This window comes from Triticum aestivum, chromosome 5D (genome assembly GCF_018294505.1).
Source record: "Triticum aestivum cultivar Chinese Spring chromosome 5D, IWGSC CS RefSeq v2.1, whole genome shotgun sequence".
In the NCBI taxonomy this organism is placed as follows: Eukaryota; Viridiplantae; Streptophyta; class Magnoliopsida; order Poales; family Poaceae; genus Triticum; species Triticum aestivum.
This window is the reverse complement of record NC_057808.1, coordinates 497,042,632-497,113,662: the sequence shown is the minus strand read 5'-3', so window position 1 is coordinate 497,113,662 and position 71,031 is coordinate 497,042,632. Positions and strand designations below refer to the sequence as shown.

General features: G+C 46.5%; 6 protein-coding genes across 10 annotated transcripts; 3 read left to right on the top strand and 3 right to left on the bottom strand.

Annotated features, from left to right (window-relative positions):
- The first annotated feature begins 21,895 nt into the window (after positions 1-21,895).
- LOC123123166 (anthocyanin 3'-O-beta-glucosyltransferase) lies at positions 21,896-24,169 on the top strand. Its single transcript, XM_044543631.1, has 2 exons — positions 21,896-23,538; positions 23,645-24,169. Exon 1 carries the CDS (start codon positions 21,997-21,999, stop codon positions 23,467-23,469), a length of 1,473 nt encoding a protein of 490 aa, XP_044399566.1. The 5' UTR covers positions 21,896-21,996; the 3' UTR covers positions 23,470-23,538; positions 23,645-24,169.
- An 11,067-nt stretch (positions 24,170-35,236) lies between these two features.
- Positions 35,237-42,010, top strand: LOC123123162 (scopoletin glucosyltransferase-like). Its single transcript, XM_044543623.1, has 2 exons — positions 35,237-35,705; positions 40,984-42,010. Exons 1-2 carry the CDS (start codon positions 35,281-35,283, stop codon positions 42,008-42,010), a joined length of 1,452 nt encoding a protein of 483 aa, XP_044399558.1. The 5' UTR covers positions 35,237-35,280.
- Positions 42,011-42,296: 286 nt separating this feature from the next.
- LOC123123163 (uncharacterized) lies at positions 42,297-44,692 on the top strand. 5 transcript variants are annotated; one of them, XR_006460532.1, is made up of 3 exons: positions 42,297-42,818; positions 42,927-43,024; positions 43,979-44,685. XR_006460532.1 is itself a non-coding variant. In XM_044543628.1 (3 exons), exons 1-3 carry the CDS (start codon positions 42,570-42,572, stop codon positions 43,988-43,990), a joined length of 315 nt encoding a protein of 104 aa, XP_044399563.1. In that variant the 5' UTR covers positions 42,299-42,569; the 3' UTR covers positions 43,991-44,680. The 5 variants fall into 5 exon arrangements, 4 of the variants coding, with proteins under 4 accessions (XP_044399563.1, XP_044399562.1, XP_044399560.1 ...); XM_044543628.1 differs by having other exon boundaries at positions 42,299-42,818; positions 42,971-43,024; positions 43,979-44,680; XM_044543627.1 differs by having other exon boundaries at positions 42,299-42,818; positions 42,944-43,024; positions 43,979-44,680.
- Positions 44,693-47,126: 2,434 nt separating this feature from the next.
- LOC123123164 (non-specific lipid transfer protein GPI-anchored 5) lies at positions 47,127-47,942 on the bottom strand. Its single transcript, XM_044543629.1, has one exon. The coding sequence runs from the start codon at positions 47,870-47,872 to the stop codon at positions 47,354-47,356; it is 519 nt and encodes a 172-aa protein (XP_044399564.1). The 5' UTR covers positions 47,873-47,942; the 3' UTR covers positions 47,127-47,353.
- Positions 47,943-57,451: 9,509 nt separating this feature from the next.
- LOC123123165 (non-specific lipid transfer protein GPI-anchored 5) lies at positions 57,452-58,373 on the bottom strand. The gene is made up of 2 exons (XM_044543630.1): positions 57,918-58,373; positions 57,452-57,842 (listed from the first exon to the last, which is right to left on the bottom strand). The coding sequence occupies exons 1-2, from the start codon at positions 58,270-58,272 to the stop codon at positions 57,691-57,693; spliced, it is 507 nt and encodes a 168-aa protein (XP_044399565.1). The 5' UTR covers positions 58,273-58,373; the 3' UTR covers positions 57,452-57,690.
- A 7,662-nt stretch (positions 58,374-66,035) lies between these two features.
- On the bottom strand, positions 66,036-66,970 carry LOC123125722 (non-specific lipid transfer protein GPI-anchored 5). The gene is made up of 2 exons (XM_044546189.1): positions 66,520-66,970; positions 66,036-66,418 (listed from the first exon to the last, which is right to left on the bottom strand). The coding sequence occupies exons 1-2, from the start codon at positions 66,872-66,874 to the stop codon at positions 66,225-66,227; spliced, it is 549 nt and encodes a 182-aa protein (XP_044402124.1). The 5' UTR covers positions 66,875-66,970; the 3' UTR covers positions 66,036-66,224.
- Positions 66,971-71,031: the final 4,061 nt, after the last annotated feature.

The window sequence follows — 71,031 nt, the reverse complement described above, 5'->3', positions numbered from 1 at the left end:
CATCGGGAGGGGGTCAATCTCCATCAACATCTTCACCAGCAACATCTCCTCTAAAACCCTAGTTAATCTCTTGTATCCAATCTTTGTCCCAAAGCCTCAGATTGGTACCTGCGGGTTGCTAGTAGTGTTGATTACCCCTTGCAGTTGATGCTAGTTGGTTTATTTGGTGGAAGATTATATGTTCAGATCCATTATGCATATTAATACCCCTCTGATTATGAACATGAATATGATTTGTGAGTAGTTACGTTTGTTCCTGAGGACATGGGAGAAGTCTTGCTATTAGTAGTCATGTGAATTTGGTATTCGTTCGATATTTTGATGAGATGTATGTTATCTCCCCTCTAGTGGTGTCATGTGAACGTCGACTACATGACACTTCACCATTGTTTGGGCCTAGAGGAAGGCATTGGGAAGTAATAAGTAGATGATGGGTTGCTAGAGTGACAGAAGCTTAAACCCTAGTTTATGCGTTGCTTCGTAAGGGGCTGATTTGGATCCGTATGTTTCATGCTATGGTTAGGTTTACCTTAATACTTCTTTTGTAGTTGCGGATGCTTGCAATAGGAGTTAATCATAAGTGGGATGCTTGTCCAAGTAAGGACAACACCCAAGCACCGGTCCACCCACATATCAAATTATCAAAGTACCGAAGGCGAATCATATGAACATGATGAAAACTAACTTGACGATAATTCCCATGTGTCCTCGGGAGCGCTTTTCTCTATATAAGAGTTTGTCCAGGCTTGTCCTTTGCTACAAAAAGGATTGGGCCATCTTGCTGCACTTTATTTACACTTGTTACTTGCTACCCATTACAAATTACCTTATCACAAAACTATCTGTTACCGATAATTTCAGTGCTTGCAGAGAATACCTTGCTGAAAACCGCTTATCATTTCCTTCTGCTCCTCGTTGGGTTTGACACTCTTACTTATCGAAAGGACTACCATAGATCCCCTATACTTGTGGGTCATCAAGGGGGCCGGCCCCCCTCTTTCCTCCCCCCCCCCTCTCTCTCTCCCTTACCTTTCCCTCCGGTGGAAGAAAGGAAAAAGGGGGGAGGAGAATCCTACTTGGACTAGGAGTCCAAGTAGGACTCCCCCCTAGCGCGCCCAAACCTGGCTGGCCTCCTCTCTCCCTCCCTCCTTTATATACATGGCCAGGGGGCACCCCAATAGCACAACAGACAATCTCTTAGCCGTGTGTGGTGCCCTCCTCCACAGTTTTACACCCCGGTCATATCGTCGTAGTGCTTAGGTGGAGCCCTGCGCCTGTAACTTCATCATCACTGTCACCATGCCGTCGTGCTGACGGAACTCTCCCTCGGCCTCAGCTGGATCTAGAGTTCGAGGGACGTCACCGAGTTGAACGTGTGCAGATCGCGGAGGTGCCGTATGTTCGGTGCTAGGATCGGTCGGATCATGAAGACGTACGACTACATCAACCGCGTTGTCATAACGCTTCCGCTTTCGGTCTACGAGGGTACGTGGACAACACTCTCCCTTCTCGTTGCTATGCATCACTGAGGGAGTCCTGGATTAAGGGGTGCTCGGCGTCCGGCTTGTTAGCCATGGGCCAGACTGATGGGCTGTGAAGATACGAAGACCGAAGACTCCACTCGTGTCCGGATGGGACTTTCCTTGGAGTGGAAGGCAAGCTTGGCGATCGAATATGAAGATTCCTTTCTCTGTAACTGACCTTATGTAACCCTAGATCTCTCCGGTGTCTATATAAACCGGAGGGCTAGGTCTGTAGAGGCCAATCCTCATAACCATAGTCATTCAGGCTAGACTTCTAGGGTTTTAGCCATTACGATCTCGAGGTAGATCAACTCTTGTAATACTCATATTCATCAAGATCAATCAAGCAGGAAGTAGGGTATTACCTCCATAGAGAGGGCCCGAACCTGGGTAAACATTGTGTCCCCTATCTCCTGTTACCATCGACCTTAGACGCACAGTTCGGGACCCCCTACCCGAGATCTGCCTGTTTTGACACCGACATTGGTGCTTTCATTGAGAGTTCCACTGTGCCATCCTCGAAAGGTTTGATGGCTCCTTCAATCATCAACAACGATGTCGTCCAAGGGGAAACCTTCCTCCCCGGACAGATCTTCGTGTTCGGCGACTTCGCACTGCGGGCCAACTCGCTCGGCCATCTGGAGCAGATCAACAGCTACGCCCCTGGCCATCAGGTCAGATTCGGGAGCTTGAACTACGTCGCGGATATCCGCGGAGACTTGATCTTCGACGGCTTTGAGACCACGGCAACCGCTCCCTGTCCCTACGATGAACATGACTTAAATCTGTCATCGGACCATGCTCAGGAAATTGCACCTATAACTACTCCGGCCGTAGACCCGGAGCAGATCGCGCCATCCGAGGTCGGGAAGCTCAACCCCACCACGGAAGCCACAGACTCCACGGCGTTGGAGCCGCACATAGACCTAACCTCGGGTGGTATCTGTGTCTCCAGAACCTCGGACTCGTTTCCGGCTATGAGTTCCGAACTATGCGTGTCCGCGCACGTCGAGCTAGATCAATCATCGATCATTGAATTCAGTGCCACGAACATCTTCCAACACTCGCCTTTAGGCGATGTGCTACACTCATTAAAAAATCTATCCTTAGCGGAGGGCTCCTAGCCGAATTATATCCGGTTTGAACTGGAGGCTGATGATGGGGAATTTCGATTCCCACCCGCCACCCACTTCATAGCCACTGTCGAAGACTTGACCGACATGCTCAATTACGGCTCCGAAGACATCGACGGTATGGACGACGATGCCGATGAGGAGCAGAGCCAAAACCCCCCGTTCACCAGACGCTGGACGGCCACTTCTTCATACGACGTATACATGGTGGATACACCTAAAGAAACTTACGACGATGACAAAGAAGATCCAGTTGAGGATAAACCTCCTGAGACACATCCCAGACGCCGGCGTCAGCGGCGCCGCTCTAAGTCACGTTGTGGAAAAGATAGCAATACCGGCACCGGAGAAAACAATATTCTGGACGATGCCAAAGACAATGAAGACCCTGTTGAGGCAACCTCCGAACAAGATGAACAGGCCATACACGAAGACTCGGAGGATAGTAATTATCTTCCACTCTCCGAGGATGAGGAGAGCCTCGGCAACGAGGATTTCATCGTGCCTGAGGATCCTCTCGAGCAGGAGCGCTTTAAATGCCGACTAATAGCCACTGCAAGGAGCCTGAAAACGAAACAGTAGCAGCTTCAAGCTGATCAAGACCTGCTAAACGATAGATGGACTGACGTCCTGGCAGCCGAGGAATACGGCCTCAAGCGCCCAGCCAAAAGTCACTCGCAGCGTAAATTGCTACCTCAATTCGATGATGAGGCGTTGAAGCCCATACCATCATCGCGCAATGTGGCTGACCGACCACTATGTGGTCGGGACAAGGCGGCAACTCAAGCCGAACACCAGCCTGCTCCACCTCACCGTAAAGGCAGAGATAAAACAGCTCGGGGTCATACATACGACTCTCGGCAGGACATGGACAGTAGAGCAGAACACACCAGATCGATCTACGTATCGCGAGGACGTGCCTCGACACGCAACGTCGGCTACCTATTCGGACGTGACAAGTCTAGTCACGCCTGGGCCGAAGACCGTAGACGGACTCCATCTGAGCTACGTCGCGACGTGTCCCAATATAGAGGCACCGCACACCCACTCTACTTCACTGATGAAGTAATGGAGCATGAATTCCCAGAAGGGTTTAAACCCGTGAATATCGAATCATACGATGCAACAACAGACCACGCAGTGTGGATCAAGGATTTTCTTCTCCATATCCATATGGCCCGCGGAGATGACCTCCATGCCATCAAATACATCCCGTTAAAACTTAAAGGATCAGCTCGGTACTGGTTAAACAGTGTGCCGAAAAACTCCATTGGCAGTTGGGAGGACTTGGAAGACGCCTTCCACGACAACTTGCAAGGTACATATGTCTGGCCACCAGATGCCGATGACTTAAGTCACATCGTCCAGCAGGCTGGAGAGTCAGCCAGGAAGCTCTGGACTAGGTTCTTAGTTAAAAAGAACCAAATCGTAGACTGTCCGGATGCGGAAGCCCTAGCGGCCTTCAAACACAGTGTCCGGGACGAGTGGCTCGCCCGCCACCGCGGTCAGGAAAAACCAAAATCCATGTCAACCCTTACCGCCCTGATGACCCGCTTTTGAGTGGGAGAAGACAGCTGGCTCGCTCGTAGAAGCAACAGCGCCAGCGATGCGGGCACCTCCAAAGTTCGAGACGACAAAGGAAAACCACGACGCAATAAACACAAACGTGGTAATACTAATGAGGGAACGCACGACACAGCGGTCAACGTCGGATTCAGCAGCCCCAAACCGGGTCAATGGAAAAAGCCATTTACGCAAATAGAGACGGACCATCTAATTTAGACACGGTATTGGATAGGCCATGCCAGATTCACGGCCACCCCAATAAACCAGCTAATCACACCAACATAAGCTGTTGGGTCTTCAAATAGGCTGGAGAGTTAACTGCCGAACACAAGGGGAAGAGGCCGCCCGATGACAGCGACTACGAAGAGACTCGCCAACCAAACACCGGGGGTCAGAAGCAATTTCCCCCGAAGTAAAAACATTGAACATGGTATACGTGACACACAACTCTAAAGGGAAGCTGGAAAAGCACTCCCACCGGACTGAGGATCATACTACGGCAACCTCGGCCGAAGTACAAAGCAGCCTTATTAAACCGCATACCTTCCGTATTATACTAAGGACCTTTTTCTTCAGGTCATACATGTAACGCACCGTATTGGAATAAGCCGTATACATACCAGGGGCTATATCGTAGTCCCACCATAAAACTCCTATGTCTAAGTGAAAATGTTAATGCCCTATAGTCCGATTGCCTAGTTCACCGCATTGACACCTCCTTAATGGACCAAGACGTTGGGTTAAGAGTGATCAAATGCTTTTCCGAACACCCCCATACTTTATACCAGGGGGCTGAAGCCGACGACTGGAAAACTTTCAGATTAATAAAAAACGGCCGCACAGGAGGAACAAAAGTTTTAGGCGAAACTACAAAAATAGCCTTATTATAATATTGTCTTTTACAAAATTCCATACACTTCACTCGAATATTATGTCTTTCGAGCATTGACCCTCTATCAAGAGGGAAGCCTCTAAGACATCCTCGAAATAATACTCTGGTGAGTGGTGGTCCTTGCCCTTGGGTGGACTCTTCGCTGCAACATTGATGGCCTTCATCTTCGTCTAGTATGTCTTAGCACGGGCAAAGGCCATCCGTGCACCTTCAATGCACGTTGATCGCTTAACGGCGTCGATACGCGGCACCGCGTCAGCAAGTCGCCGCACCAAACCAAAATAACTATCCGGAATTGGCTCGGTCGGCCACAGCCGGACCACGACGTCCTTTATGGCAACGTCGGATATCCGGTGGAGCTCGGCCCATTGGGTCATCTGTTCGTTCAGCAACAGTGGGCGCTTGGACGCACCGAATTGTGACCAGAAAAGCTTCTCTGTTGCATACCCTTCTTGCGCTTGGTAAAACTGCGCTGCATCAGAAGCACTCTTCGGCAAATCCAATAAAGCGTCTGGAGAACTCCACACTTGGTTAAGCAGGGCATAATTCGGATCGCCGAACTTAGTTTGTAATAAAAATGGTTACCAGCCGCGATCTCCCCAGCTTGTCGGATCTCCTCCCGGGCCGCTCTAGATTCGGACCGCGCTTCTTTCGCCTCTCGTAAGGCCTTGTCAAGATCAGCCATTTTGGCTTTATTATCCTACTCGAGGAATTCACAGCGGCTAGAAGCATTCTTTAGCTCACGCGCCATCGTGGATATTATCTCCTCCCATTGGCGCCGAGCAGCCTGTTCGGCCCCTTAACTCGGCAGATGCCTTCTCGGCAGCCGCATTACCAATCCGGGCCTGCTCCTTGGCCCGGGCCAGCTCAGCCCGAAGGATCTCGACCGCGGCGGCACCATCTGCATTAATGCATACCTCAATATACAATATTTCGCGTCATTCTTAAATTACAAAGCACGCGCTTGTAAGGACTGCCCCAATACCCTCCAACTCGTCAAGACGCTTGTTGATAAACATAAGGTCATCTTCCACCACATCAAGCTTCCGCTCCAGATCGGCAACTTCTGTAGTCCGGGCGGATGCCAGGGAAGTGACAGCCTGCGTTTCAATTCATCATATTATTTCCTGGACATATCTTTTTTGATCCTCTGATCACCTCCCTCGGGAAGCCAATCCGAGTCTCACGGGCTACTGCCTATACATAGGTGCAGTTTGTGAATAAAACACAATAAAAAATTCTACAGTACAAACCTCGAAGCCTCTTAGCAGGCTCGTGCAGGCTTCATTTAATCCGCTTTTTCGCGGACAGAACCTTTTCAACCACCGTACCCATCAAGGTACGATGCTCCTCCGAGAGAGACGCCCGTCGCAGTATGTTCGTCAATATATCCGGCGCTTCTGGACTTTCGGAAGCTGCTGTAGGAGTTCGGCCTCCCTTCAAAGGGATCCATTTATCCATCCCTAGAGTCGTCTCTGGCTGTAAGCCGGACAGTCCGGGGCCTTTATCATTGGCCCCCGGACTCTGGGCTACCGAAGTATTACCTTCGGGTGGTGTCTTCGCCACCCCTCGCACCACTTGTTGATCAGGAGAGACCCTACACGACGACACCTGAAGGTCGTCCGCCCTATTGGGCGAGGAGACCGGTGGAGACGTCTCGCTTTCCATCATCTCTGGGAGAAGGTCCCCCGAGGAAGAGGATTGCTGAAGACTGTTTGCCGAGCTGCAAAGAAACATATATTCTAAATGTTACCTCGGCCGCAAGAAAGGAACGGGATATGTTTAAAACGCCCTTGTTCACTTACGGTTTGCCTGAAGGCTTGTCCTCTCTATGGGACCGAGCGACGACGTAGTCCTCCAAGCCCGAGCCACCCAACTGGGGCATCTTGCCTCGCTTAGGAGCCGTTTCCTCCGAACCTTCATAGGCGGCCCTTTCCTTACCATGGGGAAAAGAGATGTTGACTTCTCCCTTGTCTTCGCACAATGGAATTTCGATTCCCCCGGACACAATGACTGATATACCCTCGAGTGGGAGACCGCCTTTGGCCCTCCCGCTTCCCGTCTTGTCCTCCTCTACAGACATCTGGTATGGTGCTGGGGCCAGCATCCTTGTTAGTACGGGATCCGCTGAGTCTTTGGGGAGCGGGGCCGAACACCTAATCCGCTCCGCATTCTTTATCCAGCCCTGGAAGAAGATATTTTGCGGTCAACGCCGGATTCAGCGGCCCCACACCGGGTCAATGGAAAAAGCCATTTACGGCAAATAGAGACGGACCATCTAATTTAGACAAGATATTGGATAGGCCATGCCAGATTCACGGCCACCCCAATAAACCAGCTAATCACAGCAACAGAAGTTGTTGGGTCTTCAAATAGGCTGGCAAGTTAACTGCCGAACACAAGGGGAAGAGGCCGCCCGATGACAGCGACTACGAAGAGACTCGCCAACCAAACACCGGAGGTCAGAAGCAATTTCCCCCGAAGTAAAAACAGTGAACATGGTATACGTGACACACAACTCTAAAGGGAAGCTGGAAAAGCACTCCCTCCGGACTGAGGATCATACTACGGCAACCTCAGCCGAAGTACAAAGCAGCCTTATTAAACCGCATACCTTGTCGGCATTAAGCCACCGATCTCCATTCAACAGGATCGATCAATTCCGGAGCGGGACTAGCAGTTCGGCTTCCGCCATCCACCTCATATACCTGCACAATCTGCATCGCGCATACATAACTATGCACTTAAGATACCCTGGGCATCGACGGAAGCACAATACGGACGAGCTTGCAAGTACTCCCATAACCTCTGTTTCTTTTGTAACTACTATTTCTTTTTCATTATTCTTTTACCATAGGTGACGCAAAGGCTGGTCATCTCATGGACACCATCGGAGTTCGGGTTCGTATACTCACCCAAAGGCTATTCCTTCAAGGAGTCCTTTCACCAAGGACAGGCGGCGCAGACGTGCGACAGGAGGTCCAAAATAAGTTTTTGTAGACCGCACTCTCTATTTCGAGCCTGTAAACTGCCTTTTTCCTCCGCCTTCGACCCCTGGCATGTCAAAAAGCTGGGGTTGCAACTTTGTTATCTACAAAATAATGATTGGCATATCACTCAGGTCCCAATCCGCATCCAGCATTCACTTTTTTCTAAAAGAATTGAATTTGGCTCCTGTGGTTGTTTCACACATACACCTCGGCATAACTTGCCAGGGGCTCGGTATGGGAACAAATGAGTTGCCGACAAGTCCAAACAACTTTGTAGCATACTTCGGCGTCGCGAGTTTGGCCTTATATGCATCACCTCCGAATCATGTCTTGGGTCAATAGTTGGGTTGCCAGCTCGTGTGCTTGCTACCTTACGTTCCACTCTATCGGCTAGGGTAGTAAAGGGAGAACTACTGTGATTGTGCTTCCGGTTCATCTGGTCAAGCACCTCAGTAGAGAAAGCCGAAAACTGACTGTCATGATGCGGCGAGAGCTGGTCAACCACTCGATGACTTACTGGAATCTTTCACGATTCCCTCCGTATTATACTAAGGACCTTTTTCTTCAGGTCATACATGTAACGCACCGTATTGGAATAAGCCGTATACATACCAGGGGCTATATCGTAGTCCCACCATAAAAATCCTATGGCTAAGTGAAAATGTTAATGCCCTATAGTCCGATTGCCTAGTTCACTGCATTGACACCTCCTTAATGGACCAAGACGTTGGGTTAAGAGTGATCAAATGCTTTTCCGAACACCCCCATACTTTATACCAGGGGGTTGAAGCCGACGACTGGAAAACTTTCAGATTAATACAAAAACGGCCGCACATGAGGAACAAAAGTTTTAGGCGAAACAACAAAAATAGCCTTATTATAATATTGTCTTTTACAAAATTCCATACACTTCACTCGAATATTATGTCTTTCGAGCATTGACCCTCTATCAAGCGGGCAGCCTCTAAGACATCCTCGAAATAATACTCTGGTGCATGGTGGTCCTTGCCCTTGGGTGGACTCTTCGCTGCAATATTGATGGCCTTCATCTTCGTCTAGTATGTCTTAGCACGGGCAAAGGCCATCCGTGCACCTTCAATGCACGTTGATCGCTTAACGGCGTCGATACGCGGCACCGCGTCAGCAAGTCGCCGCAATAAACCAAAATAACTATCCGAAATTGGCTCGGTCGGCCACAGCCGGACCACGACGTCCTTTATGGCAACGTCGGATATCCAGTGGAGCTCGGCCCATTGGGTCATCTGTTCGTTCAGCAACAGTGGGCGCTTGGACGCACCGAATTGTGACCAGAAAAGCTTCTCTGTTGCATACCCTTCTTGCGCTTGGTAAAATTGCGCTGCATCGGAAGCACTCTTCGGCAAATCCAATAAAGCGTCTGGAGAACTCCACACTTGGTTAAGCAGGGCATAATTCGGATCGCCAAACTTAGTTTGTAATAAAAATGGCTTACCAGCCACGATCTCCCCAGCTTGTCGGATCTCCTCCCGGGCCGCTCTAGATTCGGACCGCGCTTCTTTCGCCTCTCGTAAGGCCTTGTCAAGATCAGCCATTTTGGCTTTATTATCCTACTCGAGGAATTCACAGCGGCTAGCAGCATCCTTTAGCTCACGCGCCATCATGGATATTATCTCCTCCCATTGGCGCCGAGCAGCCTGTTCGGCCTTTAACTCGGCAGATGCCTTCTCGGCAGCCGCATTACCAATCCGGGCCTGCTCCTTGGCCCGGGCCAGCTCAGCCCGAAGGATCTCGACCGTGGTGGCACCATCTGCATTAATGCATACCTCAATATACAATATTTTGCGTCATGCTTACATTACAAAGCACGCGCTTGTAAGGACTGCCCCAATACCTTGCGACTCGTCAAGACGCTTGTTGATAAGCATAAGGTCATCTTCCACCACATCAAGCTTCCGCTCCAGATCGGCAACTTCTGTAGTCCGGGCGGATGCCAGGGAAGTGACAGCCTGTGTTTCAATTCATCATATTATTTCATGGACATATCTTTTTTGATCCTCTGATCGCCTCCCTCGGGAAGCCAATCCGAGTCTTAGGGGCTACTGCCTATACACAGGTGCAGTTTGTGAATAAAACACAATAAAAAAATTCTACAGTACAAACCTCGAAGCCTCTTAGCAGGCTCGTGCAGGTTTCATTTAATCCGCTTTTCGCGGACAGAACCTTTTCAACCACCGTACCCATCAAGGTACGATGCTCCTCCGAGACAGACGCCCGTCGCAGTATGTTCGTCAATATATCCGGCGCTTCTGGACTTCCGGAAGCTGCTGTAGGAGTTCGGCCTCCCTTCTAAGGGATCCATTTATCCGTCCCTAGAGTCGTCTCTGGCTGTAAGCTGGACAGTCCGGCGCCTTTATCATTGGCCCCTGGACTCTGGGCTACCGAAGTATTACCTCCGGGTGGTGTCTTCGCCACCCCTCGCACCACTTGTTGATCAGGAGAGACCCTCCGCGACGACACCTCAAGGTTGTCCGCCCTATTGGGCGAGGAGACCGGTGGAGGCGTCTCGCTTTCCATCATCTCTGGGAGAAGGTCCCCCGAGGAAGAGGATTGCTGAAGACTGTTTGCCGAGCTGCAAAGAAACATATATTCTAAATGTTACCTCGGCCGCAAGAAAGGAACGGGATATGTTTAAAACGCCCTTGTTCACTTACGGTTTGCCTGAAGGCTTGTCCTCTCTATGGGACCGAGCGATGACGTCGTCCTCCAAGCCCGAGCCACCCAACTGGGGCATCTTGCCTCGCTTAGGAGCCGTTTCCTCCCAACCTTCAGAGGCGGCCCTTTCCTTACCATGGGGAGAAGAGATGTTGACTTCTCCCTTGTCTTCGGACAATGGAATTTCGATTCCCCCGGACACAATGACTGATATACCCTCGAGTGGGAGACCGCCTTTGGCCCTCCCGCTTCCCGTCTTGTCCTCCTCTACAGGCATCTGGTATGGTGCTGGGACCAGCATCCTTGTTAGTACGGGATCCGCTGAGTCTTTGGGGAGGGGGGCCGAACACCTAATCCACTCCGCGTTCTTTATCCAGCCCTGGAAGAAGATAGTTTGCTCAGTAACATATTACTGCATATTTAACTACAAAGTGTTCGGGAGTTGAGCGCTTACCGAGGTATCTAGATGGTTGCAGTCGAGGCCAATGTCCTCGGTGGTGTCCGGCCATTGTTTTCGTTTCCCAAAAAACAACTTCCACATCCCTTTGTGCGTAGTACCGAAGAAGTGTTGGAGGGTCCGTGGTCCTTCCAGATTAAACTCCCACATGCGGAGAGGTATACGCTGGCATGGCAGGGCCCGGCAGACTAGCATTACTTGAATCACGTTGAGAAGATCGATGTCCTTCTCAAGAAGGGTTCGGATGCGGCTCTGTAGAGTCTGCACTTCATCAACTGATCCCCAGCCCAGCCCCTTATTAATCCATGATGCAATCCGTAAGGGAGGACCAGAATGGAACACAGGTATAGCCGCCCACTTGGTACCGCGGGGTTCCGTGATGTAAAACCACTCCCGCTGCCATTGGTTGGAATTTTCGGTGAAAGAGCCTTTTGGCCAGGGAATATTGGTAAGCTTGCTCACTACAGCACCGCCGCACTCCGCCGGTTTCCCTTTGATCCCCTTCGGCTTCACACTAAAGGTCTTGAGCCATAAGCTGAAGTGTGGGGGAATTCGGAGGAAGGCCTCACACGTGATGATAAATGCCGAGACGTGGAGGAAAGAATATGGGGCTAGATCGTGAAAATCTAGTCTGTAATAAAACATGAGACCCCAGACGAACCCTAGCCCTCAGAGGAAGTGAGAGATGAATACGACCCTCTTGCCGGATCTGGGAGTCGGAATAACCTGTCCATGAGCAGGAAGCCTGTGGGGGATCTCCACGGTCAAGTATCTGGCCGCCCGAAGCTTCGCAATGTCCTCTTCTGTAACAGAGGAGGCCTCCCATCAGCCCTGTGGGCTGGGTCCGGACATGATTGGGAAGCTTGAAGCAATGAAGTTCGACATTGGGTGCTAGAACTCGAGGTTGGAAAGGATGAGGAGAGGCTTGGCGTAAAAAGAGACGGCGCTTCGCACCTTTATAAAGGCGACGGGTATCGAACGCCTCCTCCTAAACCTGAAAACCTGCCTATCCCTAAGGAATCTCTCCAGTGGAACGGTTGGGTTACCCACGCTCGCATTAATGAGAATCCCGCGATAAGGGAGACACGATCTCTGCTTCGACGAGACGTGCCAATAAAAATCGTGCCTCGAAGCATGGAACGACGGGACAAGAAATGGTTTGAAATAATGACCGGATGAGCGTGATGTCACGTTACAAAAAGTTGTCAGCAGATTGGACTCGTAAAATATTATACTCTCTGCGGTTGTGTGAGGTACTTATGTTGCAGATCCGGACACGTTCGTCCGAAGACTATCCTGGAGTATGCGGAAAGGGGAACCCGCCTTGCAATGCCGAAGACAATCTGCGCGCCGGACACCTCGTCATTGAAGCCTGGTTCAGGGGCTACTGAGGGAGTCCTGGATTAAGGGGTCCTCGGGCGTCCGGACTGTTAGCCATGGGCCGGACTGATGGGCTGTGAAGATACGAAGACCGAAGACTCCACCCGTGTCCGGATGGGACTCTCCTTGGCGTGGAAGGCAAGCTTGGCGATCGAATATGAAGATTCCTTTCTCTGTAACCGACCTTATGTAACCCTAGATCTCTCCGGTGTCTATATAAACCGGAGGGCTAGGTCTGTAGAGGCCAATCCTCATAACCATAGTCATACAGGCTAGACTTCTAGGGTTTTAGAATTACGATCTCAAGGTAGATCAACTCTTGTAATACTCATATTCATCAAGATCGATCAAGCAGGAAGTAGGGTATTACCTCCATAGAGAGGGCCCGAACATGGGTAAACATTGTGTCCCCTGTCTCCTGTTACCATCGACCTTAGACGCACAGTTCGGGACCCCCCTACCCGAGATCCGCTAGTTTTGACACCGACAATCACCTAGATAGATCTTGCGTGTTCGTAGGAAAATCTTTGAAATTAGTGCGTTCCCCAACACTAGAGAGGCTACCATGGCGAAAAGGTGAGAGTGCGTATAATCCATGGACTCAACATTAGTCATAAAGAACTCGCATACTTATTGCAAAAATCTACTAGTCATCGAAACAAAGTACTACGTGCATGCTCATAGGGGGATACATTGGTAGGAAAAGACCATCGCTCGTCCCCGACCGCCACTCATAAGGAAGACAATCAATAAATAAATCATGCTCCGACTTCATCACATAACGGTTCACCATATGTGCATGCTACGGGACTCACAAATTTTAACACAAGTATTTCTCAAATTCACAACTACTCACTAGCATGAATCTGATATCACCATCTTCATATCTCAAAACAATCATAAGGAATCAAACTTCTCATAGTATTCAATGCGCTTTATATGAAAGTTTTTATTATATCCCTCTTGGATGCCTATCATATTAGGACTAATTTTATAACCCAAGCAAATTACCATGCTGTTCTAAAGACTCTCAAAATAATATAACTGAAGTACGAGAGTTCATCAATTTCTATAAAATAAAACCACCGCCGTGCTCTAAAAAGATATAAGTGAAGCACTAGAGCAATTTTTCCTAGCTCAAAAGATATAAGTGAAGCACATAGAGCATTCTAATAAATCAGGATTCATGCGTCTCTCTCCAAAAGGTGTGTACAGCAAGGATGATTGTGGCAAGTTAAAAAGCAAAGACTCAAATCATACAAGACGCTCCAATCAAAACACATATCATGTGGTGAATAAAAATATAGCCTCAAGTAAAGTTACCGATAGACGAAGACGAAAGAGGGGATGCCTCCCCGAGGCATCCCCAAGCTTAGGCTCTTTGGCCTCCTTGAATATTACCTTGGGGTGCCTTGGGCGTCCCCAAGCTTAGGTTCTTGCCACTCCTTATTCCATAGTTCATCAAATCGTTACCCAAAACTTGAAAACTTCACAACACAAAACTCCAACAGAAAATCTCGTAAGCTCCGTTAGTATAAGAAAATAAATCACCACTTTTGGTACTGTTGTGGACTCACTCTTTATTTATATTTGTGTAATATCTACTGTATTCCAACTTTTACATGGTTCATACCCCGCGATACTAGCCATAGATTCATCAAAATAAGCAAACAACACGCGAAAAACAGAATCTGTCAAAAACAAAACAGTCTGTAGCAATCTGGATATTTAGAATATTTCTGCAACTCCAAACATCCTTAGAAATTAGCAAGTCCTACAAAATTTGTTTATTAATCTTCTGCAAAAAGAATAAACTAAAAATCACGTTTATGCGATTTATGAAAATTATTTTCGTGCGCGCAAAAGTTTTTATTTTTCAGCAAGATCAAATCAACTATCACCGTAGGCTATCCCAAAGGTCTTACTTGGCACAAACACTAATTAAAACGCAAAACCACATCTAACCAGAGGCTAGATGAAAAATTTATTGCTAAACATAACCTAAAAAGCAAAAACAAAAATAAAATTGGGTTGCCTCCCAACAAGCGCTATTATTTAACGCCCTTAGCTAGGCATAAAACACGAATAGATCTGAGTATTATCATCTTTGGCATGTAATTCCTCAATCTCACACCTATAACTGTTAGTTTTTTTTAATTTGTTAATGATCAAACTCTTAGTCAAGAAATCAAGAAATTCACTTGTAGCAATTGGTTCCTTAATAATATTGAAAAAATTGGGGTGAACACTTATTGATTTGAGATCTTCATTTTCCTTACTAGAAGATTCACCCTTATTCTTAGGAACATAAATAAACTTGGCAATTTTCGTAGGAGGAAGATTTGGAGTAGTTTTAATGGAGGAAAAAGCGGAACCCAAATTGGCAATAATATCTTCTAGTTTGTCAATTCTAGTAGAATCTTGATCTATCTTTTCATTAACTAAGGGTTCCTTTTCCCTAAGATTCTTTAGAGTAACTCCTACCTTAGATCCATATTGAATAATCTGATTATGAATCTTTTTATCCAAATTTTCAATCGACTCTACGGTAGCAATTTTATTTTCAATAATATCCAATCTCCGCATTACATGTTCCAAGGTTAAAACAGTTCCATTAACCAAAAGAGGTGGTGGGCCTAGCAAATCTATCATGGCATTGTAAGAATCGAAAGTATGGCTCCCTAAGAAATTCCCCCCAGTAATGGTATCTAGAACATATCTATTCCAAGGAGTAACGCCTACATAAAAATTGCGGAGAAGAACGGAAGTAGATTGTTTCCGAGTAGATCTATTTTGAGCATTACAAATTCTATACCAAGCATCTTTTAAATTCTCTCCCTCCTTTTGTTTAAAGTTGAGAACCTCATTATCGGGAGTGCTAACAAGGATGGGAGGACTAGCCATCGGAGAGAGAGAAAGGCAGACAAAGAAGACAAACGAAAGAAGAGCGAAGAAAAGGCAAATCTTTTCGATAATCATTTTAGAAGTGGGGGAGAGGAAAATGAGAGGCGAATGGCGAATAATGTAATGCGAGGGATGAGAGTTTATGATGGGTACTTGGTGTGTCTTGGCTTGGCGTAGATCTCCCCGGCAACGGCGCCAGAAAACCTTCTTGCTACCTCTTGAGCTTGCGTTGGTTTTTCCCTTGAAGAGGAAAGGGTGATGCAGCAAAGTAGAGTAAGTATTTCCCTTAGCTTTTGAGAACCAAGGTATCAATCCAGTAGGAGATAATGCGACAAGCCACCGAATACCTGCACAAACAAACACCAACTTGCACCCAACGTGATAAAGGGGTTGTCAATCCCTTCACGGTTATTTGCAAAGTGAGATCTGATATAGATGGATAAACGGCAAAGTAATAATTTTGGTATTTTTGGTTTATGGAACGGAAAGTAAAAGATTGCAAAGAAAGTAAATAGGAAACAAAGATTGTAGATCGGAAACTTGTATGATGGAAAATAGAAGATTATATTATGGAAAATAGACTCGGGGGCCATAGGTTTCACTAGAGGCTTCTCTCAAGATAGAAATAATTACGGTGGGTGAACAAATTACTACCGAGCAATTGATAGAAAAGTGCAAAGTTATGATGATATCTAAGGCAATGATCATGAATATAGGCATCATGTCCGTATCAAGTAGACCGAAACGATTCTGCATCTACTAATATTACTCCACACATCGACCGCTATCCAGCATGCATCTAGAGTGTTAAGTTCATAAGAACAGAGTAATGCATTATGCAAGATGACATGATGTAGAGGAATTAACTCAAACAATATGATGAAAACCCCATCTTTTTATCCTCGATGGCAACAATACAATGCGTGCCTTGCTGCCCCTACTGTCACTGGGAAAGGACACCGCAAGATTGAACCCAAAGCTAAGCACTTCTCCCATTGCAAGAAAAACCAATCTAGTTGGACAAACCAAATCGATAGTTCGAAGAGACTTGCAAAGATATCAAATCATGCATATAAGAATTCATAGAAGATTCAAATAATATTCATAGATAAGCTGATCATAAATCCACAATTCATCAGATCTCGGCAAACACACCACAAAAGAGTATTACATCAAATAGATCTCCAAGAACATCGAGAAGAACTTTGTATTGAGAATCAAAGAGAGAGAAGAAGCCATCTAGCTACTAGGTATGGACCCGTAGGTCTGTGGTAAACTACTCATGCTTCATCGGAGAGGCAATGGTGTTGATGTAGAAGCCCTCCATGATCGAATCCCCCTCCGGCAGGATGCCGGAAAAGGCCCCTAGACGGGATCTCACGGGTACAGAAGGTTGCGGCGGTGGAAAAGTGGTTTCGTGGCTCCCCTGGATGTTTTTGGGGTATAAGAGTATATATAGGAGGAAGATCTAGGTCAGGGGGTCACCGAGGGGCTCACAAGGTCGGGGGCACGCCCTACCCCCTAGCCGTGCCCTCCACCCTTGTGGCCACCTCGTGGCTCTTCTGACTTGCATTCCAAGTCTCCTGGGTGTCTTCAGGTCCAAGAAAAATCATCGCAAAAGTTTTATTCCGTTTGGACTCCGTTTGGTATTCCTTTTCTGCGAAACTCTAAAACAAGGAAAAAACAGAAACTGGCACTGGGCTCTAGGTTAATAGGTTAGTCCCAAAAATCATATAAAATAGCATATTAATGCATATAAAACATCCAAAACAGATAATATAATAGCATGGAACAATCAAAAATTATAGATACGTTGGCACGGTAAATAGATCCTCCGTTATTATGTGATGTACAAGCATCAGGCCACTTGTCAACTTCGCTATTCGTGAGTTTGGCCCACGACTAACCTGGGACCAGCCATACCAGTGGCGAGTAGGCCGAGTTGTCTGCCTTTTCTATTTGAGCATATTATGAATGTGCATGTTTGCCACTTGGTATAACTCCATCTATAAGTAGCTTCCCAATAGTGCTTCTTTTGATATAGTTCGCCAACTTCTTCGGAAATGAAAAACTAGCGGTCATGGTTTCTATCGTGTAGTGGGATGCTGCACATTTTGTTTGGTGATGTGTGCGTACACATACCAGATACGAAGTATTCCCCTCATTTTGCTTTAACACATGTGATTTCCTTTTTTTCTGGGCCCAATCACTGTTTGGCAGCAAGAATTTATTGCACTCGACATATTTTATTCTTTTAGCCCAAGATCACCCACCCATACTTTATTTGATTCCACACTCCGCAACACTTTACACTTTTGAACCAACGATCCGTTTTTCAATCCGTTTGCAGATTTGGGTTCATTCATGATAATTAAATCTTTTAAACATAATTTCGTACATGGTTTGAACAAATTCAAATTTGAATGTTGATTCAATAATGAAACTTATAGGACCCCGATAAATCCCGAACGTTCGGATTTTAAGCATGTCATCCCGAATGTTTTTCATGGCAACTTTAGTTGATGCACAGTGGCAAGTTTAGTTGTTAAGACATGGCAACTTTGTCCCAGTTTATTTTTTTTGTCAGAAAATTGCCATGTTTGCCAACCTCGCGTGAACTAAAATTGCCATAAAAATGTTCGGTTGCCATGCTTAAAAACCGAAAGTTCGGGATTTATCATTTCCGAACTTATATGATACTCCCTCCATCCACATATATAGGGGCTAATACGTCTTTCGAGGTAGCCTTGGACCAATGATAAAATTATTAATACATGAGATGTATGATATAAAATTATATCATCACAAACTCCTTTCACATACGAATTCGAGGGTATGCTTTGTGTGACATGCATGTCATATAATATTATGCTAACCCAGAGTAATGGAGCGTCCTATATATGTGGATGGAGGGAGTATACCTTATGGTACATTAATGAAACCGGAGTGAACCAATAATGAAAACATGCAAAAAAACATAATGGAAGTTATATCAAATCAGAGATGAAACATTAATGATGTATAGAATGGAACAATGACAAAAAACATGCAAAATAGAAAGCCTGAATGAATGATGAAAACATGTAAAATAGTCGTGCCACAGAAACGAAATCGTATAGGAAAATATGAAAATAACACCTTTAGAACACAGTCAAATCATACAAGATAATTTAACAAAATGACATGAAACATATTTCAACACTCCAAAAATAGAAACGAAATCTGAATGAATTAGTACCAATTTCCGGAATGAAAAAGCAATGAAAACATGCAACGGAAAAATAATTTGAATTTTAAAAAATTCAACCGTGTCCAAATTGATCTTTTTTTTGAAGATTTAAATATCGTGAGTATTAATATCCAAACGGTTTGTCAATCGGATATTTTGTTCAGATAGAATTGTATGTAATCAGACTGAAAATCATGGGTGGGTGGGATTACCTTTTTTAAACATACCCGCTAGTCACTCTGTCGTGAGGCCTCCTCGCTAGCTGTCCCACACGTCACAAAGATGGGTAAAAAAGTTAGCTGGATTGAAGAAGACAAAAGATAGTGTCATGTATATGTGTCAGGTAACGTATGATATATTGCCATAATAGAGCAATACATGCACACATCCCCAACCAAAATGTAAGGTATTCCACTACCGGATAGTAACCGGTGCCGTCAGAAAAAACTTTGTCCAACTTCTTGGCTTCAGATTCAAAGTCTTGCTGGCTTCGATGAAGTGGAGTTCCGGTCTGGACATCGAGCATGGCCCATGGCACGTTGTCGATGTGTGCAAGAGAAAGATGCCGTTGGCTTCTGCAATACTACTTTCTATTTTCTTTTCGAGTTGCCTTAGACTATCCATAATGAATGTAATATAGGTGATAACGTCATTTGTCCGTGGATGACCCCAGGTATGCCCAAGACGGTGAACGACGCTTCAAAACATCGGGGCAGCCAGCGCCCCTTGGTCCGGTTGCCCGGCTGCTCCGGCCGGGACGCGGAGTCAATCACGGCGTCACATCCAACCTGACACGAACAAGACGGTCATACTGCGGCCATATTATGACCACTTTTGCTGATAAAGCATACACTGTTTACTCATCATATGCAACGTCATGTATAATGCTACTTGTCCCTAGACACTAATATATAAAGTGACCCAAAGAGGCACTCTCTCAGAAAAAAAAGTTTACAGTATACTTGGCCAATGGGACAAGCACTCACGGGCATACATGCCCAAGCACTCACGGCCACAAGGCACCATGCCACACACGACTCACTTGGCCACAAGCCACAAAGGCTCCAACGCCACACACTCACGTACAAGTAGATGAGCACGTAGCTCCTCCAGCAGCACTCTGTACTGTCATATACACTACATATATCATCAGACATGTAAGAGTAGGGGTGTTACCTCCCTGCGAGGACCCCGAATCTAAGTAAACCACCGCGTGTTGTTTTCCCAATCCCATCTTCAGATCTCCACTGCAGCCTTGCCCTCACCTCAAGCCACCCCGTGGCATCCGTCGTGACGCGACCCATCCCGCGAGAACACCACGACACATATCTGAGTAAAATAGATGATGTGACAAATAATTAATGAAGAAAGAGAGGCATGTAGTAACATAGCTAGTTACTCATAGTATGAGTAACATCGCAAATACCAAGGCAAAATAAGTCTACAAGCTAATAAATGAAGTATTGCATGACACCACACATATGTTACTCCCCACTATAAAAATAATAACATAGACTAGTAACATGCTTAACATATGTATGTTACTACCAGTCTAAGTTACTGCCCATTGCGGCTGAAATATGCATGAGAGCATGGTTAATAGTATAGCCAACATCCGGCTATATGAAGTTGCCACATCATCTAGAGCCAACCTAATAGCCTGCTAGTACAGCAGTTAGTCATAGTAGTATACTATACCATTAATATGTGGCCCCATTTTTTGTCTTTGAAGTTCGTGCTAGAGCCAGCTATAAGTTTACAGCCCGCTTTTATTCTCTCTCCTTTAACTAAACACAAATATTATAGTTAAATTCTTATAGCCTGTTTACGTCACATTATTGTACTTGCTGTAAGAAGGCGATGCTCTAACTCGCGGGCGGCCCACTGCAGGGTTTTGATTAGAGTGCCTCCCCCACTCCTCACCTGAAATCACGGGGTGGAGAGATTAGATGTGCACTAGCAATTGGATGGGCCGGCATGCATGCATGTGTTGACTAGCCGTTTCGCTGCGCGTACGACTGCATCCACTTGACGGGCCCCAACGAAAAAGGTTGGTCGGCTGAGTACTTCGCGTTGGACGAATCGCTCGCTACAATGCGCCCGCGTGGAAAAGTCTTTTTTGGCATGAGAATATCACTAGAATCAGTATGATGAAGTCATTAGTGACATAAGCATGCAGACACGTCAAACTTTTTGTATACCCCCATGTGTTCTCGATGGGAACCCAGGGAGGAAGGAACTAAAATAAAGATTTGCACAGGTAAATGTAACATCTATGGTCTTGGCACAGACAACTTTTTATGTCGGGCATCTGAACCCTACATGTAGGATTTTGTTTTTGATGGAATTCCCAATGGATCGATGGAAAACCAAGATAGTTAAGGCTAATTTTGCACACATTTGCATTACAAATATTTATTCATTCATGGTTTCAGGTGTGCCAAAAATGTGGAAACGCCCAAAATCTACAAACTGCAGTACTCTATATGAGCAAGTATTTCATCCAAAAGCTTCCTAACATGTGCCGTTTTCCGGCCACACAAAAATAGGTGTTTACGTCTGTAGATAAGCTGATGGTTTGTCTACATATATCGTCCAAGCTTACCGAATGATGCATATAATTAATTAAATTTCCATTGGATGACGATCTTTGAAGAAAATGACAGTGGCACTTTTTAAGTCACAATAACAGTGAACATTGCTGTATATGCTATGCGGTATGAAAATGAATTGTCGCGATGGATGTTTTTTCCACATCAGTTATGTTTGCTTGGGGAACATTGTCATGATAGAGAGTGATTTTTTCCTTCGATGAGAGAAACAGACAGTGACTGATTTAATTTGTACTAAAAAAGATCATTATGGTACATCCGAACCATTGCAGATTGAGTGGATTTGTCAACGTTGTAGCATACCCATCACAAAAGGGGTTCAAACCCTCATGCCAAGATACAAAAATCTTGAACGTCACTCCAAAGTCCAAACGCTTCGCTTCTGGAAGACGGAGATCACCAAGCCTGAAGCCACTTCTCCCGCCCCCCTTCCTCGTTGGTTCCATCAGACAAACGAGAGCCCAAACTTTTACGTATGACTTTATAAATAGTCCTCTACACGGCTCTTGTCTTAATCGCACCGAAACTTTGCGTCTGATCTGCATTTGTACTCGATCTCCTCCTCCACGTCGGCCGCAGTACTCTCCGTCGGTCACGGGACGCGGCTAGCTCACCAGCCATGGCTGTCCACGACGAGCCGCTGCACATCCTCTTCTTCCCGTTCCTGGCCTCCGGCCACCTCATTCCGATCGCCGACATGGCCGCACTCTTCGCCGGCCGCGGCGTCAGGTGTACCATCCTCACCACGCCCGTCAACGCCGCCATCATCCGCTCCGCCGTCGACCGCGCCAACGACGCCTTCGCCGGCGCCGGTTCCCCGGCCATCGACATCGCCGTCGTGCCTTTCCCCGACGTCGGGCTCCCGCCGGGCGTCGAGAACGGCACGGCCCTCAAGTCCCAGGACGACCGCGACAAGTTCTACCACGCGGTCAGGCTTCTCCGGGAGCCCTTCGACCGGTTCCTGGCCAACCACCGCACCGACGCCGTCGTTTCCGACAGCTTCTTCCAGTGGTCCGTCGACGCCGCCGCGGAGCGCGGCGTCCCGCGGATCGCGTTCCTCGGCAGCAGCATGTTCGCGCGCGCCTGCAGCGATAGCATGCTGCGGCACAACCCGCTGGAGAACGCCCCCGACGACCCCGACGCCCTCGTTTTGCTGCCGGAGCTGCCGCACCGCGTCGAGCTGAGGCGGAGCCAGATGATGGACCCGCCGAAGATGCCGTGGCACTGGGAGTTCTTTAATAGCATGAACGCCGCCGACCAGAGGAGCTTCGGCGAGGTGTTCAACAGCTTCCACGACCTCGAGCCGGACTATGTCGAGCACTTCCAAAAGACGCTCGGCCGGCGCGTGTGGCTCGTCGGGCCGGTGGCGCTCGCCAGCAAGGACATGGCTGTGAGAGGCACCGACGTGCCCTCGCCGGACGCGGGCAGCTGTCTCCGGTGGCTGGACGCCAAGCCGTCCGGCTCGGTGGTGTACGTCTCCTTCGGCACACTGACCAAGTTCGCACCCGCGGAGATGCACCAGCTCGCCCGCGCCCTCGACCTCTCCGGCGTTAACTTCGTGTGGGTGATCGGCGCCGCCGCAGGCCAAGACTCTTCGGAGTGGATGCCCGAAGGCTTCGCCGACCTGATCGCGAGCGGCGACCGCGGCTTCATGGTCCGTGGCTGGGCGCCTCAGATGCTGGTCCTAAGCCACCCCGCCCTCGGCGGGTTCGTGACACACTGCGGCTGGAACTCGGTGCTGGAGGCCGTGACCGCCGGCGTGCCGATGGTGACGTGGCCGCGGTACGCGGACCAGTTCAACAACGAGAAGCTCGTGGTGGAGCTGCTCAAGGTGGGCGTCAGCATTGGCGCCAAGGACTACGCGTCAGGCATCCAGGCCCACGAGGTGATCGCCGGCGAGGTGATCGCCGAGTCCATTCAGAGGTTGATGGAGGGCGACGCCATCCAGAAGAAGGCCAAGGACCTCGGTCTAAAGGCAAGGAGCGCGGTGGAGAAGGGAGGATCCTCGTACGATGACGTTGGCCGGCTGATGGACGTGCTGACGGCCCGCCGGAGCTCCGTCAAGATTGGAGAAGACATCCAGGCCAGCTGATTGGTATTGGTCCGACGCAGTGGCGGAGCTTGGCTGACATAACAAGGGGTAAATAGGCAAATTATAAAAGTATGGAGGTGCCAAATGAGAATAGTTTCTTCCATCTATACACAGCTGTGTTTCGGGCAGCTTTGGCGTTCCTTTTGGCTGATTAAGATCATGGTTAATATTATAGCCAACATTCGGCTTCGTCTCTGCTACGCCGACATGTTCTCCGGTGTCGATGGGAAGCCGGTGGAGTCATGCACAGGAGTTCTCGGGCCGGCATTGGTCACCCGTGCGGTGGCCGCGGCGGCTGGCGAGAGATTTGGTGGCCCGGCACTCGGGTGGTGGTTTGTGTTGGCAGATCTGGTGATTCTCCCTCGACTTCATCGATCGGAGGTGCCGGAGCTGGAGCCGAGGATTTGCACGGGACGTTCCTTGGTCGACGTGCCACAGCGGTTACGCCTCACCGTTCACGATGGAGCTCATCTTCGACTCAGAAAGCCGTCTCTGGCGATGGTGTGCCCTTGGTTTAGGGCTTGGTGGTTTCCGGTTTCTTCCGTTGCTGTTCGGCTCGACGGCGGCAGCGGCTGGTCTTGGCTCTTTCTGCGTTAAGGCCCCCCGGGACCGGATTGTACTTTCTCTTTCTTTGGGGGTCTTTTTGCATTTATGTTGGCACACCTGCGGTCTCGCGGCGATGTTGCGTATGTGCTATGTTTGTAACCTCTGCTGGTTAAGAAATATGCAGCTATCCTAAAAACCCCGGCTATATGGAGTTGTCATGTCACATATAGTCAATCTAATAGCCAACATGTATAGTAGCTAGTTGCTAAGTAGCACTATTTTGTTAATGCATGGTCCACCGTACACTCTCACAATGTTTCTTGGAACCCGTGTTGCAGCTGGCTGTTAATCTATAGCCCGCTTCCCTTCTCTATTCTCTTCTCTCTCATCCAACTCAACACATATATAATTGTTTAAACCTTATAGCCCGCTGATTTTACCTTATTATACTTGCTCTAATGGTCCCTAGATCCAATGGCGATCTTTGCTACGACAGCCATGACCCACGGTGTCTTTTTTTTCCTTGGAAAACAAGTTGCCTTTATTATTGGACGCTGATAATGTTGGGAACGTAACATGCAATTTCAAAAAAATTCATACGCTCATGAGAGATCTATCTAGGAGATGCATATCAATGAGAGGGGGAGAGTGTGTCCACGTACCCTCGTAGACCGAAAGTGGAATCGTTAGATTAACGCGGTTGATGTAGTCGAACGTCTTCGCGATTCAACCGATCAAGTACCGAACGTACGGCACCTCCGAGTTGAGCACACGTTCAGCTCGATGACGTCCCTCGAACTCTTGATCCAGCAAAGTGTCGAGGGAGAGTTTCGTCAGCACGACGGTGTGGTGACGGTGATGGTGAAGTGATCCGCGCAGGGCTTCGCCTAAGCACTACGTGAATATGACCGGAGGCGTAAACTGTGGAGGGGGGCGCCGCACACGGCTAACAATTGTTGGTGTGTGTTCTAGGTGCCCCTCCCCATGTATATATAGGTGGGAGGGGGAGGGGAGCAGCCTTGGGGCACCCCAAGTAGGAGGAATCCTACTTGGGGCCTCCTCCAATTCGGCCTCCCCCTTTCCTTATCTCCGGAGGGGGGAAGGAAAGAGGGGAGAGGGGAAAGGAAGGGGGAATCCTATTCCCTCTATTTCCTTTCCTCCTCCCCTTTTCCTTTCTCCACTTAGATCTGCCCATATGGGGGCACACTAGCCCACTAGGGGCTGGTTTCTCCCACCCTTGGCCCAATAAGGCCCATATCTTTGCTGGGGGGTGCCCGGAACCCCTTCCGGTGACCCGATACGTACCCGGTACCCCCGGAACACTTCCGGTGTCCGAATACTATCGTCCTATATATGAATCTTTACCTCTCGACCATTTTGAGACCCCTCGTCATGTCTGTGATCTCATCCGGGACTCCGAACAACATTCGGTCACCAAATCACATAACACATATAATACAAAATTGTCATCGAACGTTAAGCGTGCGGACCCTACGGGTTCGAGAACTATGTAGACATGACCGAGACACCTCTCCGGTCAATAACCAACAACGGAACCTAGATGCTCATATTGGTTCCCACATATTCTATGAAGATCTTTATCGGTCGTACCGTAATGACAACATACGTTATTCTCCTTGTCATCGGTATGTTACTTGCCCAAGATTCGATCGTCGGTATCTTCATACCTAGTTCAATCTCGTTACCGGCAAGTCTCTTTACTCGTTCCATAATGCATCATCCCGCAACTAACTCATTAGTCACATTGATTGCAAGGCTTATTATGATGTGCATTACCGAGAGGGCCCAGGGATACCTCTCCGATACTCAGAGTAACAAATCCTAATCTTGATCTATGTCGACCCAACAAACACCTTCGGAGATACCTATAGAGCATCTTTATAATCACCCAGTTACGTTGTGACGTTTGATAGAACACAAGGCATTCCTCGGTATCCGGGGGTTGCATAATCTCATAGTCAAAGGAATATGTATATGACATGAAGAAAGCTATAGCAATAAAACTGAACGATCATTATGCTAAGCTAACGGATGGGTCTTGTCCATCACATCATTCTCCTAATGATGTGATCCCGTTCATCAAATGACAACACATGTCTATGGTTAGGAAACTTAACCATCTTTGATTAACGAGCTAGTCTAGTAGAGGCTTACTAGGGATACGGTGTTTTGTCTATGTATCCACACATGTATCAAGTTTCTGGTTAATACAGTTCTAGCATGAATAATAAACATTTATCATGATATAAGGAAATATAAAATAACAACTTTATTATTTCCTCTACGGCATATTTCCTTCAGATAAGTACCACACGTTCGGTCTAGGCACCTCTTAGACCAAATGATTGTTCAGTACGAGGGGATCGATCCCCCGAACGGGTTTGTTCGGTAGGGGGAATCCACAGCCCGAATGCCTCCCTCACGCCAGGTCTTTTCCGTGTAAAAAAAAAGAACAAAAAGCCTGCTAATAACGAATTAAATGAAAAAGCCCAGATTTTGGTTTTTTTTCCTATGTCAGAAAAGCCCAGATTTTGGTTTTTTTGTGACAAATAAAAGCCTATTTTTTGCTCAGCTGTGAAAAAATGGCATCAACTTTAATAGCATAAAAAATGAAAATTCCAAAATAAAATTGCCATTCAAGTTTGACCAAACTATTTATAATTTGCCATGATATATTTTTTACAATGGCAAGGTTTATAAAAACATATTTGATTCCCTAATGAAAGCATGGCAAATGTGCCATGACAAAAAATCAAAATTGCCATGGCAAAATATATGTTCGGAAAATGACATGGCGATTTTCCATGTGTGTCCAACACCAAACATCGCCGTGGAAATTTTGAAAAACACAATGCATGTGTGTCCAGGATCAATTTTGCCATGGCGAACTTCAGAAACACCATGCATGTGTGTCCATGAAAGTTGCACAAACAAAAAAGACTGATCAAGTTAGCACAAAACCTATCCAAATCATGGAAAAAATGCCATGGGAGAAAAAAAAAACTAAAGTGGATCACAATTTTGCATGGCAAAAAATCATCAGTAGTTGATGTTGGGTTGTTATAAACTTTTCCAGAATTGCCATGGCAACAATATTATGTTCAAGAAATATTGTGGCAAAGAAATAGAATAAATAAAAATAAACATTACATGAACTATATTTGCCCATCTATGTGAAGAAAAAATTTCCATGACAATAAAAGGTAAAATTGCCATGGAAGTTTAATTAAAATTTTCATGTTTTTAATGAGGAATTTCCCGTGTGTGAGAAAGACACAAAAATTTGAAAATGAAGTATGAAAACAAGAAAATTGCCGTGGCAGGTTCGTATCAAAAATTGCCATGGCAGGTTCATATCAAGAATTGCCGTGTTTTGTTTGAGGAAATTGCTGTGTGTGAGAAAAACACAAAGAGTTGAAAATCACGCATGAACAAGAAATTTCCATGGCAGATTCGTATCAAAACTTGCCATGGTAGATTCATATCAACACTTGCCACGGTGAAATTCATGTAAACTAAATTTGCCATTATTTGTAAACTAAATTTTCCATGATCAATAAACTAAATTTGCCATGGTTAAGTAAGAGAAAAACATATAGATTGCCATGGGAGTGTTGCAAAAAATTCCTAAATTTTCCATGTTTAGAATACAAAAAATGTTGTGGATTTACCGTGTGAATTTAGAAAATATTTCTAAGTTTTCCATGGGTAGAAAAAAAATTGACATGTGAACATTACAGGAAAAAAATTAAAATAGCCATTTGACAAGTTTTAAATATTGTCATGTGAACATTCCCCATGTATTTCCCATGGTCTAATTACTAAATTTGTCATGGTATAATTAAATTATTTGCCATGTTTGAGAAATTGCCATAGTGCTAAATTTGTATGGCCACCTCTAAAATAGTTTACATGTGAGAACATTTATACAATTTGCCATGGATAATTTAAAAGCAAAGTGCTATGAGTTTGCCATGGGCAAATATAAGAATCAATACGATGAAGTTCCCTAAAAAAGAATCAGTATGATGAAGTCACTAGTGATGTAAGCAAGCAAAAAAGTCAAACATTTTGTGTATCCTCCATGTGTTCTCCATCGGAACCAAGGGAGGAAGGAACTAAAATAAAGATTTATGCAGATAAATGTTATACACCATCTATGGTCTTGGCATAGATAACTTTATGTTGGGCATGTGGATGCCTCAAACTACTTTTTGTTATGGGCCATCCAAAACAATAAGGTACGCATCATGGGCGCCTCCTCGCGCTACCCACATCATCACGCCCGCACTGTTTGTGGTGGCGAATGGTGAGAGAACTTTGCGCTGGCCAATAGACAAGCTGGGCGTGTCCACGTCAGACAAGGTAGAGACAAAAACGCGTTCGCTTCATCCAAAAGAAAGACCGAGGAGCCTCTACCACTCCACCCCCACACGCAATCTCTCCTCGGCCTCTTCCTCCGGGCAGCGAGGGGCGGGGGGGGGGGGGGGGGGTAGGATGGGCATCCAAATCTCCGCTGGATCCGGCAACGCCGGTGAGTAACCAACCAGTTTCCCAATCCTTCTTCCCCTCATCTCTTGATCTGTCTTCATGCCCATCTAGCGGAGGCCCGGGGAGTGGCGGCGGTGACCAGGCCTGGTGTTGACGGGATGATGAAGTGGTCGGAGGCGCTGCATCGGTGGCCAATCAGTCTGCAACGACAGCAAGACGGCGGAGATCGGGCACCAACGGTGCTAAAGGTGCGCCGCCTTCCCCATACCCCCTTCCTCGTCCTCCATCCTCGACTGCCCGTGGTCTCCTTCCTGTCCCAGCCTCGACCACGTCATCCCTGCCGGTGAGTCCGGCCTCTGCGGCAGCAGCCCCCTGGCCGCCAGTTTGTGGAACGGGAATGTCCATTCGTTCTTCCAACACTAACAGAGGTTCCCTGTTTTTTCACTCCATTGGAAAGTCTGGCCACACCATTTACTTGTCTAGGCGTGCGGAGATATTCTTCCTTCTCTTGTGTTTATATGATCGGATATTTGCAGATGCCCAAATGTTTTTACAAAACCCATGACGATGGGATGGTTTCGGCAATGAAGTTGACTTGCAACCCAGATTTATTTATTTGTCATTCCCATCTGTTGACGGGTCTTTTTGCGTAGTGGATTACTGTTGTTGTTAACCTTGCATAGTTAATTGCATTTCAAAGAACAATTCAAATGCTCAAAACGACTAGCATGGGGCTTGGCGGTACAGTCCCTGACCTTCCAGTCAGGCAAATCATTGAACACTAGATTTACATTGTCCTTGATCTTAGGATATTTTAATCATACATTCATGTCATATGGTGTTCAGAGAAACTGACAAACATATCTCTGCTGAATAAAATAAGTGAATTTGTGAATTGGAGGATATATTCTCACCTTCTTAGTGCTCACATCCTATTCCCTTTAATTTGAATGCTACTTAACCACCTTCCATTGCCAGCAAATGAAACTGTCTCTTGAGCATTAGACTATTTTAGGCCATTACATAGTGTTAAATTGATTTAAAGGCAAATTTGACCAAGGAAAACTAAACCATCTTACTATTATGTTAAATCTATAGATTTTGTAGATACGAAAAACATGATGACAAGGGCACATATTACATTTGAGTTCTCAAGGCCCACAAGAAACATGATTTGTTCTTGGTTCTAGAAAACACTAGAAGGAATTTTAGCTATGTATGAAGCACAAGAAACATGGCATTTAGATATGTGAGTAATTATCCATAAAATTTTGTGTGTGCCGAACTATCGAAGCAATCATCATTTTTCTTTAATACAAAGTACCTCCTATAATGTGCTGTTGGCCCGTGAATTTGTGGATATGAGGGTTCAACATTCTCACTGCACATTTGCCTATTTAACTCCAATTATAATTTAACTCATTGCCTTATGTTATTCCGACTGCACGATATGCAACAGCCTTCAGCTTATAGGATCTGAAATAGCTCGGTGATATTTCTTCCCACATCATCTCAGAATTCTTTTGATTTTTCTATCATTCTCACTACCAAGGGATCGATATATGAACTCACTGAAGCATGTGGGGAAATTTGTATTAGTCTTGTAGGAATGCTAAAAGATTCAGGGCTTTGTTGTATGTCTCTAGATGATGATTTGCAGTTTTGCACTGTTGCCTTCTGGAGAATGCTCAATGGGTTTTTGTTCTTTGCTAATAACACCTATGAGTGCAGGGAGGTATAAATGATGCTATTGGAAACATGAGTGAAGATGACTGGAGCTGGCATAAGTATGATACAGTCAAAGGAAGTGATTGGCTCGGTAAGTTTACATGGAGAAATAGTTTAAGAAATGCATGACAATGTTTCAACAACATAACATATTTTTTTCTTTGACCCCTTGACTTTGAAGCTCTGACATGATATTGTTATTCATCTCCAGGTGACCAAGATGCATTCAATATATGTGCAGAGAAGCACCAAAGGCTGTTATAGAGCTTGAGAACTATGGATTACCATTTTCAGAACTAAAGAAGGAAAAATTATCAACGCGCTTTTTGAGGCCAAAGCTTAGATTTTGGAGAAGGTAATTTGCCTTCCATCATCAATCTGAGGTTGCAAACAGGTAGCTGCCATATATTTTTTATCCTTCTTTCTTTGTCTAATTAATCTTTAGGTGGTCAAGCCTATCGATGCGCATGCTCTGCTGACAGAACAGGGCATGCTATGCTACACACACTTTATGGTCAAGCGATGAAGCACAATACTCAGTTTTTTGTTGAATATTTTGCACTGGACCTTATCATGGACAAAGAAGGTACATATTTGTTTATCGTGTTCTGGTACCATCCAAGGCCCAGGATATGTATCCCTCTACTAGATTTGCCTACTTTCATGTGGTATATCTTAATTTTCATGTCTCGATATATCTTAATTTGAGGTACCACTACTGTGTTGTAAATGATAGATTAGATTGACATATGTGTTGGACGTTTCTCATCTTCGCAGCTTCATCTTTGTTACCCAATACCTAAGGTCCAAACCCAATTAATTTTTTGTGTGTGCTGCAGCAACTGCTCGCATCCATCCTCTCTTTATTGATGCCCTGAAGATTTTTTATGAGGGGAATCAAAAGGCCGCAATTTCTGAAATTTCTTCCCCAAGTGAGCTGCAACTCATACAGCTAGACAATGTGGAAGTGTAACACCGTGATTCACTTACAGAGGTGATTGGCAGGCCAGACAATCGAGCACTTCAATATCACCATACCATGTTTTCCTCTCTAACCCATTCAGAATTTATTCTGAGTCCTGGCTTACATGGCATATATGTTAGTTGGAGCCCGCACAGTGAGGTAAACCATTATACTTGAACTTTTTGCAATACTTAGCTCTAACCTTTTTAGTCATACTATACCGTCTTATGTAAATCGTTGTGCCAAAAATTCAGGATGCACTCAACTGTTAGCCTCACAAGCCCGAGAAAGAATGTTTTTGAAATTATCATGTTCTTGTTAGTAATCCTCAAGCAATGTGTAATGTATATACACATGTCAATCTTTACGCAGTATGTTCTGCAAATGTGTTCTGGTCGTCCTAATTTTCTGCCAGATAAGTTAACCATTTCCCTTTCTATGTTTTACTGAGAGGCCTATAATGTTTTTGTTGTTGAAATCTGCATTCCTTATAACTTAGTAAGCATGGTTTGCAAGAGATTGTTGTGGATCGTCCATGACAATTAATAATCATACATTGAGCACGGCTACAGTATATTGGTTATGTAGTTTTGTGGATAAGGGTAGAGTTCATGCCGTTGACAGTTTCTTGCAACCATATTATCATAAGTATCATGATGTGGCTTATCTACCTTTTCATGTAATATCCTTTTAGGAACATTCTTCCAACTTCTATGCATTACAAAAAGGAGCAGTCCCATTTAGTATTTATAAATGAAAAAGGTGTCTTTTTAAGGCATGGTCGTGAAAGATGATATATCTTGGACAACAGACAATGTCACCGCTAGATAAATGAACTAATATGGAGCTCATGTGTTCTTTTCTAATTGTCTTGCAATACTTTTCTACTGAATCAGGGAGTTGCTGGACTACGAATTAGGATGCTTATTTGAAGCTTCCATATCTCAATCCAATTTCTGAAATGTATTTTTCATCTGCACCTTACACAGATCTTGAGCTTGATGGCTTTCGTCCACGACCGCCATCACCACCATGATCCAGCGGTTGTTACCAGAGGAACTAGCCGAGTTTCGAATGTTTCAAAAGTTTATTGTCAATCCTCCTTTTACTTTCAAGGGCATTTATTAGTAATTGAATTTTTTAGGCAACCTAGACTATAGAAATAATATGTTACTGGCAAAGCTAGCTAAATCATAGTCTTAAGAGCATCTCCACTCGTTGCCCCCCCCCCCCAGGAGCCATTTTTTCAGCCGGTTGGGGGTTCATGCCGGCGAAAATTTTGGCATGGGGTGAAAACGTTTCCCAGCCGTGCCCCACCCAACAGTAAAAGACAACAGAGATGAGAGGAAAAAGAGGTGAACAGTGGGCGAGCTGGAGGCATGCACGTGGGTGGGCCTGTTGCAGTGGGCTTGTTGCATGCAAGGGAGAGAGAGGGAGTGGGAGGCTGACAGTTGGCCTGCTGCGTGTAAATAATAGCGTCGGCGCCCCCGGCAGACCCCCGACTCCCTGGGTTTGGGTTGGGATCGCCAAATGTAATTTTGGCCAAATCCGACGCAAAACGAGATGGCGGGGGCGTGACTGGGGTAATTTTTCACTCCCGGCGCTAAAAAAGGCTCCGGGGGGGGCGTCCTGGGGGGCTGGGTGGAGATGCTCTAACAAGTGTCATCCCAATGATAGAAAAATAAATATTATTTGCATTAGCATTCCATAAGTTGATGCATTTTGTATTTGCATGCATCAGTTTAAGTTATGATACTCACATGCAAGCATCAGTATGTCTTTCTCCTGACTTAGCCTTGCTTTGTGAAATCTGATTTTTTACATCAAACCTGAACTTCAGTTTAAGTTATGATACTCACATGCTGTTGTCACCCAACAATGCAAATGCCCAGCGCAAAGAAAGAAATGTCTTTTTTCTTTTCACATGCAAACATTGGTATAAGCCTAGTAGGTTTGCCCTTTATGTATTTGAATTACATATACCATTAGTTGCATTTATATATTCTACTGGATAGGATTGATCGAACCTTTTGTTTGTCTCTACTGCTCCCCTGATCGATGCAGTTCCAAGGACTCGACGAACGCCTTTTCGCTGATGACATCTACCTTGCCAAGCTCGCTGTAGAGTGCAGCGTCACGTATTGCCAAGGTCTACGTCGACAACCGCTAATACTTCTTCTATGACACCCGTGAGAGGGACGTTGTCTACGTCCTACTATGATGGTGAGCCACGATGGTGCCAATGAGAAGTTGCTTGAGCGGGTAAAGGCGAGTGTCGGGGGGCTGCTAAGGGTAGTGACAGTAATAAAAGTTGTCTGTAATGCATTTGACTTGCCATCAGGTTGTATCTCCATATGTGCCACACATGCCTAATGTCCTCCATACATGTGCACAAAGTATGTTTGCTTTCCTAAAAAATATTAATCCATGATGAACTTACAAGGCTGCTGATTGGGTGGCAGCAAATCAGGCACCACCCAACTCCCTTTCAGGAGGCGTCACCGGGTGGCTCCCCAACCACTAGTCTGTATCCATATGCCACCATTGTACATGCCCTTAGGAAGCTTTTGGATGAAATACTTGCTCAGAAAAAGTACTGCGGTTTGTAGATTTTGGGCGTTTCTGCATTTTTTGGCACACTTGAAATCATAAACGTATTAAGGATTTGTAACGCAAATGTATACAAAAATAGTCTTAGCTATCTTGTTTTTTCCATCGATCCATTTGGAATTCCATCAAAAACAAAATCCTATACGCAGGGCTACTCTATCCGAACTTATGTTTTCTGACATCCGATCCTACATGGCGTATGAGGCATCACCCTGGGGCTATGCATGGTACATGCCCTAACATGTGTCGTTTTCTGACCCCACCAAAAAGAGATGTTCACGGATGGTTTGTCTACATGTATTTTCCAAGCTTACGAAATGATGCACATAATGATCTACAATTCCATTGATGATGATCTCTGAAGAAAATGACAGGGGACACCTTTTAAGCCACAATTAGAGTGAATATTGCTATATGTGTTTTGCGGTCTAAAAGTGAATTATCGCGATGGATGGTTTTTCTACATCGGTTGGGGAACATTGCCACGACAGAGAGTAGATTTTTCTTTCGTTGAGTCAAACAGACAGTGACTAATTGATTTGTAAAATTAATCATTATGATACATCTGAACCATTCAGATTGAGTGGATTTATCATCTGTCAACGTTGTAGTAGTATATTCTAACAAGATCCATCAAACAGGTGATGCCAAGGTACCAAAATCTTGAACGCCACTCCACAAGCTTCTGTTCTGGAAGATGGAGATCAGCAAGTAAGTAGGAAGCCACTTCTCCTGCTCGCCTTCCTCGGTGGTTCGATCAGACAACGAGATCCCAAACGTTTATGACCTTATAAATAAATAGTCCGCTGCACGGCTCTCTTTAATCGCACCGAGGCTTGCGTCTGACCTGCATTTGTAGTTGTACTCTGTTGTAACCGCTCTCTCACACGGATGGATGGAGGTAGAAGAAGGAGCACTTTTAGTGACCAACGCCTCGGCGTGTGTTCTTTTCTTCTCACGATACCAGCTCACTTCAAACACGTACAAACCGGCTGGCTTTGTAGCCCAGCAGCAACGCAACGCCTACGCTTCCTACGCACCCACGAACGTGCCCAGCTACATGCAGCGATCCGCTCGGTCTTCGCGCACGACGCGGCCGCCGCTGCTAACAGCCAGACTACCAAACAGCAACTAATACATGCATGCATGCCCGTCTAGCTAGCTAACTCACACCACCACGTCACGCACGCACGCACACCTACGCCACGTCGCCGCTGCGTCCCGCGCGTCCCGCCCGTCCCGCGCGCCACCGACACGCCCGACGAACCCGACGAGCCCGACGGTACATGTGTGTCCCGCCCGTCCCGCGCGCACCCGACGCGCCCGACGAGTCCGACCACACATGCCGTGGCTTATTCCAACATACTCGATCTCCTCCCCCACGGCGGCCGTAGTACTCTACTCTCCGTCGGTCGGTCACGGGACGCGGCTAGGCGGCTAGCTCGCCAGCCATGGCTGTCCAGGAGGAGGCGCTGCACATCCTCTTCTTTCCGTTCCTGGCGTCCGGCCACCTCATCCCGACCGCCGGCCGCGGCGTCAGGTGCACCATCCTCACCACGCCTGTCAACGCCGCTATCATCCGCTCTGCCGTCGACCGGGCCGACGACGCCTTCACCGGAACCGGCTGTCCGGCCATCAACATCGCCGTCGTGCCCTTCCCCGACGTCGGCCTCCCGCCGGGCGTGGAGAACGGCACGGCGCTCACGTCCCATGACGACCGCGACAATTTCTTCCACGCCGCGCAGCTGCTCCGGGAGCCCTTCGACCGGTTCCTGGCCGACCACCGCACCGACGCCGTCGTGTCCGACAGCTTCTTCCACTGGTCCGTCGACGCCGCCGCGGAGCGCGGCGTCCCACGCATCGTGTTCTGTAAAACGTAGGTCTTGGGGGAACTGGCTCAACCCTCAAAGGGGTGGCCTATCACATATATATATAATGATGACATATAAGTCCAATACCAATACGGTATGGTTTACAGAGTAGGGCTACAATACGAAGTCTAACACCCTCCCTCAATCTCAACTCACTCATGTAGTATTTAGGAGGTTGAGATTGCGCCTACAGACCTCAAACATGGGAGAAGGTAGAGGCTTGGTGAAGATGTCTGCAAGTTGATCTTTTGAAGAGATAAATCTGACTTGTAGCTTTTGTGCAACACGTTCCCTCACAAAATGATAGTCAATCTCAATGTGGTTAGTCCGTGCATGGAACACCGGGTTTGATGACAGAAACGTAGCACCGATGTTGTCACACCAAAGGACCGAAGGATGTGGCTGAGCAACTCCTAGCTCTCGAAGTAGGGACTCAATCCATATAAGTTCAGCAGTTGCATTGGCAACCGACTTGTACTCAGCTTCTGTGCTGCTGCGGGAAACAGTGGCTTGCTTGCGTGCACTCCAGGCGATCAGATTAGGACCCAAGAACACAGCATGTCCCCCCGTGGATCGCCTGTCATCTGGACACCCAGCCCAATCAGCATCAGAGAATGCAGAAAGAACTCCGGAGGAACTGGGGCGCAGGTGAAGACCAAAGGAGACAGTGAGACGCACATAACGCAGTATGCGCTTCACAGCAGACCAGTGTACATCAGTGGGAGCATGAAGATACTGGCACACCCTGTTAACCGCAAAGGAGAGATCAGGACGCGTGATCGTCAGATACTGCAGGCCACCAACAATACTCCTGTACTCAGTAGCATCCTCAGGAGAGAGAAGAGCACCATCAGCAGCAGAAAGGGTGTCAGTGGAGGACATGGGCGTAGGCGATGGCTTGCACTTGAGCATACCAGCACGGCGCAAGAGATCAAGAGAGTACTTCTTCTGGGTGAGAGCCAAACTGCCACGAGACTGATGAGCGACCTCAATACCCAGGAAGAAATGAAGCTGTCCCAAATCCTTAACTGCAAAATCACGACCAAGTGCAGTCACAAGAGCATCAGCAGCCGTCGGAGATGAGCTCACCAGGACAATATCATCCACATACACAAGGAGGTACATGGTCACACTCGGTCGCTGAAACAAGAACAGTGAAGTATCAGCCGTCGAAGGAATGAACCCATGAGTGCGTAGAGCTGAAGCCAGGCGAGCATGCCAGGCACGGGGAGCCTGCTTCAGTCCATATATGGCCTTCGTCAGATGACAGAGATGATGAGGCTGAGTGTGATCAACAAATCCAGGTGGCTGCCGCATGTAAACCTCTTCTTCAAGCAATCCATGAAGAAAAGCGTTCTGCACATCAAGCTGGCGGAGAGACCATCCGCGAGAAACTGCCAGAGACAGAAGAAGTCGAATAGTGGTAGGCTTGACAACTGGGCTGAATGTATCCTCATAGTCCAGGCCCTGACACTGTTTAAAACCCTTAGCCACGAGGCGCGCTTTGTAGCGCTCAATGGAACCATCTGCATGTTTCTTCACCTTGAACACCCACTTCGAATCAATGATGTTGACCCGAGACGGAGGGGGAACAAGTGTCCAGGTCTTATTCTTCATAAGAGCATGATATTCTTGTTCCATAGCAGCCCTCCAGTGTGGAATACTCATAGCGGCTTGATAACTGCGTGGTTCGATGGTGGTTCGGTGGTTGTATCATCCACAGCATGAGCCAGACAAGCAGCAAGATATGTGATCGTACCATCATGGCGCTCCTTGGGACGAACAATGCCACTGCGGCTGCGAGTGTGAGGACGCCGCGGAGGAGCGAACACTGGGGCCGGCGGTACGCCCGGAGCAGGTGAGGCCGATCCAGGGGACTCCAGCACCGGTGAGACGTCTGGACCAAGTGATGGCGGGCCAGGCGACAGTGAACCAGGCGACGTAGACCCCGGCGGCGTGTGAGCCTCGTCAGACCCGGGCGAAGGAGGCAGCGGGGACGCCCGCGCGGATGGCGGTGGCGACGATGGAGTGGAGTCCGGACGAGGAGGCGGCGACGGAGGCTGCTCAGAGGAGGCCGTCGCAGGCTCCAACCCGGTCGCAGTAGTCAGCATGGGCTCCGGCCCAGGTGTGGTTGGAGACGGGCTGCCCGGCGCGGGGTCGAGGGCAGGAAGCGGTGCATGCACATGCACCGGCCGATCGACGTGCGCCACGGGCGACGTACCGGGTCCGTCAGGGAGGAGTTCCAGGCGAGCTCCACGTCCAATTCCTGCACCATGATTAGGTAACAACACAGGCGAATATGCAACATCTTCAAATTGGCCAGGCATAAGAGGAGATGAATGCATATATGGTAATGTGGTGGATGACTGAGGCATGGCAGAAAAGGGGAAGACGTTCTCATCAAAAACGACATCCCGAGATATGTAGACTCGATTGGTTGGGACATGGAGACACTTGTAGCCTTTATGGAGAGAACTATACCCTATGAACACACACTTTTTGGAGCGAAACTCAAGTTTGTGATCATTATAAGGACGAAGATGAGGCCAGCAGGCACACCCGAACATCTTAAAAAAGGTATAGTCAGGAGTTTCACCTAAGAGAAGCTCAATAGGAGTTTTCATATTAAGAACACGCGTAGGTAATCTGTTAATGAGAAAACACGCGGTAGCAAAGGCATCACTCCAAAAATGAAAGGGTACAGGAGCATGTGCAAGAAGTGTGAGGCCGGTCTCAACTATATGGCGATGTTTGCGCTCAACAGCGCCATTCTGCTGATGTGTATGCGGGCATGATAAACGATGAGAGATCCCAAGCTTATTAAAGAAAGTGTTGAGGTTGCGATATTCGCCCCCCCCCATTTTGACTGAACATGGCTAATTTTATGCTTGAGTAGACGTTCAACATGCAATTGAAACTGTATGAATATATCAAACACATCAGATTTGCGCTTAAGAAGATAAAGCCAAGTGAAGCGACTATAGGCATCAACAAAACTGACATAATAGTTGTGACCACTAACAGATGTTTGTGCCGGACCCCACACATCAGAAAACACAATTTCAAGAGGGTTCTTTACTTCTCTAGTAGATGAAACAAAAGGTAGCTGATGACTCTTGCCTTGCTGACAGGCATCACACACGGACATCTCTTTATTGCTAGACACTAATGGCAGCTCATGACGGTGGATTATGTGGCGAACGATGGGTGTGGCGGGGTGACCAAAGCGAGAGTGCCACTGGGAAGGCGACACACGAACACCGCTGAAGACGCACGGGGCGGATGGATCCTCCAAACGGTACAAGCCTTGGCTCAACCGGCCACTAAGCAGAACGTCCCGGGTTGCTCGATCCTTAACAAAAAGATTAAAAGGGTGAAATTCACATAGGACATGATTATCAAGGGTGAGCTTAGGGATAGATAAAAGATTACGAGTTACCGAGGGTACCCGTAAAACATTACGAAGATGGAGCTGCCTAGAGGGATGACTAGTTAAAAGAGATGCTTGACCAATGTGAGAGATGGGCATACCTACGCCATTGACGGTGTGAACCTGATCGTGCCCGTAGTAGGGCTGGTAGGTGGAGAGTTTGTTGAGCTCGTTCGTCATGTGATCCGTGGCGCCAGTGTCCATGTACCAGACTGGATCAACAGGGTAAGATGGTGTGTATCCTTGCTCAATGCGCTGGTCCTTGCCCTTGGCGGCGATGTGGGTAGCCGGGGCGGCCGCGATGTGGGCGGCCGGGGCGGTGACAGGGGGACCAAAGTCTGCCATGTCAAACTGGCGCTCATTGCCCTTGCCGTCATTACCGATGCCGAGAAAGCTCCTCTGAAAGTGGCGGTGACACTTGGAGGTGACATGGCGTTCACGACCACACAACTGGCACACCACCCTAGTGTTAGGGCCCCCACCTAGGGATGATGCAGGGGGCGGGGGGATCTTGCCAGACGACGGGGCAGGAGGGCGCTGGCCGCGAGAAGCCCAGAAGGCCGCCGGCTGGGCGGTTGGTGGAGGCGCGACGAGCCTCGACACGTTGCTCGGTGAAGAGGAGACGTGAGTAGAGCTCGTGAGGAGGCATCGATGGCTTGGCGTTGTGAACGGCCTCAGCGAGATTGTCATACTCGGCGTCGAGACCTTTGATGACGAAGCCGGCGAACTCCTCATCGCTAAGCGGCCGACCAATGGAGGTGAGCGTGTCCGCCAGCACCTTCATCTTGTTGAAGTAGGTCATGGCGGAGGAGTCCAGCTTCTTGATGTCGGCGAGCTTGCTGCGAAGGGCCATCGAGCGGCAAGTGGAGACCTGGGAAAAGGCGTGCTCAAGAGTTGTCCAGGCATCCATGGAGGTGGCGGCGAAGAGACACAGGCCAGCAACTCCGTCGCCTAGGGATCCCTGGATGGCGAAGAGTATCGCCTGGTCCTGCTGCACCCACATACGGTGTTCGGGTTGATGGCCGGGCCGTGGACGGTAGGGATGACCTGCGGAGGACACGGTAGCGAACCATCAACAAACCCTAGAAGAGACCGGCTAAGTAGCAGCGGTAGGACCTTGGCGCGCCAGAACAAGTAGTTGTCCGGCGTGAGTTTGATGGCGATCAGGTTGTCGAAGTGGAACGGCCTGGCGGGCGTGACGACGCCAACATCAGGGGCGGCGATTGGCAGAGCCGCAGTGGGGACCATAGTTTCGACCGATGCCGCGGGTGGCCGCGCTGGAACGATTAGGAGCACGGTCGCGGGCGGTGCCATGAGCGAGGCTGCGGGTGGCTCCGCGGGCAGCGTCTCCCCCGAGGTCGCCGAGATGACGGCAAGTGTTGAGGATGATCCAGCGGGGGCCATCGCGGGCGGCGGCGGCGCGACTGGTGCGGAGGCCGTCGCAGGCGGTGACGGTGGAATCGACGCTGAAAATATGGAGCCGACGGCGGTGGTGCCGAAGAACTCATGCACTGACGGATCCAGAGGGCGAGGGGGGGTTGAGGAGGGCGGCAAGCGACGCAGGGATAGACCCGGAGCTCGCGGCGCCCGAAGCGGAAGCGGTCATGGTGCCGGTGGCGGCGGCCCTAGGATTTAGGGTTTTAGGTGCGGCGGCGGCGGGTGGGGTGGAGGTGGAGGACCTAGGTTAGACTCGATACCATGTAAAACGTAGGTTTTGAGGGAACTGGCTCAACACTCAAAGGGATGGCCTATCACATATATATAATAATGACATACAAGTCCAATACCAATACGGTATGGTTTACACAGTAGGGCTAGGGCTACAATACGAAGTCTAACACGTTCCTCGGCAGCAGCATGTTCGCGCGCGCCTGCAGCGATAGCATGCTGCGGCACAACCCGCTGGAGAACGCCCCCGACGATCCCGACGCCCTCGTTTTGCTGCCGGGGCTGCCGCACCGCGTCGAGCTAAGGCGGAGCCAGATGATGGACCCGGCGAAGATGCCGTGGCACTGGGAGTTCTTTAATAGCATGAACGTCGCCGACCAGAGGAGCTTCGGCGAGGTGTTCAACAGCTTCCACGAGCTGGAGCCGGATTACGTCGAGCACTTCCACAAGACGCTCGCCCAGCGCGTGTGGCTCGTCGGGCCGGTGGCGCTCGCCAGCAAGGACATGGCTGTGAGAGGCACCGACGCGCCCTCGCCGGACGCGGACAGCTCCATCTGGTGGCTGGACGCGAAGCCAGCCGGCTCGGTGGTGTACGTCTCCTTCCGCACACTAACCAAGTTCGCACCGGCGGAGCTGCACCAGCTCGCCCGCGCCCTCGACCTCTCAGGCGTGAACTTTGTGTGGGTGATCGGCGCCGCCGCCGGCCAAGACTCTGCTGAATGGATGTCTGAAGGCTTCGCCGAGCTCATAGTGCGCGGCGACCGCGGCTTCCTGGTCCGTGGCTGGGCGCCGCAGATGCTGATCCTAAGCCACGCCGCCCTCGGCGGGTTCGTGACGCACTGCGGCTGGAACTTAGTGCTGGAGGCCGTGACCGCCGGCGTGCCGATGGTGACGTGGCCGCGGTACGCGGACCAGTTCAACAACGAGAAGCTCGTCGTGGAGCTGCTCAAGGTGGGCGGCAACATCGGGGCCAAGGACTACGCGCCGGGCATCGACGCCCACAAGGTGATCGCCGGCGAGGTGATCGCAGAGTCCATCCAGAGGTTGATGGAGAGCGACGCCATCCAGAAGAAGGCCAAGGACCTCGGTCTGAAGGCAAGGAGCACGGTGGAGAAGGGAGAATCCTCGTATGATGACGTTGGCCGGCTTATGGACGTGCTGACAGCCTGCCGGAGCTCCGTCATGATTGGAGAAGACATCCAGGCCAGCTGATTTGTATTGGTCCGACGCAGTGGCCGAGCTTGGCTGACATAACAAGGGGTAAACAAGCAAATTATAAAAGTATGGAGGTGCCAAATGAGAATAGTTTCTTCCATCTATCCACAGCTGTGTTTGGTGCGGGAAATCCAATTTGGCTCTCGGGTCCAGATGCTCCCGCAATCTGGACCACACATGTGCCTCGCGATTCACGCATAGGAAAGTATTCTCTTGCGTATTTGGGTTTAGAAAATGTACCCTGACCCACGCGTGAAATCACGTGGCTCGCTAACGCCGTTTCGGTACAGACCGGGGGGTGACGGACACGTACGGTTCTGGGTTCTTCTCCCCCACTAGTCTACCTCCGCCGCCCAGCCGCACCACACGACGCTCCCCATCGCCCCCGCCGCACACGCCGCCTTGATCCCTCCTCCCCCCAGGCCCATGCCGGAGCCGCCTCCTTCCCCCATGTTGTGCCGCCGCCGCCTGGTTCCAGATCTGAAGGTTGGATTTTGCGCGGTGGACCAACGGCGCGTCCATCCCCAAGGGCCCCTGGCCATGGCAGTCGTCGTTCATGTCCACCTCCACTACCATTACCCCCCTCCTCTGCCCGTCGCCTCGCCAACCCGGCCTCTTAACCTCGCCATGGCGCTCCCCCCACCCCCGCGCTCCTGACTACCCACCTGCGCCCCCCCTCCCCGCCTACACCTGCCACCTCGCCGTCACCAGCACAGATGAGCGGGAGGCAGATGAGGAGTTTGTGGTGGTCACATACAATCTGGTGCCCGTCGACGACCCCCGCGCACCACTCCACTTCCTGCAGGTCGGTCCACTTCTCCCTTTGGGCCATTTAGTTTCAGTTCAGTTCACCAGATTTGGGATATCTGATGAATGACTAGATTTTTTTTACACATTGTGTCTCTCCTATAAGAACAATCACTTATTCAGGTACTTGGATGCTTGGATGCTTTTCAGGCTTCTCCGGCATTAACCGGGCATGCTCTCCAGTACGAACAATCACTTATTCAGGTAAACTCAGCATTTTGTTGTTGACGGGACTCACGAACACCCACTTCAGTATCTTCATACATTTAGAGCTGCTGATATTAACACAACAACCTGTTAGGATTCAGGACCTTCAGGTTTGTGTCGAAGTTGATGTGGGTGGATTCAGTACCTTGACAAATTTTAGAGCTGTTGATATGGGTTGGGTACTAGTTTCAAACAACATCTCAGCAAAATGACAATGGCAGTTTAACTGAATCAGGGGAGTTGTTTGAAAATTGGTACTGTGAAATCAAATTCTAGTGAACCTAGACTGAATCATGCACACACAGAAATGAATGAAACTTGATAGTCAAGTTTAACTTGTCATTCTGGGTGAAACTTGACTAAATCACAATGTGTACTGCAAAATCAAATTCTAGTGAAACTTGACTGAATCATTCAATGACAATGACAATGACAACGATATGGATGAAACTTGACTGAATCATTCAGTGACAATGACAATGACAATGATATGGTGAAACTTGACTGAATCATGCAAACACATTCAGTACTTCACTTGTTCTCATCTCACTTTAATTGCAAGATGACAATTCTGGTCAAACTCAAGAACCCTTATTTGTTTGCTGGTTCGATTAGCCAGCAGAAACTTATTTTCCTGAAACCACAATGACAACGACAATTCTTGTGGTTGTTCTGATCTCACTTCCACTCAATTCTTGTACTAAAACCACAATGATAATTTGGTTCGGAATAACCTCTGCTATATATGTCTAGTAGGATGTACTCTTGCAAGCCAGAACCAACTCAAGAAGTAGATTTATTAGATCTCAGATTTTTTAGAACCGTAGATTTTTGTTGTGAGTTCACTAGTTCATTAGCATATGTTCAGTAAATTCAGTCACTGTTTTAACACTCTTGACTGTATATTCTCTGTATATTTGACTGTTTATTGTATATTGACTGTATATTCAGATCATACACTGACACTCTTGACTGTACAACAATAATCTGCGGCACGGGCAGCCGAAGCGGACGAAGTGGCTGGTCCTGCGAGTGGCGGTGGTGGTCGCCTACGTGGCGCAGGCGGGCGGCGGGTGTCGCCCCCGTGGCAGCAGCGCAGGTGGGCGGTGGCGTTGGGCCCGACGGTGGATGCGTTGGTCGCTCCTGTGGGTGACGGTGGTCGAGCTGCGCAGGTGGCCGGAGGTGGTCGCCTCCGTGGCGGCGATGCAGGTGGGCGGCGGCGTTGGACCCGATGGTGGCTCACGCGGGCGGCGGTGTTGGACGATTTTTTTTTGTTGTTGCAAAAATCACAATGAACTACGTCTGCGACAAGCTTTTCTTTAGTTTTTATGTCTTGACTCATACTCGTATCATGTTTTTAATTTATTTAGTTGAACGAGAAACCGAATCAGTATTTCTATCTATTATCCTTTATTGCATTCACCTGACATGTGGGGATGGCTGACGCAGGGGCGTCCAAACAAACTAGCTGTACCACGTGACCAGGTACAGGTCTAGAGTACAAGTGCGTCAGAGCCCTTAACAGAGCCAACGTCCGTCCGCTCCCCCGTCAGGAATCGTCTGTACGTACGCCGTGCGCCTGCACTGTATAAATCTTTTTCAATTCCTGTATTTCTCCGACAGTGACCTGCAGCACAGATCTGAATGCTTGTCTGGGCGGCTCAGATTTCGGGTTCATCTGGACCCGAGAGCCAAAACGCCACTCAGGCACAAGTTTTATTTTAGCTTTTTTTCACTTGAAACAAATGCATCAACTATTTTATAAGTTAAAAGACTTATGGTATATTCTTATAAGTTTGTATTTCCTTCTCAATCAAAATGTATTCACGCACCTTTACTAAGGAAACATAATGTAGTGATACTTATAAAAAAGTTTGTGCATTGTCCATATTACAACATTAGAATATGAACGGCTCAATATGCTAGAGAATAGTTTGGCCATATTAAGATACTTAAGGCTCCGTTCGGAGGCTCTCCCGCTTCAGCAAATCCACAACTCCAGCTTCACTCGTCTGATAGATTGAGATAAATGCACTCGTGGTCATTGTATTTGAAGCGAAAGCACGATACGATCACTGAACTTTGAAATACGCTCATTACGGTCACTACATACACGAAGTGGTGATTATACAGTCACCGACTCGCCGTATAGCATCGTATTGAAATCTGTTGACCAGTCAAATGGCTCCGCTGACCGGTCAAATAATCTGTGTGGCAAATATTGTAGTGGGCCATGCCTGTTAGTGGGTCAAGAAATTAAATAAGAGAAACAAAAACAGTGCGCTCGCGCGAAGAGAATTCGAACCGGCGACCTCTCACACGAGCCGACCGCGCGGAACCGCTGTGCCAGATAAGTCAACTTGTCATTTATTAAGCGCTTCATCACCTTTTAAACAGCACAATTCACACAATGCACACAAGCGATCCAAGCAGTCCTAAAAAGTAAAACACGCACATATTCCGGACAGAGGCATGTTTATAAAATTATTTTCGTTTTATAAAATTATATAACTTTGCCAAAACAATGAAACCTTTTTTCATTCAACTTTGAAAGTGTTTGCATCTTTAAAAAAAATCATGCAATTTTTTAAAAAAAATGTTTGCATATTTTTTTAAACTTTATGTAATTTTATATTTAAAATTCATGAAATATTTCTTAAAAACACATGATTTTTATGGAAACGGACGGACATTCCTATAAAGGTAACACTACTTCACATTACATGAGTATTACTCGCAATTTTTTTTACATTACATGAGTATTCTAAAAATGCGTGCACAATTTTTAAAATCGTATGAACATTTTTTTTAATTAAAGAAGCACCTTTTGGACTGCATAAATATCAATATATTAATATAAAACGGAATATTTTTAATCAATTATGAGTTGGCGTGAATATTTTTTGCTTGTGAATTCTTTTACGTGGCACATGCTTGCGTGCATGTGTGCTGTTTCAAATCAACAAACTAAGCTTCTGCATGTTATCTTAACAGGGTGTGGCTCAGTTGGCTGGCGTGCCTCGGATTTTTGCGCGAGGATCAGGTTTTCTTTATTTCTTCGGTCCATTGACAGGTCGGACCCACAGGACAGCAAGAAATGCACGGTGACGAGGCTGCGCTAGGCTGCGGGCATGCTTTTTATATAAACGTGAGCGCCTAAGCGTAAACAAACCGTTTCGACGGGTGTACTGGCTACCACGCGCGCGCCTGGTGCGCGAAATGCTCGATGGCTCAGGTGCGTAAATACACTTGTTTGTTTCAAGTTTATTTCTTTGACCCACTGACAGACAGGGCCCACTGCAATATTAGCCACATAAGTCTTTGACTGGTCAACAAAGCTAGACCATTTGACTGGTCAACAGACTTCAATACGATGCTATACGGCGAGTCAGTGGCCGTATAATCACCACTTCGCGTATATAGTGACCATAATGAGCGTATTTCAAAGTTCAGTACGCTTCAAATACAGTGACCACAAGTGTATTTATCTCTTCCAGATTCTGCAAGGAGCTGCATGCGTTTGGGAGGCTGTGGCAGCTTCTCTCCATGTTGCATGGGCTGGCGCAGCTCGGGATAAAATGAATCGAACCGGTACGTAAGCGGTGGCACTCCCGGTGTAATTTGGACCAACTCCACGATTTGGGCTTCGTGAAGCTGGACTTTGCTTGCTCCACGGATTTGCACTACGTGAGGCTCCGCTCCGAGAAGCTAGCTTCGCGGAGCCGAGGCATTCGGCTCAGCTCCTCGCGTGGAGCCGGAGAGTTTCCGAACGGCTCCTTAGTAGGTACATAATTTACAATGAGTCAAAACTACACCTATTATTTACAGATAGATCAACAATACTCCCTCCGTTCCTAAATATAGGTCTTTTTAGAAATTTCATTACGAACTACATACGGATGTATATAGACATATTTTAAAGTGTAAATGTCCCCTGTCTTGTTTAATTTAGTAGATAGGTATTTCTGAATATTTCAGACAACTTCTGTGTTAGAATTAAACAAGGTGACAATGTCCTCTGTCTTGTTTAATTTAGTAGATAGTGTGTTTGCTAAAATATAGGAAAAATGCTGCAATCACAATATCATTAGGGGCATTCTACCACATATAATCCTATTGGTTTTGTCATCACTCTCATTTCTTCTTGAAAAAAAAATTCGATGTTTACCGTTGTTGATCATATACTGAGACTCAAAGAAAACAACCAATAATAATATAATCCTCTCGGTCCTCACCAATCACCAATGCCCAATGCTAAACCCAATAGTAATACCGAGAAAGAAATACATTTTTGAACTACCATCCAGCTAGCGCGCCCCCAGACGCTCACAGAGAGGACACGGCGTAGACCGCAGCAGCCGCGAGGGCGAACACCAGCCCAGCCGGGCCCTGGAGTGACGAGCCGCCGTTCTCCTGCAGGTACGCCGACGGGGTCGTCTTGGATCCAGAGCCAGCCGGTGCCTGCACCTCGGGAGTGGTCGGCGTGGCGGCGCCCGGAGCACTGCCACCACCGTTGCACTTGCTCGCCGGCGGGGTCTGCACGTTGCACGCCTTGGGGAGCTCGAGCGCGCGCGTCTTGTTGATGGTCATGCCGCCGAGCGACGACGAGTCGCCGCCGAGCGCGCTGCAGAGGCACTGCGGCTGGGACTGCACGACGGAGCTCAGCTGCGAGCAGCAGGACTTGGTGGGCGCCGTGTCGTTGCCGCTGATGTAGTTCAAGCACGGGTAAAGGCCGACGAGCGCTGCCGTGCACCCGGACTGCGCCGATGCCGACGCCACCAGCAGCGCCGCCACAGCCGCTGCCAGGAGGATGCTGCTGCTGCTTGACATGGTTCTCGGCGCCATTCGATGAATCCTCTCCTTGGATTACTAGTGGAAGACAGATGCTTTTTCTTGGCTGGAGGCTTTGGGGAGCTAGATGCTGTTTGTGCTTTTGGCATTCGAATTGGTGTGTTCTTATAGGAGTGGTTATTGTTGGGGAAGGTGGATTTAGTTGGGTTTGTTGTTGAGCTACTTCCTACTCTTGCAACGAAATGATTTCTTTCTCTGAATTCCTGCAGTTGTCGTGCACTACTTCAGAAAACTATTTGATATGTGGCTGCTAAAATAGTTGTGTTCAGACAGAAAGATGGATCAGGCCGGTGCTGGTCCATGCCGTGTTACACGAAGCTAACAAAGGTAGTGAGTGTCGCGGTGTGGTTTTTGTTGGCTATCTCTTGTATTTTCCTTCCTGTTAGGAAGTGCTCCAGTAACTTGCTTTGTTATCCTGACATGCAACCAATGGATCAGATGCTTGCTCGCGGCAAAATTTCGTGTTTTGACCCTTTTTCGATAGAAATTTAGGATCTGACCCCGGTTTGAAAACAATTTGGGATTTGACCATTTTGCTACCGCCGGGGGCCCTGGCGTCAGGGTTAGACAGCCTACCGCCAGGGCCTCTGGCGGTAGGGTGCGACGGAGGGGGATGGCGGCCGTTTGCTTGTGCTGACGTGGATAAGTACCCTACCGCCGCCCCCCCTGGCGGTAGGCTGTCTAACCCTACCGCCAGAGCCCCTGGCGGTAGGGTGTGCCTGGGTTTTGCCGTACAAACCTTCTGTAACGAAATATGCAGGGGCCCTGACAGATCATGGGCACGATGCACCGCCAAAGACCTCTGTCCGCATCGCACATCATGTTCAGATCGAAGTCCCACTCTCGGTCATACGGCCACCAGTTTACCTATTACATATACATTGGTAAGTTCCCACTCTCGGTCAAAAGTGGAATCAAAGAGAAATGTGTTTAGCGAGTTCATATACCTGCGTATGCGTCAAAGCGTCCAACTCGTTGGTGTAGGTCTTGTACGAAGTCTTGTTTAGGCCCGTGTAGAGTTTGACAACGTCCCACTCGTAAGCTACGGTGGAGTGTCGAGTCTCGTCACCGTCTTCGCTATAGGCACCCCATGGGCGTCTTGGCATCTTCTCCGGACACCCCATCGGCAGCCGCTCCCACATCCAAATGGAAAAGGCCCAGACAAAGCCACCCATATTGGACTTGTCTCCCGTCCTCTGCGTTGCGTTGTCAAGATGCAAAACATCAAATGAGGATCAGATATAACAAAATGTCATGGACACACTTTCATAGGTAGGAAGGCAATTAGATACTCTCTTACCGAACGGTATAGGTAGGCGAGAGATGCGGTCCCCCAACTGTACCCTGCATCCCAGTCCGCTAGGAAGAAGAGATACGACCAGTTGGCAGAGTTCCCGGAGCTATCTGGAAACACGACCTCCGTGAGAATATACCACAGGTAGGCCCTCGCGTACCACTCCACAGTCGTCTCGTCGGCGCCTTCGGGGCATGTCTGCCGGTGCTCCGAGAGCCAGGTCAACGACACACCAGATGTACGGTTACCCTTAGCAGCGGGGCAGTCTCCGATGAGGGTGGCAACCCTCTGCTGCCAGTTGGTCCTCTCCACTCACCCGGTGAGTGCATGACCCTCGATCAGCATGGCAGTAATCATCGCCCAATCCTCGAGGGTCACCGTCATCTCCCCGCATGGCAGATGGAAAGAATGGGTCTCCGGTCGCCACCGGTCAATCAACGCTGTCAGAGCTGCGTGGACAAGCGTCGGCGGCTGACGCTTGAACTGCAACACAAAACCCAACAGACGGGCTTTCTTGAAGAACGGCGCGTAGCGCTCGTCGTAGTCCATATGCCCATGAACCCCGTGACCCCTCATGCGCAGTGGCTGGAGCATCTGTCAAAAAGTGAACGCCAAAAGTTAGGAAATTATTTTCATCAATCCGAAAACTTTGATGAATATTTCATTCATATCACTTACCTCTCCGTTCTCTATGAAACGGGCACGATGACCCTTGTCGAATGCCCAGTCCAGCATGGAGTACCGTGGGCCGATGTTGTCCGCAAGAGGTGGCCGCCTTAATAGAATTTCATAAACAAAAGCATCATAAGCATAAGCATACATAAACAAACAATGAAATCAAATCAAATCAAAATCATATCAACATGCATCATATCAAAATAAAATCTTAAGCATATTCGTCCAACAACATCTACTACACATGATGGATCAAATCATATCAACATGCATCATATAAAAAAAATCCTCCAACATACATCATATCATCATATTTTTAAATATTTTTTCCAAACAACATCTTCATATCATCATATCAACATGCATCATAAAACTAGGGTTCATCTTCACACTACATCATATCATCATATCAACACGCATCATCAAACTAGGGTTCATCCTCATATCAACATTACATCATACTTTTTTTAACAAAAAAAAGTTATGAACTAGGGTTCATCTTCACACTAACATATGAACTATTGATTAGAGTTCATATTCAATACCACTAGTTACTAAAGAACTAAGAACTAGAACTACAATCAAGCTAAAACAATCTTAGGTAAAAAAATCCAATCTAAGTTCAAAAATATGAGGGATTTCAAGCAAATAATGCGTCGAATCGGAAACAAGTTTGCAAAAAATAATTGGAGGGATTGGAGGAGCTTACATTTCTCTCTTCGGGGCCATCTTGATCCGCAAAAACGATGAAGAAACGGTGAAGATCCGAGGGGGAGAGTGGAGGAGATGAGAGAGGGAGAGAGGGGCGACTTGGGGGAGAAAAAGAGGAACTGCCGACGGGGGGGGGGGGGGGGGGGGGGGGGGGGGGGGAGGGGTGGGGAGATGGGCAGGGGCGCGGGGTCTCGGGCGAAATAACTGCCTGGACCCTACCTCCATGGGCTCCAGCGGTAGGGTTAGACAGCCTACCGCCAGGTGTCTTGGCGGTAGGGTGCGACGGAGGGGGACGGCGGCCGTCTCCACGTGCTGACGTGGATATGTACCCTACCGCCAGGGGCCCTGGCGGTAGGCTGTCTAAACCTACCGCCAGAGCCCCTGGCGGTAAGAAAAAGGGTCAAATCCCGAATTTTTTTCAAACCGGGGTCAGATCCTGAATTTCTATCGGAAAAGGGTCAAAACACGAAATTTGGCCCTTGCTCGCTAGACAAATGCAACCAATGGCGAGAGGAAAAAGTTTTTTGAACTCGACCGAGAGCACAAATCACTTCTGTCAAAATATAGAGGATCTCACTTCGATAATCGAGGTTATTTTCCATAGATTATTGTATCAATACAACCGCAGAAAAGAATGATGACATTGTCTATCAACTTAAGGTGATTTATGAGATCGCTATGTAGAATTTAAGCTTAATTTTGTTTCAGAACTTCATGATGCGATGAAACTATCTAGTTACCCTACACTTACAGAGGCTGTGATATTTATCTTGCTACTAATAAACATGGAGCATCCTTGACATGATAAAAAAATAGGATGCTCATTAGAGCATCTCTAGGAACCTACTTCTCGGTTTTAAGAAATTGTCTACAAAAACCCAACTTTCTGCTCCGAAAGAGTATACTTTTTAGGGACTCGTCCTATATTCTAAAAACAGTACTAATAAATCTCAGTCGACTGAGACTTTATTATGTCTCAATCGATGCTATATTCATGAGCTCTTACAATGAGATCCATGCAATTTTTCTTTTCAGTTTTTTCTTCTTTCTTTCTTACACTTTATAGCAGCAAGTCGACTGAGACCTAGCCACGCACTTCTAAAAAAGCCAACCAAAGTAAAGGGTGAACACCTCCACGCCTTATCGCTTGGCGGACTGAACATTCCACTCCCGCTCTACCCATTGACCGGTTTGCTGCCACCGCCACCTCATGGACCTTGCTGCCAGCTGGAATGGAGGCACGCCACCTCCCATTACCAGAGCACCGCCTCTTCTGATAGGCATGGAAGTACAGTGCCAGCCACTACGAAGGTTGGCGCATGGTCCAGGCCGAGGTGGAGAAGCATGCCTAGGAAGTTGCCCATGTCGAGTTGGAGGTCATGTCATCGCCCTATATTGAATATAGTGGTTGGAGTTTTGTATACTCCTCTATGTACTTGTACTTAGACCGACTACAGAAAAAATCAGCACCCCCCCCCCCCCCCACACACACACACACTTTCTGCCGTCATTTCGAACCAGTAAAAGATTATCCCCTATTTCACTTCATGTTCCAACCAAGTCAATGAATATCACCTCCTAAAATCCACCCACTAGTGTTTTATTGATTTCATATAACTACAGGACGTTGTTCAAATTTTAAGAACAAAGATTTAGAAAATGAGAAAAAATTGAACAAGAAAAAACTGATAAAATAATTCCATTCTTTCTATTTTTTTTTGAAGGTTTCCATAATTTTAGTGGGTACAAAAACAATGTGTACGTAAAATATTCAAATATCCATAATTTTAGTGGGTACCAAAATGCTTTTGAGTGAATTTTTATTGGATTAATTTTGGAATTTTAAATCATCCATCCAAATATCACTATCTCTCACTACAGAAAATATTCAACAATTTTTTTATGCATTTGCCTCCTCTGTAGCTAGTCATCAGTTTTGATTCGTACAAGGAGGGATTTGCCTGCTTGTTTGCATTTTTCATTGGGGAATTTTTTGGTTCAAAATCATAAACCTTCTGTTTTGCCAAGTAGTTTTCCCTTTTCATATGAATTGCTCAACTTAAAACTTTAGTAGCCCATCGGTACAACCCGACATTTGTTGCTGCTACTACACAACTCCCACCCCCCCAACCCCGACCGCCAACCAGTAATGGGAAAAACCACTGTGGAAGGACCTACAAATGTTAGGACACACCTTTCATGATCGGAAAAGCAGACCACTCTCGACATTAATAACCACCCGCGATAAAATAAGGTTACATGAAGAATAGGTTGGCGGCTACTTAGTCGCTCTGTGGAGTATCACTAGATATATGCTTGACCACCACGTTGTTATTTGATCGTCGCCGGCACATATACTTCCTAGAATGTTTTCTTCTTCTCATCGGGCCTCAGTTATGTTGTTGCTTATAAAAGTGAGGCCACTTGTGCATGTAACATCATCATGGCTCAAGGGAGCCCCTCATGGACACCATCATCCCTCTAGCAAGTATTTGGTGGTTGTCGAAGTTAGATAAGTGCTATGGAGATGTCAGATTCTAGTTGAAGACGAAGATTAACAATCAAAGATGTCGAATCTCTGTTTAAAATGAGAAAAAAAAATCAATTGAAGAGTAACATTATTATTTTGTTGAATATAAAAGTACTATTGCTTCTTTTATTTTATCTTATGATTCAAAACTATAATTCCTTTTCCTAGAAATTGTCGACTAGCAGTATATTACTTGATCTATAAAATCTCTATTTATGGACATGGATGATAACATGCTAGGGCAATAATCGCATGACCTAAGCCCCTTTCCTTTAGGGTAAGCCCCAACATGCCAAGAAATGTAGCACGATGGTACATTACATTGATGGTTTCTCCAACAATAGTTCATTTAGAAATCTTCTCTTGAAATGCATGTATTTTGATAAGTTGGGTTGGTTTGCAATGTCATTTTGGTTTTCAACATTGTTGTGTAGTCTAAGCAAGTTGATTATATGTAAACTGAACCAAGTAAGAAAATTAAACTTAGACTAGGTTCTGCATTACTATCATGTTACAAAATTTGGTATTATGTGATCTTGGAAGGAACACGAGTGTCCACCGACAAAGTATAAACTATGAAGGGTAGGCTGATAAGATTTTATCACAAAATAATGAATGAACGAGTAATTCCAACAAGGGTGGGAGGTTGTACAGAGAAATTGGTTTAAGAAGAAACCACTTGTCGACATCCAATTGTACTCATCAAATCTTGGCTAGGATATTGTTAGAGTAGCACTATATTGTAGAACCCTGTTTACATAAGTATATTTAAAGTACCACATAGTCATAAACATACATAAACAATTAGGGTACACATAAGTGGCACATATTATTATGTGAAGATGATTATTACCAACTTTAATGTTTTCCCACCATTTAAATGTGGTTTAGCTCATCAAATAGTCTAAATGTCTAAGTATACTATAAAATTCTAGGACATAGTTGTACTGTAGGATTGTATTGTGGTTCATCTTATTAATAATAACAATTTAATATTATGATAAATGATGAATAAATGAAAATATAATTAAGATTTAGCAAAAAAACAAGTTGTAAAAAAACAAAGATATTTAGTATAAATAATATGTTTAGTGGCATAAATGTTATGTCAAAATGACGGGATAAAATCATTGAAAATAACATCAAAAATATAAATATATAAACACAATTTGAATGCTCTTAATAAGAGAAAATGCCAAATTTTTGTGATTGTATTTCTCATACATATTCTGTAATAGCATAAATGAGTGTCTTTTTCTTCTTTTGTTCACACACGCTGTGAAAACATGTTTGCAAAATGAAAAATCTAGACAAGAGCAAGTAAGTTAACACTGGGTTATGTTGTAAATCATTGCATTGTAAAGCTAATAACATGTTGTATTAGAAAATAGAATTGTGACAATCTTCAGAACTCATATACATGACACTCGCATATAGATCAAACATGTATTGTCGTATAAACTAGGTTAGTTGGTCGATGTCTCCTCTTGACTGTGTAAGTTACACTATTATTATTTTTAGTCCTCCCCAATACATGTATGAAGACCATGTCTGCACTAATTATTAATTTTGTTTAGGATTGCATGTTTAACGGTTGAATATATAATGGAATTGGCCACTTTTCATCCACTTGAGGCCCCTCGATTTTCTCCACATCAATGCCTAGCACTAAGATACAACAAAATACTAACTCATTCCACCTTACCTTTAACATCAAATCGTCTCATCTCCTAAAGTGGCGGACATTTTTTTTGCCAACTCACATACTAGCGCTACGCATGTTGCTCGTACACCATGGCTATGCTTTGGGATGCAAGTGGATAATGTCACAACATATTGCATTGCTCAAAATAACAACTTGTACCTTTTGTACCAACAAGCTTTCTTAAAAAAATTCTTCCTCGATGCTCTCCCTCTCTCTCATGAGAGGACTACCAAATAAAAAAGACAATTTTCTCTCTAGGACCATATCAAGTCAGTTTACTCATGTAACCCAAAAACCTATCCAACATTTATCCATGCTGCACCCTTCCAACTGTATAAGGCAAGTTATTTTCCAACTCTCTCTCTCTCTGTGAGAGAGAGAGAGAGATGTTATCATTGAGTGATGGTGACATGTTTTTGTTAGTTCAGGGCATGTGAAACACCCTATACCATTTGTGTAAAGATATCAATACTTAGAAAGTTAATGCAAAAATGCTTCAACGGAAACTAAATGGTCGAATATTCATTTGGAGGGCTACCAAAAGTACATCTCTTCTAAAAAACATGATATTTTGGGTGCACTCTCTAAATAACATCTGGATGGTGAGGATGAGAAATCAAGACCGCCACTTGAGGATATTTGAGTACTAACAAGGACTTCTTCTCGACGTAGTTCTAAGGATAGGAAAAGTTAGGTGTTGTCATGGACCTCCAATACTGATATCGTTGTTCTCTTAAGCTCTTTCAAGACACTTCCACTTACTTCTCTTGGGCTAAGCCCCTCGTCATGGAGGTTCTGATACATGTCAAGTTAAATCCCATCAAACTAGTATAAAAACTTGGCACTTGTGGACAACGGATATCCGTTGCATCCAAAAACTGAAATCGGTTCTTTGCAGAAGGGGAAGAAGAAAAACCTAGCCACCCCTCTCAAGGGCGTGGCTGCAGTCATTTGTGAGAAGGGTGGGAGAGAACACAAAAGAACACAACTACGCATGACTAGAGGGGAAGAAAAAGGAGAGGTGCTTATGTCTAGATTAGGTTGCTCCAAATATGCTTTGATTGACACCAAACTTGGTGATCTCGTTTCTTACTTTAAGAACTTCGATCGGGTTATCTCATTTGAACATTGGGTTAGTGGAGCATGAGATTAGTTTTGGCAGTCAGGTTACTACAATTCTAGCACATAAAATTTTGGTAGACAAACTGATCGGGTAGGCAAACAATGTTCAACTGAGCTAAAATTTGGATTAGTATGTTGGAAAGTCGTGTGAGTGATTCTCTACCAAAATTCATACAGTTTGGTTTAGACATTAGCTCACAGATTATCAAAGAGGACAGAAACTATGCTAACTCTGCTTCGGCGAGGTGGGACTAAACTCAGCTCTAACATACACATAGACGAAAAAGTCCCATTTATTAACGCAAGGGAAAAAACGCTTTGCTGAGTGTCAAGTCACGGCCTGCTCAGTAAAGCATTGCCACCATCACCGAGCCGTTATCCACTGCCGGATGTGCTATGTGGCACCACTTTGCCGTGGGTTTACTATTTGGCTCTCGGCAAAAAGAGCGTTTGCTGAGTTTCGTCCTTTTGTCGAATGTGTTTTGCACGTAGTATCGATAAATTTCTTTGTTTGCCAAGTAGCATCTGTTGCCGAGTATTCCTCTCAGCTTACTTCGCTTTACCGAATGCTCGTGGTTTGGTTCTCGGCGAAGATCTAGGCACTCGGCATATGAGGAAATTCCAGTAGTGCTTGTGGTTGTGGTTGTTGTGTTGTTGCTTTCGATTGCGAAGTGTTGAGTGTGTTGTAAATCTCTAGAGGGCTCATTGTGAAATTGTGCAGACCGGTCGGTCCACAGTCGCAGTGTTTACTCCTCAGGAGGTTATTTCACATTAATGTCGCTTGTGTTTATTGCAATGTTATTTGTAGATGAAAGTTGTCCTCAAAGTTCACTAGAGATTAGGGGATATTTGTGTATCGTGGATGTATTCTTATTCTCCAACAAGCTCTTGGGAGTTAAGAGGAGAACCCCAATCCTAACATCTATTTATTAAGGATTGTTTTGACTATCTAACAAATCACATACAACATGTGAGGGAATAATTTTGATGGCTTTTATATTGGCCCTACAGCCCAACCCTTATCCGGATTAACTCCTCGAAATGTTTACTCCTCATGCATGTCTGCTGCGGTCTATATTTACTCGACCAACGCCGCTTCTCACGAAAAAATTCCCCTCCCCCACCGCACCCCTTTCCCTTGCTTGTACCGCATTGACGTCGCCGCCGCCTAAATTCAACTCGCATCCTCCGCAAGCACTCCCGCCCGCGCCGCAACCACCCCGCACCTCCCGCGACACTTCCGATCGCTCGGAGCCGCCCCGACTCCCTTGAAATGGCGGATCTAGCCGTCGGAGGCCGCTGTCACTGATCGCCGCAGCACGCAGCCGACCCAAGCACGTGATGGCGGCCCCCCTCCCCTAACTACACCGGCCTGCTGCCACCGCCGAAGAGGAAGTACCACGGCATGGGGGTGTGGGTTTCGGAAATAAAGGACTGGGACACCAACCACCACTAATGGATTGGATCAACTTAATACTATACCTTAATTTCAGTAGTATGATGTATTGTAAAAAAATCTCCCAAAGAATCCTAGAATGATGTTGATCTTTCTTTTACGTGTTGATTTTATTGTGACTGCAGCAAAACAACCAATAATGTTACAAATGTGGAACACGACGCTGACTCAACATTCCTCTTCAGTCCTCACTCCTCATCATTTCACCAGTGCCCAGATCAATGCTAAACCAATAGGAAACCCAAATACTATCACCCAAGAAACACAACCTGAATCGCCAACCAGCTAGTGCTTCAGACAAGGCCGAGAGCCGGAGACCTCACACGGTGGACACGACGAAGATCGCAGCAGCCGAGAGCGCGAGCACCAGACGCGCCGTGCCATGTAACGACGACCCGCCGCTCCCCTGCAAGTACGCCGTCGGCGTCGTCTTCGATCCTGAGCCAGCGCCCGGAGCACTGCCACCTCCAGCTGCAAGCAAAAAGGACAGGTCCTTCGTCAGCAACCCAGGGAGCAATAACAGTAAATATGCTGTCGAGCGCTTACCGCCGTTGCACTTGCTCGCCGGCGGGGTCTGCACGCTGCACGCATTGGGGAGCTCGAGAGCGCGCGTCTTGTTGATGGTCATGCCACCGAGCGACGACGAGTCGCCGCCAAGTGCGCTGCAGAGGCACTGCGGCTGGGACTGCACGACGGAGCCGAGCTGCGAGCAGCAGGACTTGGTCGGCGCCGTGTCGTTGCCGCTGATGTAGTTCATGCACGGGTATAGGCCGACCAGCGCCGCCGTGCAACCGGACTGCGCCGACGCCGACGACACCAGCAGTGCCAGTGCCACCGCCGCGGCCAGGAGGATGCTGCTGTTGCTGGACATGGCGGCCACCGTTCTTGCTCTCGCCGCCATTGATGGACGTTTCTTCCTCTTGGTTTGCTAGTGAAAGCAAGAGACTTTTTCTTGGGTTGGGGATGCTTTAAGCTAGCTAGATGCTGCTTGCTTACGCAGATCAGGCCGTGTGTTTGTGCTTTTGACCTTAAGAGTTGTGTGATTTTATATAAACGGTTTCTGTTGGGGAAGGTGGAATTAGTTGGGCATGTTGGTGAGCTACATGTCCCTACTTCCTACTCTTGGCACGAAATGATTTTTTTTCTCTGATTTCCAGCAGTAGTCGTATCTTATTTATTTCAGAATAATATTATTCATGTGGCTGCTAAAATAGTTGGTGTTAGTAGCTGAACCAGGTGTTGGTCAACGCCGTCTTAGATGATGCCAACAACTGTATTGAGTGTCACGGTAACTTGCTTTTGTTATCGTCACAATGCAACCACAGGATCTGATACTGTATAGATACTTTGAGGCCGGAAATCCAATTTGGCTCCTGCACATGTGCTCCTGCGCACGGAAAATAATTTTTGAAATGTCAAAAAATTCCAATATTTTTTTTGTATTTATAGTCATATCTAAATGGTACCTGCAAAGTTTTAGGCAAGAAGGTTAAACATTTTGGCCCGTGAAAAAAAAACGAATTTGAACACCAAATGTGACCTCAAAATGTCACCGTTGTTTTTTCCATCGACGAAACACTACTGCTCCATTTCGCATGAAAATTGTCAAGCATGCTTGCGACACTAACACAAACATCCACATAAAAATTCAGAATTTTTTTTAAAACATTTTACCATTTTTGTGGTACTGTTCATCCGGGAGCAAATGCTCCCGGGAGCCAAACGCCCCTCCCCTTTGAGGGGAAATATTTTGAAATTGTGAGCACAAATAACTTTTTTTATAAAGGATGCTTTTATATAATTAAAATATAGCATCAAACAGGTACAAAATATGATGAGTGACACCTGGCCTCTGCATAACTAAGATGCACATAACCAAAACTAACAGTCGGACACTAGTAAAAAGCGACATATTGACAACTGTAAAGTCATATAGAACCGACACTATGCTTATGTCAGAGTAGGTGGTAGGCTGATCCAGAGATTATGTTGTCACCCATGTTGGGTAAAAACCTTCCTAGCCATCCGCTCCAATCGTATACTCGCCGCTCGAATAACGGGTTGGTACTCCATTCGATGTAGCGTAGACCAACATACGAAGCCAATGTCTGCTAGATGTTCGACCGATTGTCCCCTTTCTTGTTTCCTTTTTCTCAATTACACATTGAATTAGGTCATTGGAAAATGCAGGGTCTAGATGAAGAGGCTATTGGAAAAGATTTTCGATGACTCGTCGGAGTAGGAGGAAGAAGAAGTTGATGATGACTTTTAGATGGGATTGGTCGTGATAATGCAAGAGGCACTAGTAGAAAAATGGGCTTTCGTTCGGGCCTGGCCAGCCCATTAGTCCCGGTTCTTATACGAACCGGGACCAATGGGTGCATTCGTCCCGGTTCATGAGCCCAGGAGGCTGCCCGGGGCCTCGCGGGCTTTGGTCCCGGTTCGTCTGGACCCATTTGTCCCGGTTCTAGGAACGAACCGGGACCAATGGGCCTCGCTCCTGGCCCATAACCATTGGTCCCGGTTCCAGCCACGAACCGGGACAAATGATTTGCCTATATATAGCCCATCGCCAGCGAGCAGAGCACTCCACCATACTCTGTTTTTTGCTGGCCGGCGAGGGGAGGGCATTTGGGTGCTCTAGCTCACCTCCTATGCACGTGAGGTGTTCGATGAAATGTCCGAGCCACACTAGTTAATATTTCTTCTCTCGAAACTCGACCTCTGAGCTCCATTTTCCCCGAGATTTTTCTAGGTTTAGCGGTCCATCACGTCACGTCCCCGTCTTCACCGCCGTCGATCGCCCGCGCCGATCTCGTCGCCGGCACCACCGTGGTGAGCCTCTTGTTCTTATCTTCTTTCTGAAAGAAAAAAAATTCTTACTTGAGATGGATACTTGTCTAATTTTCTTACTTTTATTATTCCTTGTTATTATATAGTGCGATGGTTCTTGTATCCGCCCCCGTCGGCCCTCGTCCTGTCTATGATTCGGATGTGGTATATATTATCTTTTTATAACTATTTTGTTCATTTATTGTTTATGACAATTATGCCGACCAACGTGACATAGATTATTTTTATGTAGGAGGTGGTTGAACCGGAAATTCCAACTGACCCTATTGTCGAGAGGTTAAATTTAGTCGAAGAAGAAAATAATTACTTGAAGGAAAAAATAAAAAAAATTAAGGAGGAGAAGATGATATTGGAGTTGCATGTTGCGGATGTTGTCGATGATCACAAGATCAAGATGGATGCAATGCGGTTGAAGATTAGAAAGATTAGAAAATATGCCATTCATACCGAGGCTTGGTATCATTATGCCGTTGGATCAATTGTTACCTTAATTGTGATTATGATCGCATTTTTTGTCGCATTGAAAGGTTTTACATAGTTTCAATGTATGGTTTAACTAGATGCTCTGGAGAGCTATATGTTGTTCAATTTGAACTATGTATGTACTTTGGTTTTAATGTGATGATGAACTACTATTAATTTGGTCACTTATCATTATCCAGCTGAAAAAATGAGTAAATGCATGAAAAATAACAAATGAAGTAGAAAGGGTTGAAAATTGATGATGTGGCTTTGAATGGTGCATTTTGAACGCAGAAAAACTATGGAGTTCAAATAAGTTCAAAAAAAATGAAATCCCTTTGTAACAGACGAGTTTCCGTATGAAACCCTGATACTTCGAAAGAGATTGTCCATTTTGTACACGAAGTGCATCCAGTTTTTGCCGTAAGCCTCTCTACTTTCTTGCACATGCTATGTGGGTGAAATAATGATACCATGCCAACTTTCAACCTTTTCAGAGTTCATTTGTAGTGCTTTTCAATTTGAGGATAGTTGAAAAAAATCAGTAAATGCATGAAAAATAACAAATGAAGTCAGAAAGGTTTGAAAATTGATGATGTGGCTTTGAATGGTGCATTTTGAACACAGAAAAACTATGGAGTTCAAATAAGTTCAAAAAAAAATGAAATCCCTTTGTAACAGACAAGTTTCCGTATGAAACCCTGATACTTCGAAAGAGATTGTCCGCTTTGTACACGAAGTGCATCCAGTTTTTGCCGTAAGCCTCTCTACTTTCTTGCACATGCTATGTGGGTGAAATGATGATACCATGCCAACTTTCAACCTTTTCAGAGTTCATTTGTAGTGCTTTTCAATTTGAGGGTCTTATAGTTGAAAAAAATCAATAAATGCATGAAAAATAACAAATGAAGTCAGAAAGGGTTGAAAATTGATGATGTGGCTTTGAATGGTGCATTTTGAGCACAGAAAAACTATGGAGTTCAAATAAGTTCAAAAAAATGAAATCCCTTTGTAACAGACGAGTTTCCGTATGAAACCCTGATACTTCGAAAGAGATTGTCCGTTTTGTACACGAAGTGCACCTAATTTTTGCCGTAAGCCTCTCTACTTTCTTGCACATGCTATGTGGGTGAAATGATGATACCATGCCAACTTTCAACCTTTTCAGAGTTCATTTGTAGTGCTTTTCAATTTGAGGGTCTTATAGCTGGAAAAAATCAGTAAATGCATGAAAAATAACAAATGAAGTCAGAAAGGGTTGAAAATTGATGATGCGGCTTTGAATGGTGCATTTTGAACACAGAAAAACTATGGAGTTCAAATAAGTTCAAAAAAATGAAATCCCTTTGTAAGAGACGGGTTTCCGTATCGCCAGAGGCGGGAGGCAATATAGATACGGTCCACCTCTCAAGCCTCTAGAGAAGTTACCGTACGAGATGACCGCGGAAGAAAACGCGAAGATCGTGCGGACCGAAGTGAAGGACTTCTTTGAAGGGTTGAAAGCAAAGAGACATCCACCTCCGGAGGAGAAGGTAGATCCGGTGAAAGCAAAGCGCACTATCGATGCCCTGAGGAAACCACCAATGTCTCCGCCGAAAACCAACTATAAGCGCATTACTGAAAAGGCATATCTCGAAGCGGAGCGGTCGGGAAGTATTGTCAGTGATCAAAGGTTAAAAGAACGAGCAGCTGGGAAAAAAATTGCCCAGCTCGGCGAACAAGCAAACCAATCGTTCCCCCCGCTCAATGTGTCTAGCGACATCGTCGCTAATGCTCCGGGGATGGTGCGCGGTTATAGCAATCTTGGAGATTACCTGCCCGACGATGTACATTATGATTTCTTGGAGGTGGACGAACACAGATACGAGTACGGGAAGCCTCTCATCAACGATGAAAAATCTCTAACAACGATGATGCGAAGATTCCATAATTGATACATGAAAACCTGCAGAGAGTCTGGGGGGACGAATACTTTGTATCTGAGAATTAAAGAGGAGCACGACCTCGTTGGAACTGATCTGTTGCATGTTCCATTTGAGGAGTTCTTCCAGTTCTTCAATCAAAAGGCCCTCGATAAATTAACGGGCACTTGCTACTGTCTATAAGTACTACTTCTGTCATTAAGTCTCTATATATAGCTCAGCTCTTTCATTGCATGTATTTATAATTATCCTCACTATATTATGCAGATTGAAGATCGTCGAGTGCAGAAAAGCAGAAAAGTATGATATTGGGTTCATTAACACAAATCTCATAGATGAATTTCAGGTTACAAAGAACGCCGAAGAGGCTGAGGCCAACTTGCTCAAATCATTGTTAATAAATCAAAACAAAGATTTAATACTCTTTCCTTACAACTTCAAGTGAGTGTTACTGTCGTGTGCATATTCGGTTTCCCTTATTACTCGAGCGAGGTTATAGTAATGTAATTGATGAGTTATGCATGCGTGCGCAGCTTCCACTATATTCTCCTGGAGATTAAGCTTGAGCGGGGACTAGTAACCGTCTTAGACTCGAGACGAAAAGATACCGAGACCTATGCCGGCATGACTAAAATTCTCAACAAGTAAGTTCAATCGATCATTATAGCACCATATCGGAAACTTTTTGTTCATTTCCTGATATCTCAAGTAATAATTATTTTCTTTATCTTGCAGGGTTTGAAAACAGTTCACCGCAGAAGCTCCGGAACTGCCGAAGGAGCTGCGATATACATACCCGAAAGTAAGTACTACTAGCTAGCTAGTTGCGCGCATCTCCCATTGATTCTATAGCTACTTTCATCAATGCCATTTATAATGCTTCATTATCAGTTTGATTGACCTCTATCTCTCGTAAAGTGCTTGTGGCAGGAACAAGGGAATGATTACTATGGATACTACGTGTGCGAGTTCATCTACAACGCGACTTTGAAAAATAAGCGGGGCTACTCTAAAAGACAATATGAAGTGCGTAAGCAATAATATTCACAATTTCATTTTATTACACCATCATTTCTGTTGAGTTTCATTCATATATATGTATTAACCCCCTTCTTCAAATTAGACGTGGCAGATGCGGAATGAACTCCTACCACAAGATCGCATGAAAGCAATTCAAGAGGAATTGGCGGGATTCTTTCTTGACCACGTCATCAATAAAGCCGGAGAATACCATGTGGAAGTTGATTTCAAATGCTAGGGGATTGTAAGAAATCTTACATATTGTATACGAAAACTTATTGTTTGACCAATCGCTCGGAGAAGGAGAGGTCGATCACTTCTCTCGGTATGCATGACGAACTTCTGTACTTAATGGTTTCCTTCATTTTCTTACTAGCTAGCGTGTCAAGGGCCTCTCTATGTATAGTACGTAGCATCGACCAAGCACGGAGATAAGAGAGGACACTTCTCTCTATTAATTAATTAGCTACCTAACACAATATATGAAACACCTTAATTAACCATACAAAACCCCCAAATCCACCCCCCTTTTAGAAAAAAAACAAAAACCCTAGCCCCTGAACAGCTGACGCGTGGATGCCTATTGGTCCCGGTTGGTGCCACCAACCGGGACTAAAGGGCCTCCTGCCTGGGCTCGCAGCACCGGCCACGTGGAGGCCCATCTGTCCCGGTTAGTATAAGAACCGGGACTAAAGGCCTAGGCATTAGTAACGACCCTTTAGTCCCGGTTTCCCAACCGGGACAGATGGGCCTTATGAACCGGGACAAATGGCCCTTTTTCTACTAGTGAGGAAGAGGGGGAAGAAGAAATGACTTGGTTCTCAATTCGGCCCTTGTCGCATCTATCGCAATAGGGCAGGATGACGTCTCGAAATTTTCAGGCATTACTTTGTGGAGAATTTGGTCTATTCGGAAAACCTTTTCAGGCGGCGATTCCATATGCACATTTATCTATTTGTGCGTGTTGCACAAGATGTGGAGAGGCATAATCCTTAGTTCATGTTGTGAATGGATGTAAAGAGATCGGTGTGTATCAGTCACTTGATGAAGTGTACCACGATAACTTGAGTGCTTGTATACAGAGTGGCCGCCGACATTATTGAAGAGTACATTTGCATTGGGCAAGATACCATCCTCAAGTGTGTGAACTAACTAGAGTACTTGAGAGTACAAAATGATGAAGACATTGTGAGTTATCGCTATAGGTGATACAATAAATGGACATGGATGCTTGGATCCATTTATTTTATGGGACATGAAAGAATTTTGTCATGCCGCATGTAATGGGTAGTATAGAGGGTACTTTCATCATCGAACCATCATTTCTCGAAGCAGTTGCATCGGAGGATTTATGAATTTGGCATTAATACCTTGGGATGTCTGGCTCTCACAACGACCTCAATGTCTTGCAGAGTCTCCTCTATTTGGGAGGCTTGCTGTCGGCCAAGCTCGACCTTGAAACTATGTTGTCAAAGGTCAACAGTACAACATAGGGTGCTATCGATAACATCTCTCATGAACCATATTTGTGAAGACAATTCAACAATCGAAAGGCAACAAGAGATCTCGCTTTGCAACATGCCAAGAAGTCACGAGAAAAGGTGCTGCAACGCTTTGTTATTAACCGTGACTATGTTGCACACTCGGACAAAAATATACTCTGGGTTGTGGCAGATCATGACAACATGTGTAATCTTGTATTGTGGTATACATTGTGAGAATTAACTATGATGAGATTTCATGCTAATGATGTGGCAAACATGCATTACTTGCCATGTGGATGGGTTGCATGTATGTATATGAAAAATAAATAGTGGGGTGGAGCATGCAAGTGAAATATAGGAAAAAGAAAACAATTAATGTGGTAGCATCTATGTTGAGGTGGCATGTATGCATATTGAGAGAAATATAAATAGTGCGTGAGTTGCCATCGTTAACAATAGTGGCAGGAAGAAATGGCCACTCAACAAGTTGCTCCTGTCCCAGAGGTTATCGCCTGTCGTGATGGCGGCAACATTACCAAGGAACAAGCCTTCAAGTACGTGCCGGTGCAACAGCTTGGCATGCCGGTCAAGAAGACGGAACCAAATGTGTGCCAAAGGCACCGCCATGAAGCTAAAGAAGCAGAGGAAGCTTCACATGCATGACTTGCCAAACCGAGACGCGATGCATGACCGGGCATGCGTGGAGCCTGACCGAAGGACGAAAATCGCGCGAGAGGGCGAGCGCTGAGGAGAAACCAACCGCACAAGAAAACCACACCACCACATGTGCCTTATACGACCGGTTTGACATCACATGCTTATCAGAAAAATAGGTAAAGTATGGGATAAAGTTTGGTTAAAAGGGGTAAAATGGAAAAAATCGTTTAAACGGGGTAATCCATATAGAAATGACAAAAAGGAGGTAAAAAGTGAAATTGACTCTTCTTATTATGTCCGCAGCAAAACAACCAATAATTACATCATGTGGAATATTCTTCCTCAGTACTCCCCAGTGCCCAATGATAAACCAATAGGAAATTCAAATATACCACAAAACGAACATATTTCTGAATCACCGGCCAGCAAGCGTTCCAGTCCAGTAGCCGGGACGCTCAAACGGCCGACACGGCGTAGACGGCAGCGACCGCGAGGGCGAACACCAGACCCGCCGGGCCATGAAGCGACGAGCCGCCGCTCCCCTGCAGGTACGCCGACGGCGTCGTCTTCGATCCCAAGCCGGCCGGTGTCTGCACGGCCGGGGTGGCTGGCGTGCTGGCACTGGCGCCCGGAGCACTGCCACCACCAGCTGCAAGCAAAAAAGACGGCTCGTGTCAGCAACCCATTATTATACGTGCAGTGCAGCTCTTGACTCTTGTAACTCGTAAAATACTAGTGTCGAACACTTACCGCCGTTGCACTTGCTCGCCGGCGGGGTCTGCACGTTGCAGGCGTTGGGCAGCTCTAGCGCGCGGGTCTTGTTGATGGTGATGCCACCGAGCGACGAGGAGTCACCGCCGAGCGCGCTGCAGAGGCACTGCGGCTGGGACTGCACGACGGAGGCGAGCTGCGAGCAGCAGGACTTGGTCGGCGCCGTGCCGCTGCCGCTGATGTAGTTCATGCACGGGTACAGGCCGATCAGCACAGACGTGCACCCGGACTGCGCCGACGCCGACGCCACCAGCAGCGCCAGTGCCACCGCCGTGGCCAGGAGGACGCTGCTGCTGCTGGACATGGCGGCCACCGCTCTCGCTCTTGCCGCCATTGATGGACGTTTCTTCCCCTTTGTTTGCTAGTGAAAGCAAGACGCTTTTTCTTGGGTTGGGGCTGCTTGGAGCTAGATGCTGCTTGCTTGCGCTGATCAGGCTGTGTGTTTATGCTTTTGACCCTCCAGTCGTGTGACTATATAAACGGTTTTTGTTGGGGGGAGGTGGAATTAGCTGGGCATGTTGGTGAGCTACATGTCCCTACTTCCTACTCTTTTTTGAAATTTTCAAAAGGGGGGGGGGGGGGGCTCAACCACCTGAATATATTTCATCGAATTTGCCTAGAAGCCTCGCAGCTCCATACAAGATATGTTCAAGTGAACCAGAATACACGGGGGAAACAAGAGGAGACACAACCGAAAAAAACACACACGCACGCACGCACACATCCCAGCCGAACCTCCAGAAGACCCGCCGAAGGAAAGGGCACAGAAGAAGGCCTTTCGATGATCCGAAGCTGGACGCACCAACACCACCTACCGCCATTCCAGATATCATCAGCACAACCAGCAAGGAGGAGGACCTCAACTTACACCTTCATCCGACCAAGCAAGGAGAAGAGCCTTGAACGTTGGCCGTCTGGTCGCCAACCAACAGCCCCCCGCAGAGGTAGAGGTGCCATATGGGAACGAGGTGATCCATTGAGTAGGATAACGACCCCGCTAACCCGGCTTCGGATGAAAATCAGACCCATTCCGGCGCATGGCTGAGCCACGATCTCGCAGACAGAGCACCACCTCCTCACCAACAAAGCACACACCACCGTCAACCCCAAACTAGGCGCACCACCACCACCATCGAACCCACAACGAGCAGCCCCCACATAGACGAACCGAGCTGAACCTAGATGATGCCTTCAAGAAGGGATGCGACACAAAATGCGCCGCCATCACCTGTTCCAGGAGAACCTGGAACATGGGTTTCCCCAGGTTTTCGGAGAGGCACTCACCATGACAGCGCCGCCTCCACGGAGGTTCACGGTGCTCGCAGGCGTCGCCGTCGCTGGCTCCGGCAGGAGCAGAGCTTTCGCCCAAGTGAGCATACCACCTCCTAGAAGCATCGACAGGTCGTGGAGCACAGCCCCCTGCACATTGCCACAGAGAAGGGCCACTGCAGCCCTGCCGCCACACATGACCGGATCCGGCTCTTGGCACGAAATGATTTATTTTTCTGAGTTCCAGCAGCTGTCGTATATTATTTATTATTTCAGAATAATATTATTCATGTGGCTGCTAAAATAGTTGGTGTTAGTAGCTGAACCAGGTGTTGGTCAACACCGTCTTAGGCTGGTTGTAATAGGGAGTATCATAGACTAGTATCATGCATCATGCATATGATACTAGTGCATGGTACTACTTCCCTAATGCATAGTATCATATATTAGTATCATGTAGTACTTTATTTATTGCCATGCATGACACATACTAGTAGCATAGTATTTATTATGATACGGTATCATGATATGATACACAACCCTCTCTTTCTTCATTTAATTCTATAACACTTCATCAAAATAACTTAGTTGGCATGTATGATACTACCATTACGATCAGCCTTAGATGATGCCAACAACTATATTGAGTGTCACGGTATGGTTTTTGTTAGTTGTCTCGTGTAAAAAGGGATCCTGAAAAGGACAGCAACTTGCTTTGTCTTCCCGCAAAAAAAAAAACTTGCTTTGTCAGCCTCACAAATGCAACCAATGGATCTGATGCTTAATTGATACTTATAGAGGAAAGATTTTGAAATTGTGAGCGCAATCAACTTCTTTTTTGATAAAGGATGCTTTTTATTAACTTAGAATGTACTAGAAGCATATGGATACTAAGCAAGATGAGTGACACCTGGCCCCTGCATACCTAAGACGCACGCAACCAAAACTAACAGTCTGACACAAGTAAAAAAATGACGTATTGACAATAGAAAAGTCATATAGGACCGGCACTATACCTATGTAGAAGGGGGTGGTGGATCAGTCCAGAGATTATTCAGCCACCTGTATTGGATAAAACCTACTTGACCACCCGCTCCAATCGCATGCACACCGCTTTGATCAACGGAAGGTACTCCATTACGTTTATGTAGGCAAGCGTACGATGTCAATGCCCGTGAAGTGTTCGACCGACTATCCGCAAGGAAAACTCTTTTGTTTTCCTTTTTCCCCTTTTTACAATGACACACTGAATTTGGTCATTGGAAAATGCAATGTGTGGATGAAGATGCTATTGGAAAAGTTTTTCGATGACTCGTCGGAGAAGGAAGAAGAAGGTGATGATGATTTCGAGATGGGATTGCCAGTGATAATTCGAGAGGAAGAGGGGGCACTAGTAGAAAAAGGGTCAAATGTTCAGCTCATTCGTGCCGGTTTGAATTTGAGCCGGCACTAATGTGTCCATTAGTGCCGGTTCCAACGGCTAGCCGGGCCGCTCTCATTAGTACCGGTTCGTGCCAAACTTTTAGCACCGGTTCGTGCCACGAACCGGTACTAAAGAGAGTGGTGGCAGGATGTTGTCAATCTGGGGGCCCTCCAGCACCTTTAGTACCGGTTCGTGGCACGAACCGGTACTAAAGGTCGTCCTATATAAACCCTTCGTCCACCCGAGCTCGCTTCTTCCCCCTTTCCCCTCTCCTCCGTTCTTCCCTTCCTCTCGAGCTCATCACAAATTTTGCCCAAATTTTGTCAAGATTTGAAGGCCCCATCCATTCAAATGATCACAAAGGTTAGCAACTTTCTCCATTTATCTCTCAATGCTAGATTAGCTCTTGCATTGGTTTATATAGTGATTAATTTGTGGGTTTTAGTAATTTGGGAGGAATTATATGTGGTAGTATTTGATTTATATGCAAGTTGAGGTCAAAATAACACTTGGTTTGCATATGTAGGTGTGGTTTACTTAGTGCCTTGTAAATCTCCGTCGTAACCACCGTCGATCGCCCGCACCGTCCCATCGCCGGCACCACCTTGTGGTGAGCCTCTTGTTCATGAATTTTTTATATAAAAAATTGATGTTTGTGTGATTTGGATATATAGTTACTCATATAATTATCTTACCCGTATGTTGTTTGTTATACATAGTGCCATGGTTTTGATATCCGTCCCCGTCGGCCCTCGTCCTTGTTATGATTCAGATGTGGTATATTCTCTTTTAAAACTATTTGTGGGTTTTATTTTGGGAGGAATTATATGTGGTAGTATTTGATTTATATGCAATTTGAGGTCAAAATAACTCTTAGTTTGCATATGTAGGTGTGGTTGACTTAGTGCCTTCCCGTCTCCGTCCTAACCACCGTCGACCGCCCGCACCGTCCCGTCGCCGGCACCACCTTGTGGTGAGCCTCTTGTTCTTATCTTTTATATATATAAAAAAATCATGTTTGTGTGATTTAGATATATAGTTACTTGTATAATTATCTTACCCGTACGTTGTTTGTTATACATAGTGCCATGGTTTTGATATCCGTCCCCGTCGGCCCTCGTCCGGGTTATGATTCGGAAGTGGTATATTCTCTTTTATAACTATTTGTTGCATTTCGTGTTTACGACAAATTATGCCCATCAAGTTGACATAGATATTTGCATCTAGGAGGTATGTGAACTGGAAATTCCAACCGACCCTATTATCGAGAGGTTAAATTTAGTTGAAAGAGAAAATGAGTATTTGAAAGAAAAATTGAAAAGAATTGAGGGGGAGAAGATGGAATTGGAGTTGCATGTTGCCGATGTCGTCGATGATCACAAGATCAAGATGGAGAAAATGCGCTTGAAGATTAGAAAGATTAGAAAATATGCCATTGATAGTGAGGCTTGGTATCATTATGCTGTTGGATCAATTGTTACCTTAGTTGCAATCTTGATCGCATTTGTTGTTGCATTTAAATGCTTTAGCTAGAGAGTTATTTGTTTGTTGCATTTAAGTGTTGTATGAACTTTATGTATGAACTTGTATTAATTTGGTCCTTTCGGTGTTGTGTAATGAAGATGAGCCGACAACGGATGTACGATGACCGATGCTCTCCCGAGTTCATTAATGGCGTGCAAACTTTTCTGCTTGCGGCTGAGGCAAACAAGCGGGAGGATGGTTTTATGCCTTGTCCATGTGCTGGCTATAAGAATGATCACAATTACTCTAAGTCAAGAACCATTCACGTCCACCTG

What these genes read in the sequence shown, in the direction of transcription:
- LOC123123166 (XM_044543631.1), top strand. Translation starts at nt 21,997, where the DNA reads ATGGCTGTCCACGACGAGCCGCTGCACATCCTCTTCTTCCCGTTCCTG.
- LOC123123162 (XM_044543623.1), top strand. Translation starts at nt 35,281, where the DNA reads ATGGCTGTCCAGGAGGAGGCGCTGCACATCCTCTTCTTTCCGTTCCTG. An exon ending in CGCATCGTGTTCTGTAAAAC is followed by an intron (nt 35,706 to 40,983) that starts GTAGGTCTTGGG and finishes GTTCCTCGGCAG; the next exon opens with CAGCATGTTCGCGCGCGCCT.
- LOC123123163 (XM_044543624.1), top strand. Translation starts at nt 42,570, where the DNA reads ATGTCCACCTCCACTACCATTACCCCCCTCCTCTGCCCGTCGCCTCGC. An exon ending in CACCACTCCACTTCCTGCAG is followed by an intron (nt 42,819 to 42,943) that starts GTCGGTCCACTT and finishes TCACTTATTCAG; the next exon opens with GTACTTGGATGCTTGGATGC. An exon ending in ACGAACAATCACTTATTCAG is followed by an intron (nt 43,025 to 44,029) that starts GTAAACTCAGCA and finishes CGGCACGGGCAG; the next exon opens with CCGAAGCGGACGAAGTGGCT.
- LOC123123164 (XM_044543629.1), bottom strand. Translation starts at nt 47,872, where the DNA reads ATGGCGCCGAGAACCATGTCAAGCAGCAGCAGCATCCTCCTGGCAGCG.
- LOC123123165 (XM_044543630.1), bottom strand. Translation starts at nt 58,272, where the DNA reads ATGGCGGCGAGAGCAAGAACGGTGGCCGCCATGTCCAGCAACAGCAGC. An exon ending in GGCGAGCAAGTGCAACGGCG is followed by an intron (nt 57,843 to 57,917) that starts GTAAGCGCTCGA and finishes TTTTGCTTGCAG; the next exon opens with CTGGAGGTGGCAGTGCTCCG.
- LOC123125722 (XM_044546189.1), bottom strand. Translation starts at nt 66,874, where the DNA reads ATGGCGGCAAGAGCGAGAGCGGTGGCCGCCATGTCCAGCAGCAGCAGC. An exon ending in GGCGAGCAAGTGCAACGGCG is followed by an intron (nt 66,419 to 66,519) that starts GTAAGTGTTCGA and finishes TTTTGCTTGCAG; the next exon opens with CTGGTGGTGGCAGTGCTCCG.